This window comes from Aphis gossypii, chromosome 3, assembly GCF_020184175.1.
Source record: "Aphis gossypii isolate Hap1 chromosome 3, ASM2018417v2, whole genome shotgun sequence".
NCBI lineage: Eukaryota > Metazoa > Arthropoda > Insecta > Hemiptera > Aphididae > Aphis > Aphis gossypii.
The window spans coordinates 3693124-3765212 of NC_065532.1; the positions used below are offsets into that span (position 1 = coordinate 3693124).

The 72089-nt window shown below is 28.7% G+C and overlaps 5 protein-coding genes and 1 long non-coding RNA gene across 8 annotated transcripts in view; 3 read left to right on the forward strand and 3 right to left on the reverse strand.

Annotated features, from left to right (window-relative positions):
• LOC114131096 (uncharacterized) overlaps positions 1-7700 on the forward strand; it is a 7809-nt gene extending 109 nt beyond the window's left edge. Inside the window, exons 1-8 of the mRNA XM_027996240.2 lie at positions 1-82; positions 1907-2077; positions 3372-3565; positions 5035-5188; positions 6644-6777; positions 6843-6974; positions 7302-7367; positions 7455-7700. The exon at positions 1-82 is cut by the window's left edge and continues 109 nt beyond it. Of these exons, the coding sequence (XP_027852041.2) occupies positions 7-82; positions 1907-2077; positions 3372-3565; positions 5035-5188; positions 6644-6777; positions 6843-6974; positions 7302-7367; positions 7455-7640 (1113 nt within the window). The 5' untranslated portion in view covers positions 1-6 and the 3' untranslated portion in view covers positions 7641-7700. The remainder of the gene's footprint in view (positions 83-1906; positions 2078-3371; positions 3566-5034; positions 5189-6643; positions 6778-6842; positions 6975-7301; positions 7368-7454) is intronic.
• A 2333-nt stretch (positions 7701-10033) lies between these two features.
• Positions 10034-24310, reverse strand: LOC114131006 (guanine nucleotide exchange factor subunit Rich). The gene is made up of 21 exons (XM_027996128.2): positions 23937-24310; positions 22703-22810; positions 22472-22624; positions 22194-22371; positions 21982-22115; positions 21819-21910; positions 21358-21754; positions 21049-21252; positions 20604-20973; positions 20140-20327; positions 16311-16539; positions 15908-16017; positions 15719-15850; positions 15411-15653; positions 15062-15176; positions 14872-14996; positions 14650-14789; positions 14147-14556; positions 13914-14079; positions 13650-13838; positions 10034-12861 (listed from the first exon to the last, which is right to left on the reverse strand). The coding sequence occupies exons 1-21, from the start codon at positions 24072-24074 to the stop codon at positions 12525-12527; spliced, it is 4158 nt and encodes a 1385-aa protein (XP_027851929.1). The 5' UTR covers positions 24075-24310; the 3' UTR covers positions 10034-12524.
• Positions 24311-28722: 4412 nt separating this feature from the next.
• On the reverse strand, positions 28723-35810 carry LOC114131068 (trans-1,2-dihydrobenzene-1,2-diol dehydrogenase-like). 2 transcript variants are annotated; one of them, XM_027996216.2, is made up of 8 exons: positions 35622-35810; positions 35476-35559; positions 31644-31867; positions 30960-31090; positions 30710-30870; positions 29610-29859; positions 28975-29125; positions 28723-28875 (listed from the first exon to the last, which is right to left on the reverse strand). In XM_027996216.2, exons 3-8 carry the CDS (start codon positions 31843-31845, stop codon positions 28757-28759), a joined length of 1014 nt encoding a protein of 337 aa, XP_027852017.1. In that variant the 5' UTR covers positions 31846-31867; positions 35476-35559; positions 35622-35810; the 3' UTR covers positions 28723-28756. The 2 variants fall into 2 exon arrangements, with proteins under 2 accessions (XP_027852017.1, XP_027852001.1); XM_027996200.2 differs by having other exon boundaries at positions 35476-35519; positions 35597-35809.
• LOC126551157 (uncharacterized) lies at positions 31875-45218 on the forward strand. 2 transcript variants are annotated; one of them, XR_007605033.1, is made up of 6 exons: positions 31875-32316; positions 39565-39706; positions 40286-40434; positions 40492-40962; positions 41506-44160; positions 44662-45218. It is a non-coding gene; the product is annotated as an uncharacterized LOC126551157 (long non-coding RNA). The 2 variants fall into 2 exon arrangements; XR_007605034.1 differs by lacking the exons at positions 41506-44160; positions 44662-45218 and adding an exon at positions 41020-41234.
• Positions 40118-56743, reverse strand: LOC114131036 (retinal homeobox protein Rx3). The gene is made up of 5 exons (XM_050203937.1): positions 56543-56743; positions 55552-56013; positions 47140-47387; positions 42217-42304; positions 40118-40955 (listed from the first exon to the last, which is right to left on the reverse strand). The coding sequence occupies exons 2-5, from the start codon at positions 55625-55627 to the stop codon at positions 40468-40470; spliced, it is 900 nt and encodes a 299-aa protein (XP_050059894.1). The 5' UTR covers positions 55628-56013; positions 56543-56743; the 3' UTR covers positions 40118-40467.
• Positions 56744-65291: 8548 nt separating this feature from the next.
• On the forward strand, positions 65292-70481 carry LOC126550965 (uncharacterized). Its single transcript, XM_050203716.1, has one exon. The coding sequence runs from the start codon at positions 65292-65294 to the stop codon at positions 70479-70481; it is 5190 nt and encodes a 1729-aa protein (XP_050059673.1).
• The last annotated feature ends 1608 nt before the right edge of the window (positions 70482-72089 follow it).

Genomic DNA, 72089 nt, shown 5'->3' on the forward strand with positions numbered 1-72089 from the left:
AATAAAATGAAAAACTTTATTATATTACTTACACATTTTGTTCTTCAAAATCAATGGATCACAATCACCGCCCATGCACCAGGTAATTTTTTAATAAATATACATATTTTAAATATTTATATATTGTACATAGTACATATCCATCAACTAAATCGATTAAATAAATCAAATTTAAATTATGTCATGTAATTTTCTGTACACCACACAGTTAGCTTATTAACTGTATTTATGTGATATCAAAAAACCCAATTATGTATTTTATATGGTCTATATACTAGGGACGGGCAACTCAGAGTTATTAAAGGGCCAATTTTTAGAAAATTGAAATCTAGTGGGCTAAAGCATAAAAAGCAAAAAAAAAAAGTCATTCAAAACATACATTTTAATCAGCATTTATTTTGTTATTTTGTGTTTAAAAGTACTATTTTCGTCATTAATTTTACGATTTTTTTTGCGGATATTATTAATCACTACAAAAACACGAAAATAATAAATTGAACGACAGCACGATACAAGTATACAAACGACTACGGTTAAAAGCTATATACCTACGTACACATACGTGTGTATATACCAGGTATACAGGTATACCAGGTATATTATACCTACTAATAATTATGACATTTAGACATTTAACGATGTTCAATATCATAATATGTCTCTACAATGACATTGTACTTTTATATTTTTAAATTTTTGGATTTAAATAAAAACTTAAAAACCAAATAAAGTTGAATTCAAATTTACAAATTAATTATTAATAGTGACCCAACTCGACATCTACTGTACTGTAGAGCGGCAACCACTTTTTCACTTTTTTTAGTTTTTACTATTCCTTATAATTAAGAAAAGTTAAAGTGAATTTATTACTTCTGTCCCGCCAATGCACCAACTAGATTCACTATTCAGAAACCTATAGGTATCAGAAAAGGTAATAAAGATGAAGATTAAAGCCTTCTTACTGATCCAAAATGTTATAACAACTAGACACTAAAATACAAACATTTAAAAAAAAAAACACATTGTAAAATGAATGTAGTTGATCCCGTGCACTTCGATGCTCGTTAAAAATTCCAAACTTTGACTCTCTTATGATTATGCGAGTAGTTTATTATCAGGTAGGCAATCCGCTTGTAGTGGACTGTGGACCCCACGAGATGTGTACGTAAGTTTATAATTTCTAACCCTTAAACTTCAAAGTTGTATCAATTTTCTTTTTACTGCGGTCAATAAGTTACAATAATGTGTCATTTTCGTGGTTTTTATATAGTTGGTATAACAACCTGACTTAAGTATGTGTTGACACATTCATCACTTTATTATTACAACTAATTTTTATTAAAAACCAATAGGTAGCAACAATTTATAGATAATTTATAAAAAAAATTATACAAATAAAGGTAAGTGTACTTCAATAATATACATATTACATATCCACGTATATATTATATACAATATACTTATTTTTAAGACAAACTTTTTACTTCTTATAATTATTTAAATAATTAACTTTTTGGACTTGGCTCTTTTGATGGCTCATCTCACATATGCACACTGAGTAGGTACTAGCGTTAAAAAAAGAAATTATGAAAATCGGTCCAGTAGAACTTCAGATATAACTGTCATAAGAAATCGCCTCATGTTTTAATAATATAATATAAAGATAATTATTCATTGTGGGATTTAGTTAAAATTGTAAGTTATTGAGATAGAAAATAGTAAATTTGACAACATATAAGAATGACCTTAATAAAATCCAAGTCTATAGATAGAAAAATAAATCGATAATACCTTTTAAGTTTTTGAAAATTGTATCATGTATAGAAAATTATAATGTAAGTCATATTTGATGAACATTCCAAGTCAATAAAATAAATAATACGAAATTATTATTTTTACTTTTAAGATTTTGGAAAATCGCCATGTATGTATGCAGGTGATTTTGATAAATATGGAACCTATTGTGCTCAAACACCCATGCCATTAGAAGAATTACCAGATGAGTGTACTTCATTAGTTTATGATGGAATAATTTATGGTCCTAATGACGAGAAAAAATTTTCTTTCCAAGATACAGGTTAGTAAAAACTATTATTGAAAACAATAATTATAAATTGGATTTATAAACAGAAGATGCATACATATTAGGTACTGATTTTCACATATTCATTATGCTTCCACTACAAAATATCCCGGTAAAAATATTCCCACAAAAATATTCCATGACAAAATATCCGGCGTAAATAATAAGTCAAAATGTTAACCTTTATTATAACAGTTGCGATTAGAAATTAGAATATCTATTTAATAATAACACTTGATCTAAAGTGAATGTGTGTTATTCGTTATTTTGATAATGGTATAATGTGTAATTTTATATCATTACCTACAACGCGTGTCTAAATAGTCATACAATAGTCATAAATTAAATTATTTAATTAACACTTTTTATCATTTTAAAATAAAAAAATAAAATTTTTAACGAAAAACATATCCTTTTAATATTTTTTTGTATTCTATAAAATTCACATAATATATTATTAATATAATACAATAATTGTATTGCCTATATTAATATCTACCTATCATGTAACTTTTAAAAAAGGTTTAAAATTTGAATTAATATTTACGAGGAATATTTTGTTGGGGACATCTTTACCGGTATATTTTGACTATTTATTATATAAATTATGGAGAAAGCAGCATGGTGAGATTTTTTAATTTTAAATTTGAAGTGGCACCAATTTATAATTTTGTTATAATTTTATTATTTTAATTTTAAACAACCCTATTGGGTCGGTCGTTGATCGGCATTATAATATTTATTGTATAATGTATAGCCTCAATTATTGTTATTTTATTGTAAATCAAAGCTACTCATGCCTATTCATTATGTATTATCTATGAACTAAACATATCGCGTTTTTATTCAATCTTTAAATCGTTTTATGTATTCCAAGTATGTCACAAAACATTATAGATATGATTGAATTCCCTTAAAAATAAAAATAAATATTTAGGTCCCTTCGCAGAATTTATTTTTAGAATTGTATCTTAGAATGTATGATACATTAAATAAATATAAGAATCAATGAACAATAGGTGCTTTCTCATGGATCGCACAATAAAATAAACAATTGACTTAATTAATTAAAACTTAAATATTGTTTTCAACAAATTTATTACATAATGAATTAAACAATTAATGGTAGGTACCTATTCTAGACTAAAAAAAAGGTCGCTTAAATAATTATATAATTAATATACTAATACCAACGTATGTAGGTTCGATTGGTAATAATTATTGATGAGTAAATACTAAATACAATATATTTTTGAAAAATAAAAATAGTTTGTTTTTTTATTTCCAGAAACTATCAACAGTCTTAACGGAAGTGGTAAACCATTGATTTTATATTATGGTTATACAACACAAAAACTTTGGATTAATGCAGTTGATCCTGCAAATGCACAAAAAGAAGCGATAAAATTAACAGGGGATACAGCTGAATATACAATATCGGGTTTAGTACTAACAAAATTAAACTATGATTTTACTAATAAAGTAAGTACCAGCCTAATTATGATTATCATTAAACAGTATTTATTATTATTTATATTACATTCGATCTATAATCATAAATGATCCATTTTCTATTTAAGATTTTTAGAATTAGGTAGGTATCTATCTTTAAGCAGGGGCGTTCTTAGACAGTTTTGAAGGGAAGCGGGGTGAACCTATTGTTTAAATCAATAATTACTATATATACTTTGTATAGGCTAATTTTTAAATAAATATTTGTTAACAATGACACTAATTTTTATACATTAAAATTTGTTATGTGGTGAAAATTTCCCCTTAACCCCCCACCCCTTCAGGACTCATTTGTATTTAAGACTATAGAGGAATTTCCAATAACTATAAAGTGACAGAATGATTATACAAATGTAAACACTTAAAAATACCTATTGACATTGGCAAATTGAATTAATATGAAAATAAAATATTAAATAATACACCAAAGTATTAATAATTAACGATTGCTTTACTTTAAATCCAAATTCATTAAATCGTATTATAAAACGTATTGACGTCATTGTTGATAAAATCGGTTAGTGTGGTGTAGTGCAATACTGTTTTTCATCTGGATCGTTATACTTGATGACTACGTTAATAACTGCAATTCCTCAATTATGTCAGTATGTCTTATGGACGGTTATAAAGAAAATGTTAAAAATAGATTAAACATTTATCTTCCTAAAAATTAAAATTATCTCCAAATTCCTTCACCGAGTTTGGCCAGTATCCTCTTCTTTAAAATGCTTCAGTTATCAATAAAAATATGTTAATGCATTTTATATAGTTAGATATTTTATGAATTTGTTCTTAGATACAAACACGAACATTGATAATTTTGCATAACCAAATCATTGTATAAAATATAATAAAAAAATAAAAAAAAAAATAATAATAATATAATAATATTATAATATTATTTTATTATAATAAAATATAATTATTGTATAATATGTCGTAGCCATTTCGTGAAATTGATCTTTTCATAAAGAGATGACCATCACATGAAATGGAAATAGCTTTTTAACACTTTGTGAAATTTGAAAATATTTCACAAAATAGAAATTTTTTCATGAAATGGTCACTCCAATTTAACATCGGGTTATTTTTTTCACAATGTTGTCGTTCACTTTGTGTAATAAAATACAACATTTATTACACACGTAAAGGTGCAAGGTTTTATAAACATAAATGTAAGTTATGTTTATCTAAAGTAAAGTCATATTTGATTAAACCCGTTAGGTTATAAAAAGAAGATAAAGAATATATTATAATATGGGGTAGGTACCTATATTTAAAATAATTATAATATACTATATAATGGTATACTAATATAGGTATAATGTTTTAATATAATTTGTAGGTTGCTGGGTTTAAAGGTTATACGAGCAGTTAAAATTTGATTGGTATTAATACATTTTCTATTTTTTTTTGTCTCTTTTTTTTTTTTTATATAGAAATTAGATTTTCATTACAATGAGTCTTTTTATGAGAATTTAGTAGAATTCGTATGTTTGCTAAAATCAAACCATAGCGATTGGAGTATTGGATTATATGTGAGTGCGAGGAACATGATATATTACCACGAGGAGGATCCATGTTCTACAGATAGTAAGTATACGAGTTACCTAGTAACATAAATCAATTTAATAAATATGTATACAATATACATTATGGGGTTTTTTTTAAAAAAATGAACGAAATGGTGTTTTTTTAATTTACTTCAGCCTTTAAGTACAGATTGATTATTACGATACATAGTATATACTTATACATATTTGTTTATTCATTTTTATAGTAGTGATACGTGGTACCTAGTGAGTAGTGACTATAAAAGTTGTCAGAGAATATGAGAGAAATTTTTATGTTTATATAATATTATAATAAGACAGGACCACACATCGTATTCAAGGGAAGGAAGGGAGACAAACATTTTTGGAAATCATACCAGGTTAGATATGATTCTAACAACACAACTAGAATGCATAAAATACAACATCTTTGTATAAGCAAGTGTGAATCTCTGCCTAAGCACATAAGAACAGTTAAATAAAAAGAATCGAACGGTAAAGAGTTAACCAATTTCTTCAAACCCATGGTCATTTAAAATATTAAGAACAAGCTGGCCTACTGTGATTGCGAAGTAAATATTATCAAGATTTTTTTCATTTTGAAGGAGACCCTGTATCATTCAACACAGCAATCCAACATCATACCAAAACCCAATAGAGGACGAGGATCGTCTAAGTAGAAACAGATAATCACATGAAGCAGTTATCACAACACCAGCAAAAACTCGAGAAGGAGAGACTAGAATTAGAACAACCATTCTTGTTCAAAGTCATTTTAAATCATTATTCATATTTCATATACTCGTAACTATATGAAACGCAAATCTATAATGTCTATTAATCATTATTAATTCTGCTTTGTATGGTGAAAATTACACCATCGTTGGTAGGTTATTAATTAAAAAGGAAACTTACTCACGGAAATCATAATGAACCGGAAGGAAATTTGAAATTGTATTAATTGGTACTTATCGCAAGAAAGTGACAAGTGCGTTACTGTGCAAAATCCCTTATGTTTTATTTTAAATCATCCATTGTCTTTCTCAGACTCTTTTAATATTTGTATTTCATTACAAAGTTGTTCGTGAGTTTTTAAATCATACCTCAACAATGATGAATAAATTTAGTGTTTAATAAAAGTGTTAATACTTGTACGTATATGATAAAATATTTAAGTGTGTGTATCTTTATTCGATTAACTATCGCATCAACCAATATCGCGAGTGTATGTCCCAGTTAAGTCAACCATACTTTAATAATTAATTTATATGTAATTTTAATGTGTATAATATTATTATAATAATATAATTTAAATAATGAAGTAATTGATTCATATCAATACGGCAATAACTACACCATTATCTACAATAGCCCATTTATCAACGTACCTATATTTAATTAGATACATCTAATTATTATATTTATTACAAATTTTAATTGTTATCCATAAAAATAAAAATAAATAACTATATGAATTTGTTATTTTGTTTGATAGAGTTTGACTTTTCGATACTAAATAAGGCTTTCGATTTTTATGTGATTGGATTTGAATTATTTAATCCGTGTAATAATATATTTAAACAAGGAATTGTTCCAATGACTAATGTTTTCCGTTCCAAATTTTCCTTGGTAAAAATATTGAGTACCTATACCTAGATACCCAATTTTACATGAATATTATTTTTATTTTTCAGCAAACACTTGAAGTAGTTTTAAGTGATACAGACATGGATACGGATCAAATATATCTAGAATTTAAAGCCATGCCTACAAAAAATGAAACATCAAAGGAAGAATTACCCAAATGTTGCTTGACATTTAAAAAAGTACCTATACAAACAAATCTGATTAATTATTTTGATTTTTATCGATATGTCTACTTAAATGATTACTATTTCAATTTTAAAGTACCTATCTAAATAAAGATACCTAACACAAGTCTTACACAACGTATTAAGTATTTTTAACTATATGAACCTAATACACATGTGACACGTTGTAGGTATAGGTATACCTAATTATTATTAACACCACTGATGGTGTTATTTATACTTTAATTGACTTAAGGTAGAAAATGTTTTAGTGATAATTAACAAATATAAAAATAAATATCTTTAACAATTATTTAAAACATGTTACATATACAATTTCAGTTTTGTGAAGGTGACCACTATAATACTTACTGGTGTGCTGACAACGCAGCTGCATACTATAGTAAAGTAATACATATTTTATAAAATGTATAACAAATATTATTCTTGTATGTATTTTAATATTATTATTATTTTTTCTTTTTGAATTAATAGGGACAATTTGCTAAAAAAATAGGCGCAAAAGGATTCATAACAAAGTATATCGATACAATCGACCCCACTGTAAAATGCAAATGTAATAACGATAAGTTTATAACATTCGCGATGATGTTACGTGGTTTTTTAGATCAAGATCCTATCACCGACTGCGAGAAGTTAAACAGTATTTCTCTAACATGAATATTTATTTGTTCATTTTGTATCATTTTAAATTCATTAAACTATAAAATCTGGCTTGTATTATTGCTATAATTACATATAATTCATACATTAACCCATTAACGATTGATTACTTTTTCAAATGTGTAAATAGGTATAGGTATAGTGAATAATTTATACCCACTTGTATTAATGTCATATCAGGTATTTAAATTCATAATATGTTTATTATATATATATGTGTATAATATTATAATTTATTATAAGTTCACGGCCGTCTCAAAAAAAATATCGAAAGGGTTAGCGAATAAAATCGGAGACCAAAATTGTTTTAAATGAAAGTGAGTGAAGACTTATTCATTTAATCAGTTTATTAAACTATTAGAATACCTACCTATTATAGTGCGGCCAGCGAAATTAGGCGGGTGGCCGTTTTTATGCAAACCAGGGGTTCTAAAAATATTATTTATTAAATGCATAGCGGCATAGCTATAGAAAAAAAATAGTACAATTGTTGCTGTTTTATGAAAAATGTTGTGTATCCTTACAAACAAATATTTTATTATCATCTAAGGTATATTCAATAGACATAATATGTCAGAGCTTTTAAAATTATTTTACGCGGGAATGTAGTCTAGTAATTAGGAAACACTGATGAAAATTTGCCACTTGGGTCACCCGCCTAATTATTTTGCTGGCCGCACTGTAACTATTATTATTTAATTTAAATTTTTATTAATAAAACAGAAGAAATCAAAAATATCGTAACTATAATAAATAATAATTTACGCCCATAATATTACAGAATATATTCTATCATCGTAGGCACAATGGTCAACATTTCAATGTTGTCATTCGTCAATGTTTATCTATTTTTTTTATTCTTATAATACGGAAAATAAATTGTTATCCAATGGTCAACGTTGGTGGTATGCATCGAATGCTAATTGCTAATATTATGATAATAGGTACTCGTAACTAAATAACAATGGAAGAATTATATTTTTAATAGTTGTTGATCATTTATTTATGTAATAGGGGTGTATTTAGGGGGCAAACGGGGCCCATGCCCTCGTCTACATTCCCCACCACTATTATAGACATTTCTAAATAAGCCTATGGATATACCTCGGAGTACAATTTTATTTTATTTTCAATAAAATGTAAACTTTGAAATCTATTATTATTTATTGTTACAAAAATTTTGTCCTAGATGATGTCGTATTAAAAAAAAAATGGTTAATCATAAAAATTACAAAATTACTAACCTATATTCTAATCATGATCCTGATTCTTCATCATAAGACTCTTGATCATTGAATACCATGATTACCCATAATAACCATTAATAACCTAATTAAATATAATTTTAACTGTAACTATTATATTATAACAAACATTTATACAACTAAGGCAATTTATATGAAGGTTAGTGTTGAATTAAAAAATTAAATATAAAAAACCTACGAGAACAATAAAAACATCACCGATTCAACATAATATTACAACATAAATGAATAATACTGGTTTAATATCTTGTATAGTTGTATTTAAAATAATTGCTAAAATTGCTTTGATATAAACATCAATATTATTTAAATTATTTGATATTATATTATTACATAAAATTAAAAATATACTTCATTTAGTCGTATACCTAGGTACATGAATGTATTATTATTTCATCTATTCTGTGGTATTATCGCCTCGGTTATCACTTATCACACTAATAAATAATAATATTTGACGCCGGCTCACCGTCCCCGTTCTCTTATTGTATGCATTAGAATCCCTATTAATCTAAATTTAAAGTTCTCTGAAAAAAATTCGTAAATACAAATACTATTTTTTTCACTCAAAAATTCATTTTTTAGTGTTCGAAACATATGTAAATAATAATATATAATATTAATAAATTAATTAAAACTTAAAATCATTTAAATTAAATTAAGTATGTACCTAAATTATAATGTATCATTCTGATTTTGAAAATGCTCGCAGTAATCTAAATATTCTAATTATGAAATCTGATGGACGAGTGTACACTTTATAAATATTTTATATTTATTTTGACAGAAAAATAACACAAAAATATTTTGTGGTACCTATAGTTAGATAGAGAAATTAAAAATTAAAAATTTAAGTTGTCATTCAAAAGAGTAAAATATACTTTTTGATAAGAAAATATTAAGAAATATAATTTTCTTAAAAGAATGTTGTTTTATATTTTGACTAGATATTAAACAACAAAAAAAAATATTTATATATTTAAAAAAAAAACATTAATAGATATTGAAATAATGAGCATTGTTTGAACAATCACTCAGTATACTATATTTCAGTAGAATATAAAATTAGCATATCTGCTATAGAAATACATTAATTCTAAACATCAAATAAATAATACAATTTATTTTCATTTATGCTGTTTGATTATAGAACAGTTATCATCTAAGTATAATAAACAATAATCAAAGTATTAATTACTAAATAAAAATATGAATAATATAATAATAATAATAAAAAATACATAAGTCAAGTATAATATTTTGTAAATAAATAATAACTTATCTACATTGTATTTAAATAATAACAATAAAATTGCCACAACAAATAAATAATAGAAATAAATATATAATTTAAAATTAACTTAAAATGTATTTAAATAATTATATTGATTCTAATTGAACTTTTTTTTAATAAATTTTTTTTAGTATTTTTAAGAAATCATGTACAGCAACAAATAATTTAATAATAATTTAATATTGAAATAAATCAATGAAAAAAAAATATATATAATAACTAACAACCCTAAAATACATTGAGCACCTTGTATGACACATACAAATAATTGATTATAGCTTACTAATATACAACATAATCAAAGTAAAAAATATGTAAGAAGCAAAATGTATTAATAGTATTAATCAATAACACAGCCTATGTGAGCTTTTAATCAGATTGTACAAAAGGCATATTTGCTTAGGTTTCATACAATTTGAATTCAATAATACTAATTTTCTTTTTTCCATTCAAATTGACTACATATAAATACTTAATCTTATTCTACACAATAGCTACACAAAAATCAATCTTCAAAATACTAAGTTACTCAAAGTTACTTATAGGTCATAATTTTAGTACAAAATTAAAATACATGATTATCGTTAGTTGATTTAATTCTTATTTTGAATAAGCATTACAAAATAATATAATAAATTTCGAAGATTAATATAATACAGTAAAATGAAATGTATTAATTATTTTATAATCGTGGCACAAAAGTTGTACATAAAAAAAAAAAAATGAATTAAACTAAGAAAATTACCTTCTATACTATTGAAAGATTGATAAGTACCTAATAAAGTAAATAATATAATTACATTTAAAATACATTTTTTGTTATTAACTTATATACAGTAGAGCGTTGATTATCTTTATGTTCATCATATATTTTTAATTGTTTGATTATCTGCACAAATTGATTATCTAAACTCATTGTAGCTACAATTATAGCAGATAATTGATGTTCTACTATACTTCTATATAAATAGTAAAACACTGAATATTTTTTCAATGGGTACTTATTAAGTATGCTACCTGTATCATGAATTAATTTTGCTAAGTATGCTACCTACAAATTTCGGTTTTCTAATTAAACATTTTATCTTACCTCATAAATTATCTTAATAAACATTTCAGTTGACTTTATCTAAAATTTAAATTAGTTTAAAAAATATTAGTCAGCTTTAATTTTCAAGTAATGACAAATTATCTCAAACACATTAGTTAAAATTATTGATCAAAACCATTTCTGATTGAGTTGTTTCAGAAGTAGACTCACATCCTTTTCCCTTAATTCTATCATTGATTTGTCAACTTCAATAATAACTATATTTTGTAATATGCTCTAATTTATCGGATCAATGATGTTTTCACAATAATTTATCACTTATCAAAACTAAATTCCAAAAACTCAGAAACCTTGATCAGGGTGACACCCTGACATTTCGATATTACTTTCAAGTAGGCAAAGATCAATATTTAAATCTGAATTTAAAACTTCAATGGATAATTAGATAGCACTAGATAACAAGTAAATGACCTCTTTTATATTTATCAGTTTTATCTATTTTATTATCTGACTTAATTAATTAGTGTATACTTCATTATAAAACTATTTTGTAGACTAATTGATACAATAATCAAAAAATACTATATTTAATTATAAATTGTTTTAAACTTTGAAACACATAGGTATTAGGTACTAACTATCCAAATATAAATTGGTCATACTTAAAAACTGTAATTTATAAGCAGCATACTTAAAGAGTACCCTTCAATGCTATTATCAAAATGTGTACAATGTACAAAATAAACAATATTTATCTATACATTGAGAATGTTGTTACTAACAAACTTGATGTATAGATAAAAAAAAAAAATTCAATAAAAATAATTCATTGATTAACAATAATGGATAAATAATATCATATATCAATTAATAATAAATAACAATATATCACAAATGTGTTAAAATAATAACATGACAAGATAAAAAAATTATTTATAATATATTTTTGGCTTTTTCAATTAGTAGGCACTTAAACGAATGTTTTTTTTTTAAATATTTAAATCAGTCAATATTCCATGGCAAGTAATTTGGAATTATATTGGACATTTAAAATATATTGTTAAATTACAACACATAATTATGAAAACAAAATGTATTTTCATCAAGTCTACTAATTGACAGCCTACAAAAATAATAAACTAATAAAATAATAACAAATGTATTTTTATTTACTTAAGTCTTGCTAAATACTGTTGTATATTTTGTTCAAAACAGTATAGATGAATTGCAAAAATAAATTATTAAGCTGTTATGTAATATATAAAATACCTTTAAGATAGTGAACAACTATTAGGTGATTGCAAGCTTACTACAGATGCTGTATCAAAATTAGGTGTATTGTCTTGAGTTTCATCACAGCTAGAATCTAATGCAATAGCTGGATGACAATCTGTTTGTATACTATGATCAGTTATTTCTGACGTAGTATGACTACCACCAGTACCTTCACTTGCTGATCGTGATCTAGATGATTGTGTAAGAACACTAGTTAGTGAAGATGAAGATGCTTGTGGAGTTACAGTAGGTGCTGGCTGTTTAGATGCTATTATTCGATTTAATACACCCAATTGTGCTTGGCATGTAGACATAAATGGTCGATAGCCAAAGCTAAAAATAAAATAAAATAGAATATATAATTATTTACTTGAAGCTTTAAAATTTTTTTTTCATTTTTTTTTAATGATAAGAATTAAGTTATAATAATAAAATTATCAGATATATATTATTATTTTCCCTAAATTTATTTCAATGTAAGTAGTAAATTCACTAGTGAAATATGATTTGACAAATTGTGTTATAACACAAATTAATTTATAGATCATTAAAATAATAGACATTGAAGCGTTCAATTTAAGAGAATTTTAAAAGGTATACCCACTAAATTAATAAACCAAGTGATTTTCCTAATCAAATCAAACAATTCATTAGTTTTTACTCCCTTTTTTTTTTACTAAAAGCACATAATTTATTGTCTTTATTATATAAATTTCTAAAATGTTAGTTAGATTTTTAGATTAAAAAATATGTTTTTATTAGTTATGCAATGGGACAAGAATCAATACATGATTTGCTGATTAAGTATGGTCTTAGAATAAGTTTTTAGCATTTCTCTAAAATACTGTGAATAATATAATACATAATTTTAAAATAATTTGTTCTAAAAATATGTCATATTGTAATGTATTAAAAAAAAAATCTGTTTTGAAGATTTTATTCTATTGAAAGTGCTAACCTTTCTATACAATCCGCTAGTAAAAAAAAAAAGAACCTATAAATTGTTTTTTGTTTATGAATGAATTTTTTTTCTTGATGTTAGAAACTTTTTTTTAATAAAATGTATAAATAACACCTAATAGACAATATATGTTAAATATACTATAAATTGTAAACACTACCATTCATTGCAACTCCATTGGTATAATAAAATAAACGCTTGTTTTAATCTAGACACAGATTCATAACTGTGTTCTGGTGACCGGGAAATAGATATAAGTCTTTGTACAGCTAATGCATCACGAAGAAACACTGATACAATAAAGCTCCACTCCAAACAACCAGCTTCAAATAATAATTGCAACAAATATCTGTAAAATATTTTATATAATATTATATTCATAAAAGTAATAAAAAAATATTATTAAAAATAAGTAATAACCTACCTAAGTTGCACTTCAGCTTTTGAAGTGTCTTGGGATAAATGCTCACTAGAAAGTTGTTCAAGCATATGTGCATTAGGAATAATATTCCAATTATCAATATTAGCCTGTGTTCTTTCTTCATTCCACAACAAAGCATCTTCAGATTCACTAACAGTACTAGCTTCATCTTAAAATAAAACCATTGAATACAGAAAAATAAAAAGATTAATTTTCTTTATAAATTATTTACTCACCGATTCCTGTAAGAAATCCATCCTGTGGATATTGAGAAGAAATTTGAGGAACATCTTGACAACTCATGTAGCCACTATCTCCAACAGCACTACCTCCATCTATCCACTTAGGTTTGTCTATATTAAACAACATACCCGATGGTGGTGGAGAACGTTTCTGGATAGGAGTTAATGGTCTTGTTATAGAAAAATCAGTATAAAGACTTTTCAAGGCCACAATATAGTTATCAATCCGAGCTGCTCCATTACGTTCTTTAGCTAACCATTCAACTAAATGAAAGTCTAATCGAGCAGCAAAATATCCAAGTGCTCTTAGTTTGTAATTAAACAACAATTTGGCAGCATGTTTTTGAAGAATTGTATCAGTGAAAAATTCTTCAAGAATAGAATTACAAGTGGCCATATCTTTTCTAAAAGTAATTATAAATAGTTGAATATAGAGAATATGAATACATTGTATAAACAGGGGTATAAACAGTCAAATAGACAAAAATAACACAAACCCATTTTCTGATTTTCCATTTGAAAGTACAGATCTTTTTCTTTGTGAATTATTATGCTCTGTTCTACTATCAGTTCTTACAAAAGTAGAATTCATATCTATTTTAGGTGTAGTGCTGGTACTAATACTTCGTCCTCTCACCTGAAAATGATGGTAATTTAATTAATTAAAGTATAACAATTGTTTTAAAAATTATTTTTCCTTATTGTCACACTAATTATACCTGAATGTTTCCCATTAAAAATGATAAATCTTCCTCATTTGGATTCACTGTGCTTGCTTGTCCCATCATGCTGTATTTTGCAGGAAAAACACAAGATGTTCTTGGGGAATCTGCATCATTTGGATCTAAACCACAATATAAGTTAAAAAGTTAAATTTCTACAATAAAAAATGTTTGAGTATTTCCTTACCAATTGCTTTCAAAAATCTGACAAGGTCTTTAGATAAATCCCATTGGCAACTATCTAAGGCTGAATCCAATAACAAAGTAGCGTATTTACAACTGACCGAAGATGATTCTAAATTCTTGAAATACATTTAAAAAAATATGTTACGAAAAAGGACAATATATTTTATTAAAGTATTGTATATTTTGTTTAAACAATAAATTAAAATAAAAAATGTGTAATTGAATATTTATTAAAAACCAATTCAATAATTATTAATTACAATCTAAATCTGAGTTTTGGTTATAAAAATAAAAAGATAAATATTTTTGTAATAGCTAATAAAATTATATGAATCAATTTATGTACCAACCTGGAGTATTATAAGATACGAAGCAGCAGTATTTAAATTTTGTCGTTTGAGACATTCTTGAAAAAGATCTTTAGGTTTACCAGCTGCAGAAAATAAATAAGGCCATAATGCAATTTCAGTTTTACGAGCACACTGAACCACAGTTTCTAAATATAGATTTGGAAATTCCTGTATGAATTCTATAACACTAGGTAACTGAGCATCTGGTATAGGTTCTTTGCTGGTAGCTTCTTCTTCTAAAACCTTTAAAAGTAAAATAATTTATAAATTATTATATTTTTATTAACGTTAAATTAAACATTACACACCTCATGTAACAAAAGTTCCAAAGAGTGAGAAAAATATGGTAAATTCGTACAACACCTAGCAACTTCCCAAGCATGGAAACCTAAATTACGCCGTATCAATTGTCTCAATATTTGATGTAAATATACTTGACTCTAAAATTTGAATTATTATTAACATTTGATTATTGTAAAATAAATAATATGGTTTACCGTTCTTTCTACTTGACAGAATGGCAAAGAAAAAACAGTTGTAGTATCTGATGTGTACAGTAATGTATCATTTTCTGCACCCAATAAAATAGCATCTTCAAAAAGTATAGCTGAAACAATTTAATATGAAAATATAAGTATCTTAATGATTTCTATAACCGTTCATTGATTAATAACAATAGAAATCATACAGTTTTCCTAATAAATGTAATTTAATTATGTCTTTAAAACTTTACATTATAATGTTTTATTTAATCAAAACGTTATCTGTAAAATTGTCAGATTACATATTATTAAGCAATGCTATTTGTAAAGCCGTATGTTAACTAGTAAACTAAAATAGTTACTAAAATTAATAAATTATTTAAATTTGTTAATCAATTAACCAAAGTGGAAATCATACCTAATGGATAAATTTTAAGTTGAAATGGCAACATAATTCTTTTTGACATAAAAGTATGAGACTTATCACCATTTTTTGGAAATAGTGGAAGCCAAACCCTCATTCCATGAGCACCACAAAATAACCAAAGAGCTTCAGTCAGATGAGGCTTATCACGGCGGTATTGGCTTGAAACCCAAGCATTCTCTACACAAGATGCCAATAAAATTGGAGATGGAATAACTTGAGACTAAAAAATGATTAAATAATAGTTATTATACCTATTAATAGATACTTGAAACTTTTATAAAATGTTTATATTATAATTTTTTACAATTGATGTAATTTTCTAAATACTTGATCTTTTTGAACTATTAATAAACTTTAATTATTTTTAGTTTTATTTTTTAAATATGTCATTAATAATATACAATTTTTTGATATGTCAAAAATGTTGAAAATATAATACAAACATGGTTGCTCATAGATTATTATTAAACCTATTAAAAAAATATTAAAGATACATAGGTATACATTTATTTTTATAAAATGTTCAATTTTTATAGTTAAGGATTAAACATTTATTTCAAGGTTTCTTATAAATAGTTCACTATGAAATCAAAAATTTAAAAAAATATATCAACATAAATTTTTTAATAAATATTTTAATTTAAAATTTGGAGAGAATAAAATGTTTAAATGAAAAACAACAATTTTAGTTATTATAATATAATTTAAAAATATCATATGTGGATGTACTTCAAATTGTACATTATTCTATTTTATACACACAATGACATTTTAAAACGTAATATATTCAGAAAAAAATAATTCAACCTACTAGACTAGTAAATTAGTAGTTACTATTAAATAGTAAATAAAATTATTTTAAAGGCAATATTTATAAATGATAAAATAAACTTAGTAATAAAGGTTAAGAGACCATCTTCATATTCAAAATAGTTTTTTCGTAAGCATTGATTTACCATTGAATTTAAATTTAACACATACGTGACTAGGCGCATAACTAGAAATTTATTAGGAGGGGGGGGGGGGGGTGTTATTCAAAATTAATTAATAAAATTATACACACTAAATTGATTACTTTCCGTATATTTAAATTTTTCACACATATCATATATCAATTTAAGATAAATACATGACTATAACTAACTCCAAAACGGGGAAGTACACTTGAGACCTACTGTACAGTACAGGCGTACAGCAGTTGCATATTTTTCTATTATTTACAACATAAAAATGTGGAAAATAATAATAATATATCTAAAAATGAACCAACCAAAATATTTATGTAGAATTATTATAATTAAAAAGGAAGAAAGTAGGTAACTACTCTACAATACTGTAATTGTTGATTACTTCTTATTATTGAATAACTAATTAAAATATATGTGTCAAATTTAAACTCTATGGTAAATCTCATTATTTACGAAAAAAGATTATGAATTTAGACTTTCAGGACTTAATTATGTATATTTCAACTATTTCAAGACATATTTTTCGATATAGCTATAATAATTTATTGTTACTATTAATATTACAGTGAGATAAATTAATTTTTACCAAAAACATTGTATTATTATATTATTAATATTTAATTATCATAATAGTATATAAGTTCAATAAAATTCTATTTTGAATCATAAAAAATAATTATGAATTTACACTCAATTTTTTTTAAGCATTTTAATGAAAACAATTTTATCAGTACAAAAATTAAACACCAAATAAACGAAAACACTTAATATTTTAATAGGTTACTAAAAATTATTTTATAATTATATAACAAATGTTCAATTTTTTTTTCTCAACTATTTATTACTATTTAAATTATATTTAGTATTATTAGTACTTTACTCGAATAATTTTGTGAATGTAAGGGTAGGAGGTATACAATTGACTATTGCAGTGCATATAAAAAATGTTAGCTTTGTTCGTTGGTTCTTGGACTATTGTCTGGTTCACTAGCCCATAATTCTGGCTCAAAATTAATATCAATATAATTTTTTTATAAATAATCTAAAAAATCCAAATTTATGTTGCATGGAGGTATTAAAATTATTTCAGAAAATGAGTTTGGTACATGGTTTAGATAAGGTAAACAGAAAAAGTATTTAAGCCACCTTCCAATTTATTTCAGAATTAATTTTCGAGTATTTTTGTAATAATAAATGAAAATTAATGGGAAACTACGATTGAAAATAAACGTTATACTTTAAGAGTATACGGACATCCTGTTCACTCAAAATTTAAACCTATATGGTGGTTTTTATTGTTCACAAGTTTGTGCGCAAATGAATTGCAATATTAAAAAAAAATATATTAAAGGACTATACAACTAAAAAAATCCTAATTTTTTTTATTATGTGAAAATATAGTGCTTTAAAAAGAAAAATTTTGGTGGTATAAAAATTTTTGTCGGACAATTGTTTCGGTTATGAGTCGCGTAAAACGCGTGACGTCATAAAATCACACCGTCCGCCGGGCCGTATCTAAAATACACGTGTTGTATTTATTTCGCTCGATTAAAATAACTATAGAGAAAAATTGATTTAAGGTATAAGTTGCTAAAGTACATTTATAAAAAGGTTATAAATTTCTTTAGATGATCATATTATTTTTACAGTATTAAAATTTGTTTCAGGGTAGCTTATATAGGAAAGACAAACAAATAAAATATATTAAATAGCAAATACATTATATTAAATAATATTGTACACTGTTAATTAAAGTTAAAACAAAATATGTGTTATTATAATTTATAGTTTAAGAACTAAAATAAATATGTAAAACAATCCTCACAATAAAATATACCTAGGTATACTAATTAAAATAAAGGTAGGTTCATAAAATTGAACATAGGTAAGTTAGGTTATATAGTAGGTTTATACAACAATACAACAACTTACATATTTGATATTATTTTTTTATTAATTATAATGTTTAATAGATTATATTTATCCAACATTATATTTATGAAGAATTAAAATCAAAAAGGTATTCAAGATTTACCTAAAAATATAATCTAATTAGCTAAATTAGCTATAATTATTTATTATCACAATTTAATTATGTATAACATATGTATTTTTGTTTATATTAATATATTTTATTGTGAGATTTGTTTTACATATTTATTTTAGTTCTTAAACTATAAATTATAATAACACATATTTTGTTTTAACTTTAATTAACAGTGTACAATATTATTTAATATAATGTATTTGCTATTTAATATATTTTATTTTTTTGTCTTTCCTATATAAGCTACCCTGAAACAAATTTTAATACTGTAAAAATAATATGATCATCTAAAGAAATTTATAACCTTTTTATAAATGTACTTTAGCAACTTATACCTTAAATCAATTTTTCTCTATAGTTATTTTAATCGAGCGAAATAAATACAACACGTGTATTTTAGATACGGCCCGGCGGACGGTGTGATTTTATGACGTCACGCGTTTTACGCGACTCATAACCGAAACAATTGTCCGACAAAAATTTTTATACCACCAAAATTTTTCTTTTTAAAGCACTATATTTTCACATAATAAAAAAAATTAGGATTTTTTTTAGTTGTATAGTCCTTTAATATGTGCGCAAATGAGTCTCCACCGAAAATTTTTAATTTTGACCTAAGAGTGAAAATTATATTAAATTGGCCATCATCAACTTCAATGGAAGTTAATGATCATAGCATTTTTACAAGAATAAGTGTATTTATATACAACAGAATAAAAATTAAAATAATAAAATACCAGATAAAATCTAAAATTAAAATATTGATTTTATATTTATGTTTAAAATAACAAAAGTAAAACAATACCTGATCATCACAGCTTTGCTGATTTACTAACAACAAATTTCCATTAATATTGAGTAGAAAATTGTCTCTTACAGTAGAACCTTTAACTTTTGGTTCAATACGAAGAGTTGTAAGTAGAACAGAAACCACGCAAGTAGGATGTATACATAAAGCTGACATATCAATAGTCTGTACTCTATCCAATATTGCTAAAATAAGAATAAAAAATAAGATTAAGCAACAAATTATACAAGTAAATATTTTAACTATGCCAATAATATAAGATTTAAAATGATTTTTATAATTCAATTTGCAAATTACTCAATTATAATTAGAGGCTCAGAAGATCTAATAAAAGCATATTTCTAAGCGCATCCAAAGTATGATACAAGTTTATTTTATTATTTCCGTATGTCATAAAGGAATAGAATTATAAAAAAGTGCACAAATTATTTCGGAATAATTTAATATATGTTTAAAATTACCCATATTATGATTAGGTGAAAGCTCAATGTTAAATAAATTAACAATCCCATCAGAACAAAAAACAGCTAACCGGTTTCCCAAACAATCAAGTAATAAAGCTTGTCCGGTTAATTGATAAGAAATCATATTATCATTAGATAATCTAGAATCTCCATTATATATTCGCACTTGATGTTCATCAACAGGCACGCTGTAACATCCGCATATAATATAGCATCGCCACCATAAGACTCCACCAGTTACTATCATATCTTTTTCTTGTATTTCATTGCCAAATAATTTCCAGCGATGGGTAATTAAAGAATAATGAGCAATACCACAACGCCCAGCAATTGCTATGTGTTTTCCATCATCGTCTATACAAGATGTCTGAAAAATAAATAAATTTTAATTACATAATATAATATATAAATATACATTTAATAAGTAATGTATAAAATTTACTCTAATTGGCCAATTGGTTCCCAAATATGGAGAAGGTGCATAAACAATTATCCATTGTTTATTTTCAACTAAAGCACTGGTTATAGTTAATTGGTCTTTTGTTCTGTTATTGGATTGAGTCATTTTATATACTTTGGTTAGACCAGATGTTACATTCAAATACAATTTATCTTCACCTTGGAGATATAAATGTGGACGATGGCTCTAAAACACAATTTTTATAATGTTTTTAATAACAAATTATTTTTAAAGTTTTATAATTTCATATTAGTACATAATAAATTAAGATATTTTATTTAAAAAACTTACCATTGTTGGATTTACAGCAAGAGCACTTTTTAAAAATGACATTTGTAGTACTGTATCATCATGTGAATCTTTAGAGGCTCCATTAATCATCCATAATTGATAGCCTTCAATACACCATTCCATAGAAATAATATTGAGTGGATTTCTAGAGCTTAAATCAATGTTTACACTGAAGTTCCAAGCCAATGAACAAACTAACAGAGCTCCAAAAGTACTCCACACAGCGAAACCACCATTCTCCCAAGCCATTACTAAAGCACAGCCATCAGGTGTCCATCGAGTACACCTCACAGAACCTAATCCTCCACCTGGCCATACTTGACTAGGAATCACAAGATTGTGAGATAACTGTAATCCACCAGTACGTTCATCAAGACCGAATACTATGCCCTGAGAACTACAATTTTAAAATTTTAAATAGATGTTGGATGATTATTTCAAAATTAACTTAATTAACTAACTTTTTTAGTCCATATGCAATCAATCTATACTTGTGGTTCAAACTTGTACACGTAGCTGTATCAATATTTGGTGCCCAAATACCTTGAACTTGCTATTTCGATAAAATGAAATATAATGTTATTTTTAAATGTTTTTATACTTTATTTTTCAATTATACTTTACATTAGGATCAAATTTTAAAGATGATGCTGTAAGTAGTGCTGCACGACCATCATTCAAAATAATTCCAAAACCTCCAACTAATGGTGAGTATTCCATATCAACAATAAAAGTATCTCTGCTAGTTAATGGTGCAGCTGTAGAATTGAAACACAAATTATCATAATACATATAATTTACACATATTAGAATTTAATAAATAATAAATTATTTACCATTAGAAACGTGTAGATCAATAGAAAACGGTGTTCTACGAAGATCTAAACAGTAATCTCGATTAATGGAACCATTCCAGTGATATCGCAATACATGTCCTTTACAAGTAGACACCATTAATTCATCACGAATACAAGCCATACATTCCACACTACCGTCAACACAAGCAATTTGATCCTATACAATTTAAACAAATAGAATTAATATACTACATATTTAAGCTATATATACATATGTCATATATATATTTTTTATAAAATTTTAAATATTCTATTACTTGTTTAATATGTAAAGATGGTATGGTCTCCTTCACAAATAGCTCATCATTTTCTCGTTTTAGACTAGAGATGTGTGAATCTTCTAAGTGATATAAGCTTCCAGGATCACCAATAATACTCAAATTGTAAAATATTAAATAACCTTTTGTAGTCTACAACACAGTTAAAAACATTTCAGCAAGTGGTAATTAAATAATTAGAAATTATTAAAAAATAAAACAAATACTAACGACTATAACCAACATACTGGAATCTGGCCTCCATTCTACACGTCGATTAAAACCAATTTCATCAAGACTTTGAGGAGATCTTGTGTATGAGGTAATCTTCACACATGGCTATAAAAGATGTTCGTTAAATTATTAATTTTTAAACATAGTTTAAGAAAACAATTATATTATTAAGGAATGAAAGGTAATAATAAAAATAATTTATTCTTCTAAACATTTTAAACGTTATAGACTTATAGTATTAAGTATTAACACACATAATAGTATACAAGTATAATGTCATATGTTAAATGAATTAAGAAATTGGTTTACTGCTAATAATCATTATTTATATGCATACATAATACAATAATACATAAAAGTATTACAATATGACACCTAATTGTTTTATTATCTAATCTATCGGTTATTATATATTGCTATCTTGGTGATGAAATATTGTAAAATTTGATCCTTAAAATATTTTGATTCAAGATTAGAAAACATTTCCAAAAAATGGATAAAAAAATTAACCAATATAGTTATTGGTTATATTATATTATTAGTGAATTGTTTAATAAAATATTCTATAGGTACTTGTGTTGATATCTAATAGATACTATAAATCATTGCCTATGAAAAACGATTCTAAGTTGAAACAGTTGATCAAATTATTACTAAGTATATTTTTAAATTATTAACTATTATAAATATTTTAAAAATGTATTTCACTCATAATTTAAAATTGTATATTTTATTATAAAATATATATTTATCTTAAAAATATTTCTACTTAAACATAAAAAGTAACTTTGTAAAATGTTAAATATAAATGGTCTATTTATAGTGTTATTTTTCAAAAAAATGGTAGTTAATTATTATGATGTTTAATAAAATAATGAAAGTTTAAACTTAAAAATTCTTTAAAAATCAAATTCTTGTATTACGCTATTTTTAAATCAATTTGAAAATTTGTCTAGCAAAAAAAATGTATACATCTTAGCATACTACATTTTAACAGTGATAAAATTTCGTTAATTTATTCCGTGTTATTAAGATCGTACAAGGGAATTGTTTATTTATTCATTAGATACATAATTCAGTTTTCAAAGCTAGCATTAGCATCCTACAGTAAATATTGGTAGAAATGTTGAATGATAAAAGATTTACAAGCCATTGAATGGGCACAGAACAAATGACTAACATAACATAGACATAGATGCATTAACATTACTTGAGGATGTTTAGTGTTTACCTTGCAAAACCATATTTCCAGTCGATCGATGGAAAGTATAGCAAATAGAATTTTGTCTCTGTTGCATATCACTTGGACAAGGGTGCCAGCAGCATGCGCTGAAGCCAAAACTTTTGGCCAGCCTAACGGAAAGTACATGGTTATAGTTGCACTAGGATGAACAAAATACGAGTTGCTGCAAACACTAAATCCCAATTGCAATTTATGACTGACGTACGTTTAACTTTGACATTACTGGTACAATTAAAGTCCACTGCACTACAACGTCTACAACCATTGAACCATTTAAAAAATTTTAATATTAAATATTATTATACTATTGGTCATTGGATAATAATAATATAATATTAACGTCGACAAATAATTGTATACGTTATCAGCACATTTGGTGCCATCAAATAAAATAAGTAATACATTGATAACGGATTGATTACTTGTTATAAACCATAGATGATAATATAAACATGGCCACGGTTCAAGACGATCGGTTAGCTACTGATAATTGATAAGGTAACCTAACGGGAATCAGGAAGAAATCAAGGAAGTAGTGTCGGAGTCAAGAAGTGATCACAGAACTGTAGAAGCGTATACCCACTGACTACTACGATTTCATTGTACAATAAAATGTATATTATAGGTATATAATATAGGTACGTATTTACTTATCTATAAACCAACTTAATAAATCATATACCTAATTATTTAAATACTACCTATGTTTTTTTTTTTTACATGGTGCGAATCCGTGAAAACAGCTATAAATAATAATAAACATTAAAACACATAAAACCTAAATTTAAGTAGGTACATCTTATTCTGTTATATGGGTTTGAAATAATTGTAGACATAATAACTTTCTACGCTAGTAGGTAGTTATGCATTATATTATTATAATGGCTGTGTTATATTTATACATACCTAGTGCCCTATAGTCGCTAGTGCCGGTTGTAGTTATACTAGTTGCAATGACTATAACAGTAAACCGTCGTCTTGTTCAAGCTGCGCCGCCGCCGGTAGCGATTTTTAAATTAATTTTTATTATATTAAGAGAAAATATATTTACTTATGTAGGTTCCTATAATCTAGGGTTTATCCGAGGTACTTACCAGTTACTCGTACACAAGAGGCGCAATTTCAATGAAAAAACTGTGGACGCTAAAAAAGCCCCTCAATTTTTTTCATGATGTTATCTTACGTACATTATATTGTATGGATATCTGGTACTATTAAAACGAAACAATTTTGAAGTGCTAATTTCAAAATTGGGGGTGCCAAGTATCCCCAAGCTCTTTCCTCAGATTGTACCTAAGCAGTAGTACATATAATACAAATTTACGTTCGCATATTTAGCATTACTATATACATAATAAATAGTAGGTATGCTTTAATAAAATTTAAAAATGAAAATGTTTCTTACAAAAATAAATAAATAAATAGAATAAAATTATCGTATTAACTATTAATATTACAAAAACCTTTGTTTTTATATTGTTCTATGATTCTATAAGACATTTTATATGGTATTCAGCAAAAAATATATTTAAAATAATAAAATTAGTACAACAGATTTTTTTTGATAGCAGTAAGCCACAACATAAGAAGGCAATGCTTTTATAATACATTTTATTTATAATGGTTTATTTAAATATTATTACTTATTTTTTTTGTGACTTTATATTTTTATAGAATATTTTGTTTTTTAACTTGTACATTAAAATTAATATTAGAGAACGTCATACCCACATGTGTTTTCTCCGTCTTACACATGTACGACATAGTCACTAGACTAAACGCGTTTACGTAGTCTTAGTAGAACTCGCTCAATTTTGGTTCTATAGTAAATATACCTATTACAAAATTGAGCTGTAAAAATATTTCCTAAGGTAATACGCTGCGTTTTTCTAAAAAATTACAATTTTGAAAAGTTAAAGGTCATTTAAAAATGTCGTTATTTTTGCTATTTTTAAATGATATAATGAACGTTATATTAGGAATAATGGAAAAACGCAGCGTCTTGCCCAGATTTTTTTATATATTTGTGATTATACAATACGCGTTTATAAAAGAAAAAAAAATTCTTGTTTATATCTATTTCAACGACACAGTTGTAGATGAATATTATCTAAAGTACCTAAATCGATCAAAGTTGATATAAATTATTGTCAAGAAAAAATTATGAAGGTATTTTAATGGATGAATCAGATAATTTGATTACCTATTGATTCGTATACGGTGTAGATACATAAAAATAATTATTTATTGAAACTAAAGTATCACATAATAATCATGATCAGAGCTGTAAAAATTTTATTTAATTGAATAATATGCAATAAGGTGATCTATTTAAGTATCTTCGCCCACTATCATTTCGAAAAGCTTTAATTTTATTTGAATATTATTTTTGCATGTTCAGCTAATGTCATTGGAAAACAATTCTTTTAGATTCTGAACGAAGTGATGAATGTATTGATTTTACAATGGTGTGTGTTTTTTTTTTTTTTTTTTTTTTTTTTTGTGTCTGTGTACAGCATAACTAGTCAAAATAATACTCCAATTTCAAACAATGGGGGTGGTTTCCGATGTAAAAGTGAATATCCTTGGTGCATTATAGAGGTAAAAAGTTAACATTTTCCAACGGTTTTCAAAAAAATCGAGAAAAACAAAAAAAAAATGACGGAAAAACGGCAATTTTTACGCAAAACCAGTTTTCGACCAAATCGATTTTTTTTTATGGTTGTAATTCAAAAACTAATCACTGAAAATACTTGAAATTTTCACCAAATGTTAATGTCAGTGGTATCCGTATATAGTTAAATTTTCAAAAAATTTTGACTTTTTTTGAGTTATTTATAGACCACTGAAATTTTCGATTTTTTTGAGAAATTTTTTTTAAAGTGTCGATAAAAAATTTTTGGATGACCAAAAAGTTTTGAAAATTTAATACAAGGTTCCTTATGAGTTGTTTTTATTGTAGCTAAAAAAAATTAAAAACCGTTAGTCACAATTTTTTTTTTATAAGAGTTTATAGTTCAAATTTTTACGAAATCTGTCGAAAACGCGAAAATTTGCAAGTAATTTTGAAGTTGAAAAATCATAAAATTTTTTTCTTTTATAACTAAGTTTTGAAAATTTGGTACAAGGTTCTCCATACATTTTTCTTCAAATATCTGTAAAAAAAACTCTACCGGATTCAGACAAAAAATTTTTATGAGTGTTTGAAATTTAAATTTTTACAAAAACCGCGTTAAATAACAGTTTAGCCTCAAACGATTTTTGATATTTGTTATTATTCAAAAAGTATAAGTCGTAGATACTTGAAAATTTTGCCAGTTATTAAAATTCGCGTTTTCTTTACGTGATTTAAATTTAAAAATATTTTGACTTTTTTGAGCTATTTATAGACAACTGAAATTTTCAATTTTTCTGAAAAAATATTTTTGAAGTGTCGATAAAATTTTTTTGGCCCTATCAAAATACTTGAAAATTTAATACAAAGTTCCTCATATGTTATTCTTATAGTGATTAAAAAATTATAAGAATACATAGGCACAATTTTTTTTTTATTAGCATTTGAAGTTCAAATTTTGACGAAAATTCGTCAAAATTATGAATATTTGCGAAATATTTGAAGTTGAAAAATCATAAAATTTTTTGTGTTTATAACTAAGGATTAAAAATACAACACTAAGTTTTCCATAAGTTTACCTTCAAGTATCTATAGAGAAAACTCGAAGCATCATTATAGGAAAAATTTTAAGTGCGTTTGAATTTTAAATTTTAACGAAATAGCGTAACGATAACGATTTATCCCCAAACGATTTTAAATATTTGTTATTATTCAAAAAGTATAAGTCGTAGATACTTGAAAATTTTACCAGTTATTAAGATTCGCGTTTTCTTTACGTGATTTAATTTTCAAAATATTTTTTAATATAAGCTGGTTTTTTTAAACCACCTTTTTTACCAACCACTAGAAATTATATCCTAGGCTGACAAATCATCTTCGTTCAGAATCGTTTTTCGTATACAATGATAACTATCATTGGATTCAAATTTAACACTCCTATAATATATAATAATGATCCATACGGCACCTAATGTACAGCAGAGCGGTACTCACTTGCCCACTTTTTTTTTAATAAATTATATTTATTACAATTTTTTAAGTTTTTAGGTATGAGTATCTAATTTTTGAATGACAACATCTAATTTAAATTTCATATTTCGAATTAAAATATTTTTCAGAGTACTTATTTCTACACATAAAATTGATTTCAAAATAAAGCATGTTTGTATGTAAATATATTAAATTTTATAACTGTAGGAACTAGTAGTTAAAATTTAAATTAATGGAGTAGGTAACGTATAGAATAGCGCTACTGGGATTGGGATATCCCACTAAAATGGTGGACCACTATTTCAATCATATAAATTTTAAATATTTAAAAATAAGCTACAACTACGAGTATACCTAATTAACTACTCATTCAAAATTCAATGTTTATTATTTCAAAGCACTCTGAAAAGTACTCTGCATCAGAATATAAAATTAAAAAAGGACAGTAGATCTAGTTATTACTTTGCAGAAGAGTTAAATTTATATACAATTCTTCAGTGCTTTCAAAATAACCAGAAATAACTAATAAAAAATAGCGGAAAACTGCAAGGATAGGTATTTCTAAACATTAAGCTTTTAACAAAATCGATTTATAGTTATAAGTAGGTATTTTTTATAATTCGAAAATTTAGTTATTATAAAATGTACTATGAATAAAAATAGTACATATTATTTTATAGAAAATGATGTTTATTTTAACAATTCACATTGAAGAATCATTATCTTCAACAAAGTGTACACCGATTTGATTTCTTAGTCGATCCATTATTTCTTGTACGGTATAACTATTATTTAAAGTAACAACTGGTGATTCAATCAAACCTAATAAAACAAAATAATAATTATACAAATTATTAGGCATTCTTAACAAAATCATTAAATTTGATCAATATGGCGAATTAAAACTAAAAATATTCAAACCTCTCTTTAAACAATGCCTAACATGATCTATTTCGTAACGTAACTGAACACTACTAGGGAATACTGTGGGTTTTCTTGTAACTGGTTGTTCAAATGTAAACTTGGTCGTGTTAACTGTTACTTCTTTTGAAGCGTTAAATGGTTGGTGAATCTAAGAAAAAATAATTAGTATGATTTTCTAAGTTAACACATACAATAAATGGGCGTTTAGTATATTTTATGTTACTAATGATTAAAAATAAATGTTGAACTTAACTATGATTTTTTTCAAAAGAATTATACCTAAACTAATTTTGAAAAAAATCTTAAATAATGAACTGTCCTACATAATATATCTTAATACCCCCTAATTCAAAAAAGTAGATTACCAAATGATGTTTAAGTTTACAATTTTTAACTATCGTGTAGGTTAGTAGGTCGTAAGAATATAATATTATCATAGATTAAATATACTAATATTATTAATTATTATATAAGATAAAAAAAAATTTTAAGTAAAAAACGTATAATGAGTCTCCTCTTACCTTCGTATATTTATAAGTTACATTGGTAACTAGGTAATAGGTATATGTTTACCTTTACCATAAATTAAATTTCATTATGCATTTGGTATGCAACCAACTTGTATAAATTACCTTGATTGTGCCCTTAGTTCCGTGTATGTAAGCTGAATTGTCCATTTCCACTTTAGTATGTGATGAAATTACAGCTATTTTTCCTTCGGGATATTCGAGGATAGCAGACATATTTTCATCTGTGCCGTATCTATTTAATGTTCCTTTACTCTTTATGGATACGGGTTTGCCAGGCCCAAGTATTGTATCAATTAAATGTAGTGTATAAACGCCAAGATCAAGTATTGAGCCTCCTCCAACTTCTTTTTTCCTAAAATATGTGACACATTAGTACATTACACGTAAACATATAGTATTAAATATTTTATTATTATATCTATATTGACATCGATAGTTTAAACCAGCGTTTTTCAACCTTTTTAGTATCGTGACTTCCTAAATAAGTATAAAATATGGTAAATCACTTCACGATCCTTCCCCTCCTATCTATATTATAAGTACGAATTCGAACAGTAAAAATATAATATCATTAACCAATTAACTAAACGAAATATACCATTTATAAATACCATGTGTAGTACCTAATTTAAACTTGTTAATTGTTACAAATATAAGTACCTATTTTTTTTTATTCAATAAAAAATTTTAAATAAAAATGTTCATTTTGTAAATTAGAGTTTTAATATTTTTGACTTACGTGACCTCTAGTTACGGTGATCGCGACCCTCCAGGTTGAGAAAGGCTGGTTTAGACTATAATATTCACTTCCATGAAAATATTCCTATATATTATCATATTAAATATATAGTCAATTATTTAGTATGTAATTCATTATTTTAAATTATATGATTATATTTTTATGTTTAAAATATTCAAAGTTCAGATAAAATAAGTACATATCACAATAAAAAAAAAAATAATACTATATAAGAAATGAAAAACGATACATATTTTATAATATTAAAATTAATAATTATATTGGGCTTTATGGAAATTTATTAGATTTAAAAATCATAAATACAATTCGCGGCGTTACAAGGAAAATAATATATAAATAATGATATAATAGATATGATAATTACAGTTGTCGCAAAACACTAAATCTAGAAATAATAATTATATCTATTTAAAGGATTTCACATAGTCATGCGTTATTTTACCAAATTCTTTCGATGTTTGATATTTGAATACCGAAATTGGCCTGCACGTGTAAAACTGTACCGATAGTTCCGTTTTGCACTTCTTCTACTACTTTTTGATAGGCTGGCGTAAAACGACTCCACATAGCTTCCATCAGAAACAACTGTTTGGTTTTTGATAACTACGCAAAAAATCAAATATTTCATACATTATCTTCAAAATTCAGACTGTTATTTGAGTAGACTATATTTAGTAATTAACATTACTTACTTTTATTAATTCATCGAGTTGTTTGGCATTGATACAAAATGGTTTTTCACATAACACATGTTTACCACTTTCGAGCATTAGTTTTGTCAATGAATAATGTTGATGGTTAAGAGCGCCGATATAAACAACGTCTATTTTTATATTATTCGTAAAACAAATTTGGTATTATAATAAATTATTTGTTTAATCTTTAAAAGGGACACCTGTTTTTTTGTTTCCATCATATAACCAATTATAAGCGTAGGACTTAGGTATATAGCATATCATAAGAATTTTACGTTGAAATTTTAATTTTTAACAAAATTATCTGAAATCTGTTGGATTTGTGTATAGAAAGATTTTATTTTTTGCTATTTTTATTTTAACTACAAATTAGATCTTAAATTTGTAACTCGTTTCAAAACTAAAATATATTATATAAACAATTCTAACAAAATATAGGTAATTTTTTTACTTTAAATTAGATGATGGATCAATTCGCTATAATATATCACAAATATATAAAAATATTTATGCTATGAACATAAACGCCACTAAATCAAAATTAATTCGAATTATGAAAAAAAAAAAAATTTATAAATCATGTAGGCTATAATTCAAATTTCAAAGTACCTAGTATTAGTACTATTATATGTATCTATAATATAGGTACAATGTATTATAATATATAAATAATAAACGTACCGACATTAGAGTCATTGCCAAGTTCTTCATAAGAACCGTAATAAGAAGGGATTTTGAAATTATCTGCAAAATCTTTAGCCCTAGATTTGTCTTTTGCAGCCACAGCCACAACTTTATGATCTTCAACTGATAATGTTTCCAAAGCTAGGACAAAATCGTGGGAGATTTTGGAAGCACTTAGTATTCCCCATTTTGTTGCCATAGTGTAAGTTGAGAAGTGTAATCTATATAGTAGGTAAATAACAATATAGTTTGTATTCAATTAATGAATTTAAATTTACAAGATCATTCAATGAAATCCTCAGTATTTTTTAATTCAGGGGGTAGAAAATCGATTGTTAAGCATTTACAACGATGACATGAAGTCTTAAAAATATTATTCTCTCATATTTAAATATAATAAAATTAGTAATTGTTATTTATAAAACTATAAGTATGTACTTGTATCAACGTTTAGATTCTTAACGGAGTGATGCATGTTTTGATTATACAATGATGTATGTTTTTTTGTGTTTGTGTACACGATAACTTGTCGAAATAATGCTTCAGTTTAAAATTTTAGGGGTGATTTCCGGTGGAAAATTGAATAACCTTGTTACATTATAAAGGTAAAAAAAAGAAGTTTCCAGCAATTTTCAAAAGCGTCGGGACAACCACAGTTGACTGAAAACAGGTATTTTTACTCAAAACCAGTTTTTGAAAAAAATTTTTTTTTATATTGTTGTAACTCAAAAACGAATAACTGTAAATAATTATAGTTACATAATTTTCACCTAATGTTTGTGTTAGTGTTTTCTATACATGGTAAAATGTTCAAAATATTCTATCTTATTTTAACTATTTATAGACAACTGAGATTTTTGGTTTTAAGTATTTTTTTTTGATATATCTATAAAAGAATTTTGGGTGCCCAAAAAACTTGAACATTTAATATAACATTTCTTATAAGTTGTTCTTATTGCAGTAAAAAAATTCAAAATTTTCTAGTCACAATTTTTTTTATAAGCGGTTTAATTTCAAATTTTTACGAAATATGTCAAAATCGTGAAAATTTGCAAGTAATTTTGTGGTTAAAAATTAATTAAATTTTTAGTATTTATATCTAAGGGTAAAAAATTCAATACAAAGTTTTTTTTCAAATAACTATAAAGAAAACTTGAGCTTCATTAAAGATAAGAAAAAATGTCATAAAGCGTCTGAATTTTAAATTTTTACGAAACTGCAGCGTAACGATAATGATTTACCCTTAAACGATTTTAAATATGTTATTATTCAAAACGTATAAGTTGTAAATACTTAAAATTTCACCAGTTCTTTAGATTGGCATTTTCTTTACTTAATTTAATTTAAAAATATTTCGCTTATTTTAATGCTATTTATAGGCATTTGAAATATTCGTTTTTGTTTAGTTTTTTTTTTATAAATATCGATTAAACTCTTTTAGCTAAGTCAAAATACTTGAAAATTTAATACAAAGTTCCTCATAAGTTAGTCTTATAGTGATTCAAAAATTATAAGAATACATAGGCACAATTTTTTTTTATTAGCGTTTGAAGTTCAAGTATTGACAAAAATTCGTTAAAGTCATGAATATTTGTAAATTATTTTGTATTTATAGGTAATTTATAAACAATTTTGTATAAGTAGCTAAGAGTTAAAAATTTAATATAAGATTTTCTAAAAGTTTTATTTACAACAATTATAAAAGAACTTAAATTTTGGTGTATTCAAGTCATTAAAACATAAACTACCTTTTTACCATCCAAGTTAAAATATTTATCCTAGGGCCTAGGCTGACTAATCATCTCTGTTCAGAATCGTCATTCGTATACATTGATACCTATCATTGCATTCAAATTTAACACTCCTATATATATATAATAGTGATCAACACGGCACCTATCTATAGTATCCACAGCAGAATGATACCCATTTGACCACGCTTTTTTTTTGTTTTTGGCTTAGTCAAAATACTTAAAAATTTAATACAAAGTTCCTCGTGAATTAATCTTCTAGTGATTCAAAATATTATATAAAAATACATAAACATATAGTTTTTTTTTATTAGCATTTGAAGTAAATATTTTCAAAATTCGTCAAAATTATGAATATTTGCAAATTATTTTGTAGTTAAAAATTTTTAAAAAAATTTGTATAAGTAGCTAAGAATTAAAAATTTAATATACTAATATTGATAGATTTTTCATAAGTTTGGTTTACAATAATTATAAAGGAAGTTGGGCGTTGGTCAATTAAAACAATTTTATCTACAGTTTAAATATTTACGAAATCAAAAATTCAAGGGTAAAATAACTATTTACTATCAATTAATTTTAGATTTTTGCTACAGTAAAATTACCAGTCGTAGAAACATAAATATATGCCATTTGTTTAAATTAGTATTTTTTGTACATAATTTAATTTTGGGGTATTCATTCAGGTCATTAAAATATAAACCATCCTTTTCACCACCCAGTAAAAAATATATTTTAGTTTGACAAATCGTCTCTGTTCAGAATCGTTTTTCGTATACAATGATACCTATAATTATTGTATTCAAATTTAACATATCCATTACAGTGACCTACTCTATGTTCGAGGTCCACTCGTTACCTATACTGTACAGCAGAGCGTTACCCACTTGACCACTTTTTTCTTTTTGATTTTTCCTACCAAACATATATTTTGATATAACAATTTCGGGATCAATAACCATATTTCTATAAATTGCCAACAATTTTGACCTATTGAGACGATTCTAAAATATTTTCACCTAAGTACATGAAAATGTTCTCTCAGAAATCTTACGTTGGCAAAGTATAATATATAATTTTTTTAATATTGAAAAATATTGTAAGTCTGTATATATAATACATACGTAATAAAATAAAGGTATAAATGCAGTTTAGTTCCCATGCGATTTTTTCAATTTTTTTCCTCCAAAATTTGTGTTTTTAAGCACTGAACACAAAAGTCTTATTCCAAAATTCTCGCAAATCATTATTTTGGAAATTATATCTTACCAAAGGTCACGATTTAATGCATTTACGTGCATGCATGCGTCAAACGCTGTATATTTTGCTTTCCTACATTTTCGTATTGGATTGTCGCCTATTATTAATTATGTTATTTTATTTTGTTATTATTAAGATTATTATAATTAGTCCACCTGTTTTGTGCGTCAGTAACGCAGATTCTAATATTACAATTGAACGATACAGAACGCTGTATACTTTACTTTCCTAGGTTTTCGTATTAGATTGTCGCCAATTATTAATTATGTTATTTTATTTTGTTATTATTAACAACAGTTTTTACCCTGTGACCTACATGAGGTGGTTTTGCATAATAAATCGAGGGATATTCATATTTTTGATTTGTGCTGAGCGAAGTGATGGCTCCGAGGAGCGTAGCGACGAGTGCCGATATACGCGTAGTCACTGCCGAGGCATATTGTGATAATCAATTTTTTTGAATTTTTAAACAGCAAGTACGATAATTAAAATCTATGGATATTTCCATCCATCTTAAAAAAATGTACAATTAAAAAAAAAAAAATCAAAAAGTAGGTTTTGTTGTTTTTATCGTAGATACCACGTATTTTTGAAAAATTAATGTTTTATTGGTATAACTTCAAAAATAATAATTTGCGAGAATTTTGGAGTAAGACTTTTGTGTTCAGTGCTTTTAAAAACATATTTTGGGGGAAAAAAATCGAAAAAATCGCGTGGGTACTAAACTGCATTTGTTTCCCAAAGTGATTCTTTTATCAAACAGTCAACACTCACTATTTTAAAGTCAATTAACGTTTAAAATATTATTAAGTACTTACGGTCTTAAATTATCGTGGTTCAGTAATAACCACTGGTTCCACTCCTAGACGAAATCAATAATTGAGTTTCCAATAAAGGTATACCTGTAGTCGATATAATATTATGATTATAAGTACTTACTTCTTATATAGGTAAATAATATTACAGTGAGGGAGTGAGCTGAAAATTGAAATTATGAAGTTGTTATATTATACTGCAGTTAATCTAAACGTACTAACACATGAAACAAATGAACATTAAATATTTAGAATTAACCACGTATCTACTGGAAATTTAATGCGTCGTTGTCTGACAACAGACGATTACAATAAAATTTATAATTTTTCTTCAATAGTCGATCCCACGGAATGTGAGCGTAGTTAGACAATGGGTGGAGTCTAATTATAATTATCAGTGTCAGGGTTCATAGTATGTTTTTACTATTTGTTTTCTATCGCCACGGGAGCCCACTTATAGTCGTATAGATAATGAAATAGTAGATAAAATTTTTGACTCACAATTATAGATAATATTCAAGCCATATGACATAATAATAATATTATTATGTATAATTTTTTAAGTAATTAACTAAATTACTAATATATATGTATGCTTATTATTAAAATAAGTAAAAATCGTAATTTACCACTATAAATGTGAGAATTTGTGAGTGTTATCACTTATCAATTTACAAATGAGTTTATAAATATATATATATACGGAATAATTTATATTTAACGTGAAACATTCATTATTACTGAAAATATAAAAGTTTTTAAAAGAATTTCCTTTCATAACATTTTAAGTAGTTAAAAAGCAATAATTATGTAACAATATTATATTAAATTATTATTTACAATATACATTATCGTAATCATTTTTTACTCTTATTTTGAATCATTACATTCATAACATAGATTTTTTATTTCATTTTCCTAAGTAGAATTTAATTCGGAGTATTTCAATATATAAAATCAAATGTTGTACAGACTGTTTATTAGTTATAATTATTTTAAGTAATATAGATGAGTGTGGTGAAGTGGTATACGGTCACACAGGTATCCAGCAAAATGTTTATACCCCGGGGAACCTTAGTTGCGTTTCATAAAAAAGATATTCACAAATTGCATCCTACTTTATTCATTATTGGTTATAACTTAAAGGTATTACAATTGTTATTTCGTTTTTAGGGGTTCTTCGTGGTGTATAAATTATAAGGAAGCCCGGACTGATATGTTTCAATATATTTTATTACGTACCTTATATTATAAATTACGATAATGAAAGGATTTTTTTATCGATTCCTGATTAATAAGCAATAACAAGTAAATTCGCTTATCGTCACCATGAATGATAAAACACTCTTTTTATTATAACTTATATGCCTATAGTATTTAATTTCTCAATGTTCTTGTTCTAACCAACCTAAAATATAATACTATTGTTTATTTATTAATTTATTTTATTATATTATGGACTATATTGGCTTTGACTTGTGATTATATTTATTATTTATTTTTGTTTGTTGTAAGAACTTCTGATTAAAATACACGAATTTCGTCCTGGATATTTTGGGATGCAATTCCTGTTGTTTACGGGTCACAACTCGTTTGCAGCAATGACATATATATTAATATATATATTGCTTCTTTTTTTTACATAAAAATACACGACTCCATGGGCCTATATACTATTGATATTTGATACAGCCATTTTTTTGCACCGATCAACAGGGATGAACTGTTTACTTGCGCGTCATACTACTTACCCCTTGATATAGCCATGGTCTATTCCATATCTTCATTATCTATGGGATCCGTAATCGATCATAATTCACAACCTCCAATATTGTTTTTAAAACGAAAAATATCTTGTAGGGTATTTGTGCAGGCCTAATACTATAACGCCCTATTTAGGTATGTTTGCCATCTTATCTTTCTCAAGGCCAAAGACGTGCTCTTAAACATTTTAGATGTTACGACATTAGACTAACACAATTATAATTACCAAACACAGTATTAAGCATCTTATAATACCTCTTTAATGTATATCACATTATCCAAATAATATTATGATAATGAACAAATATTGATGCGGAAAAGCTACAGCTGAAAATGAAGGCAGTTGACTATCTCCACTCAGTTGTCTTATAACTAAACATGTATAAATTAATGATCCGGAACAAAATTTGTTCATTTGATCTTTCATGAACATTATTAAATGTTATTCGGCACAACTTTTTTTAAATACCTATAGATCAATAACAGAGATGAATATTTCTTCGTCCAAAATAATTTATAGGTGCTGATAAATATTTTATACTAATTCAAAAATAATCTAATATATACTGATTATACACAAATAAGACACACATGTCTTTGGCTATGAGTATAGAGTAGATACAACATATTAGAATAATACTATATTATATGCTTATAAAATATATTATTGTATGGGTAATATACGATATAGTTAGATATTATTATAATATACCTTTATTATAGTTGTTTTTCAAAAATATCAAAATAATAGTATTTTTTATTTGTTAACAGTACGTATAGCGACAAAGCGTAACACAACAAAATACGATTCAAACAATAAGTTTAAAAAAAATGTATTTAAAATTAAAATATTAGGTCAATACTATAAGTCATTTCATTACCACGTAATTCTTATTTTTATAAACTTCAATATTACATTATTGCATTTCGCATTACAAAGGTTGAATAAATGTTGTTATAGGTTTTCATCTAAAGAGACAATATTATTATTAGTAATACATTAACATTATAACTATAACATACATTATTGTATTTGAAACATTAAATGGGTATGGGTACATATTATAGATCATTTTATACGAAATTTTTTGATTTTGATTTTATTGAGCGGTCAACAATATTAAATTTTTAATTATATAAAAGAAAAAAATAATTCTATAGTACCTATATAGTTGATTGGTAACAAATTAATAAAATTATTTAGTAATTTTGACATCCTTTTAGTACCAAATATTTATACATTTTTTAGTATAATCACCGAGGCAATAGCTTTTACATGATATAAAATGAGGCTTTGGGTGTTTCAACAAGATTGTATTTGTAGTTATTTAGTTTGTATACACCTAAATAATTACGTATTTATAAACTTAATTGATTGAAAAAAATGGTAACATTTTGAAAGTTGTCAATACTTAATATACAAAATAGAAATGTCAACTAAAATAAAAAGTATTATTTTAAAATATGTATTTTGAAGAAGGGCGATATGATCGTCGTTTTTCGTAATATTTTCTATCTTTATTGAATATCATATGTACCTACATTAGTAAAATTATGGTTAATGGTTTCAGTAAACAATTTTATAAAAATCCTTATAGCATCTTTACTGTATAAATTATAATATTGTTAGATATAATGTATACAACTATTATAATATAAAGTACTTTTACGAAATATATTTACATTTAACTCATAAGTAAATAGACTATTGTACCTAAAGTGTTTAATATTTAAAATTGCACTTCCCTATAAACGCACGTAAACGTATACAACTATACCTATATACGCCGAGATACTCACGGCATGCCGCATTGGTACTGTCTGTTGCTTGATTACAAGTAGGTAATTACAGTATTCTATATTGTATCTATACTTATGTAACGAGCAAAACCAATAACTTTCATTATAAAAATTCTGTAAACATTAAACTATATTATAATCTTGGGAAATATAATGAAGTACACACATTACACAATACACATATTATACATTATACATATTTATCGCATATATTATTACACACAGAGTGTAGTAAACGATTAATAGGTATATGTTATTATATATTGTTTATATTATTAGTTTACAAACTCAATTATAAATTGATCGAATAACTACCTACAATGCACTTCGTTTAAGTTGAAATTAATTTGTGTTTCGTGAAACAATCGAGTGAAATATGTTTAATACATAGTTATTATACATTATTATAATAACGGTAGCGCTGTCGAAGTTAAACGTCAAGAGGATGATGGATGATACATTTATATATGAGATAAATACTTAATACTATACAGCAATGTAATTAAACAATAATATTGTTAATTTTAGTCGATTTGGTATCAATCTCTATAAAGAATACACATTTTCTTGTGAAATTAAACAATGATAATTGCACCTATGCATATTTTATGAAAGAACAATTTGGATATACGATTGAACGACCAACCAAAGTCGAGAATACATAATATAGGTAAATATCGTATTATATACAATTTACATTTTTTACAGTGAGAAAACAAATGCCTAATATAATTAAAAATAAGTATTTACTATTATTACTTTAAATTTTTGCGAAGATCAAATATTTTACTATTTTTTTTTTTTCATAATAATGACATATCGTAGTAATTCATTTAAGGTTTTTCCCTTTTCATTTAATATCTATAGTTTGACAAAACGGCGAACTACGTAGATACTTTACCAGATTTGAGTTTTAACGGATCAACTATGAATAGTATAATATAATAATATACTATAATATAATATTAAAATGTATAGTTTAAAATTCGGTTTCAGCGTGTATAGAGGATTTACGCTCCTAAAAATACATTGGTTGTGTTGTATTGTAAGTTTGTTGCGATAAAAAATAGTAAAAAAAAAATTAACGTTTGCAAAAATTTAATGTTATTATGGTACATACAATGGGTAATATCGGTAAAAACATTTTATATACAAAACAATCTACGTGTAAAATTATATTTCTTATAATTTATTTTTGTTTTTAAAACTATATCGTCGAGATGATGATTGTATAATATATAAGTCTTAGGTCTGAACAAAAATTCACGACATACAAAAAAAAACAATCACACGTCAAATTGGTACGACGATGGTCGATGTGACGATCGTGTTGAACAGGGGAGGGAGAGAGTCGAAGTGACATAATAAATGTTTAAAGCGGTTGGTTCCTATATGCAGGTATTAGTTTAGGTAATGTCATATGTTAACACGTTAACAGGAAACGTTTTCCACCAGAACGGGCGGCGAACACCTGCCGGTTACGTCGTCGTCGTCATCGCCGTCATCGTCGTCGTCGTTCAGGTAAGGCGATCGGCTTTCGGCGGCGGCGGCGGCGGCGGCGGCGACAGTGGTCGTGTCTACCGACGGCTCGCGGACAGGCGACAGCGGCGCGGGACTGGACGTGCCCGCGGACGACGGGCTGTGCGGTTCGGACGACGACGTCTGCAGCGCGACGGCCGGCCACTGGTTGGCGGTGATGATTCGCTCGGACAGCGCCTTGTGCACGGACGACTGGTACGACGCGGCGGCCGCAGTGGCCGACGGCTGGGCGGCGTGATGATGGTGCCACGGCAGGCCGAGCAGGAACGCGGACGCGGCCGCCGGGTTGAACACGATGCTGGGCCAGAACTGTTCGGGCGTGAGGAACGGCAGCGGACCTCCCAGCGCGGGCGCCACTGACATACAGTCGTTTCTGAACACTATACGGTAACACGATAATAAACAATAATATTATACCGCGTATGTTAAAATCAACAAATTTAGTGGAGGTAATAGGGACGAGAGGAGGCATTCTTGAGTAAGACGTCCAGTGGCGGCACCCACTATTATATCGTGTATGTGTGTGTTATACAATATATTTTATTTTAATTATTTATATTGAAATACGAGACGAGACTAATAATTTTACATCATACTATTATAACGTTTAAATACAATTTAAAATAATATACTGTATACAAATTAACAATATAAACGTTTTAAATGCCTAAAATATTTCAACATAAAAAATATTTATTATATATTTATATTTTTTGTTTATTCTAACTATATAAGACGATTGGTCGACTTCTCCAGTTAGTTTTTAAATTCTTTATTCCTATAAATTTTTTTCGATTTTACGAATATTAAAATTTTTTGTTTTTTTCAAATTTTTAATTTAAAACCAAAAATAATCCATTATTCAATCAAAGTATAAAATGCACAACAATTTTGCCAATTATTATGATTAATATAGCAAAATATTATTAGAAAATGGAGGAAATTTGATCCATTGTAGTCCATCAAGTACCTACATAACATTGGCTAGTACCTAAAGTTTATTTTCCGCAAATCGTTGATACAATGGGTAAATGCGTCGATGTTCTCACCCTCGTATGTACGCCAATGGATAGCGGTGGGGCTCGGCTGTTATAGGAGAAGCTTTTATAGCATTCTCTCAATTGGTTCAATTAACGTAAGTTAAATATACATGTATTTTTAGTTACAAATAACATACCTATTACTTATTCAATCTTATTATAATTTAAAATAAATCTTTTTGTTTTTTAAGTTTGCGAAGAATTAATAGTAACATTTTCTAACAAAAAATTATTTTTTTTTATGAATTCATAGTAATTCAAATAAAAATATAGGTGTCTATTTTATCTGATGATAAATTAATATGCTATAAATAATATTATAAAGTTATGCACGTACAAAACATTTTGTAGAAGTTTTAAAAAACACTGAGGTGATCAAGTCACATTCTCCCTAAATTGTGTTCTCAAAAATATTTTTGTCAAATAATAGTAATGATTACCTACATTTATTATTAACATATTAACAAAATACAGTATGTATTATTATTTATTTTTATTTTTATTTATTCTTCAAGAAGATAATGGGCCCCACTAAACATGTATATATACTACATCTAGATACCTATAGTATTTTATAAATATATAGTTATTGGTAACTCACACGTGTGGTCAGGTATGTATGGATTGGATTCTCTGCCCATTGATTTTTCTCGTTTTCTCCATTTAGCTCTACGGTTTTGAAACCATACCTATGTATAACAAAGACATAATTATTATATGTATGGCACTTATACATTTTGATTATATAGTTAAGTATTAAAATTACAAATTTATTCAATACCAACACGTATTTATGTAGTAGCTGAATAATTTTTACTAGTAAAGAGGAATCCTTATTTTACATCAAGAGTCAATAATAAAAAATATAATATGATCACAGTGTTATAAATTATAATGTTCGATGGAAATTTCATAAAAACATGACATTTCGTTCTGAAATGTTTACGCATGATGTAATAATATTTGTAATAATAATGCTGATTATTACGATGAATGATGGTGTGATAGGAAATTATAATTTAACCATGATTTACGAATTAATTTTTTACCCACACAATACAATAAATATTGAAAAAGAAACTAATAATATATCTATTTATTTCATATTTTATTTAATATATTATGTAGGTATATTGTATTATAATTAAAATATAGGTATATTACACTGTAATTGTTTTTCAATATTTCATTAAATTTATTGAATAATAGGTATATAATAGCATGTTTATAGAAATTGTGTAAGAGTAAACATAAAATAGGTCAATACTCTATTTAATATAAAAAAGCAAAGTATATTCTTGGAAGAAGTAGAAAAGACGAAGAATACACTTAAATGAAAAAATGCATTTTTGGTGAAAACGTACATACCTATAAATATATTCTGGGTATAATAGGTAACTATGTTATGTATAATGTATATAGTGTATACACACTGAAAAAAATATAATATTATTAATCTCTCTAATTACAGACGATTATGTTTCAGATACTACTTACACCCTCCTACCGACCTACTAAAGTACCGAATACTGTATATCATGCGAACTCACGCTAGCCATTGGAGATTGTTTATCGCGTATTATATAATTAATTTAGTTTGGCTTAACGGCGCGTGTGCTTGGAAACTAAAAGTAAGAGGGTATGTTTATTATATGTGTATACCGATAAATATAGAGAGAGGGATGGAAAAATCCTTTTTTTATTGGCTAGGTTAAAATATTGACAATACACTTAAAACGGGAGTTTAATAAACTGGTGGATCGGTGGAAGTTTCGGCACCCGAAGGCCATTGTAGAGCGATCCGGTGGCGTCGACGGCAGTGGTGTAGGAGGAGGAGGAGGGTTAATGCTCTATTTGGACGTCCGATTGGGGTTGATTGTGCGCGTCGCGCGCGTACAAGGGTGTGTTGTGCAACACAATAGGACTCCCCCTATGCACATAGGCCACACGAACAATGCACTTAAATGATCGTTAGGAAATTAGGGAGATGTTAAATCGGTTGTCGAGAAATTGCACCCCAATTAACTTGTAATTCATTACCAGGGAGACCGCGCGCGCCGGGTTTTAAGTCCATCTCAATTGGTTTATTGAATCGTTTAAAGAGCGAGACAATCTACGGTACAGGCGGTGAGCAGAGGGCCTAAGCAATAGAAAAATGAGTGAGTGAGAACGTGACTTATAGTGGGAAGGGAGAGGAAGAGATTTACACGTATATAATGTAGAGATTTTGTAGCCTCTTTCTCTTTTTTTTAACGTCTTTGTGTGTCCGCTAAGTGTTCTGTGGTACACAATTAGCGCGGTGTGTTTTAGTGCGGCTGTAAACTCGAAAGAAAAAAAAATCTATTAATCTCCTTTCATTGTTTTCCACTGCTTTTGGAATATTATTTAAGTCTCGCGTAGTCGATGTGGTGGATTTCAATTAAGCTGTTCCGCGTGCGATTCCGGAACAAAAGGACATATAGCCATACGAGCAACTATACACAATTAAGACCCGAAACGGAATATCTGCAGCAAAGGCGGCCGTAAAAGACAAATAATTATAAACGTACTATATTATATATAAACTATATTATCTAGTCATTGAACTGTTAAAAACAATTTATGTTATATTTTATTTAAATTGAAGAATAATACATATAGATAGTTAAAATAACAATAATGCGTGTAAGTATATTTATTTTCCAAATATAGTTATTGGTTTTTACTATAAATTGCACTAACAAATTTGTGCAAAATTATTATTAAACTATTATGTAAATAAATCGTCAATAACGTCAATAAACTTAAATTCTTAATTTGTACTAGTTTACAACATTTTTAGTCGTTCAAAGATAATGTCATTCATAATTTTGAATTTTCTATTCAATTTCCATACTGTCTCTGTGACTAATAAGTAATCGGTAAACGAGTCACCTTATTTGTATCACATTATTGTTAACTACATTTTTTTAGTTTCACGGTTTTAATTATTTAATTATGTCTTTGGATCAAATTGGATTGAGAGATATATTCTTAACTCTGCAATAATGTATTTTTTTTTTAATAGAAAATACATTTTACGCAGTGACAATAATGGTCTAAACTTTATCCATATGACCTAACCAATGAACTACAAATTGGAGTATTAAAAAATAACTGAAAGTATACAATCTATTATACATTATAATTATTACATTTTAATTACATTATAATTATTTATAACTGGTCGCTTCCTTAGTTTATTTTAGTACTTATACTAGTTATACTCGTAGTTGTCATTGCCTTGTCACCAATCCCTATAAAATGTATCACTCCAGTGACCACTGACCTCACGTCAGCCATACAGTCTTTGATTTGAAATTCTAAGCTTCAATATTCATGATTATTATTTATTAAAATGAATCTCTTTATTATCTCGCATGTAAGTTAGTCTGTATATTTGATATATTTATAGAAAAACAATAAAATATTTCTTATAAAATTTGATATTGTATTTTATTATGTTATGATCATTAGTCTCGTGCAGACAGCCAAACCTTATGGTCACGTAATTATCGTTTAATTATCATGTTAAAATTAATCACCTTAATTCTACTGGATTTTTTCGGTTAAACAACTACTCATCTCAGTTTTTAATACTGTATTAGGACCCTGTGTCTAAGAGCGGCTTCAACCCTTTATTAGAGGGGAAAAAAATTTATGTAAGTACATACAAATGCGCTTAGTGTATATTTAATATTTATACACATTTTATCTCTTCTCCAAGGCATCGCCGCGCGGTGACCTTTGGAATGGCGATTACATTGACCTATCGACAATTTTCGGATCATTAATTAATATTAAAATATTTAACGAATAACCAAACTGCCAGCAATAATTATCGCAACAAAAATACACTGACCAAAAACATGCCTCATCAAAATTATTTCCAAACAAAAACAAAGAGTAGGATCAGCTGGCTCTGCAAATAAATCACATGAAACTCACATACAGAGTAAATCAAATGACGTCTTTAATTCTTCCGAGTCAGCGAACGAAAACAATGATCAATTCATATTAAAAAAAAAAAAACAATCAAAGCGAAATCTTTCATCGACAGACACTTCCAATCCCGAACCTAAGACAGTCAAACCTTTATTTATAACGGTCAACAGATTTGCTCCGCTCTCAAACGAAGATACCGTAATGGGAAACACCAAAAACGTCCCCACCTCTCATGGCAATTTAACTCCATCCGATGAACAAAATTATAAAAGAAAACTTCCACTCCCAATTTATGTCCGTGGTATCCTAGACTTTGTTGAAGTGTGCAATAAACTAATTAAAATAATCGGTACCGACATATTTACTTGCAAATCATCTAAAAATGACTTAAAAATCCAAACATCAAACTCTAAGTATTACCGTGAAGCAATAGTAGTAATACATTTTCTAAAAGATAGTGAAGCTCAATATCACACGTACCAACTTCAGGAGAAAAAGGAAGCCAAGTAGTGATCCGAAACCTTCACCCGTCTACTCCAACAGTTGAAGTAGGAATAGCAATTGAAGAAATCGGTTTCACCGTCAGGCAAGTTTCCAATGTTCTTCAAAAAATTATCAAAAATAAACTTTCTATGTTTTTTGTCGATCTGGAGCCAGCCGAAATTAATAAAGATATTTTTGGAATAACATCATTACCCCACACAAAAATAAAATTGAGGAACCATAAAAGCGGAAAGATGTCATTAAGTGTCTCAACTGCCAAGAATATGGTCACATAAGGAAATACTGCTCATACTCTCCAAGATGCACCCGCTGCGGAGGTCATCATCCTTCCTCCAGTTGTAGCAAATCAAACGAATCACCTGCTAAATGTGCCCTGTGTGAGGGCGACCATCCAGCGAACTAAAAGGGATGCCGCATCTACAAAGACCTCCAACGCTTCCGCAAGCCAAATTTATACAATCATGTAATTCAAAACAACGTTACTAAAGGTCGTAACAATATAAATATTAGTAATTGTAAAGTCACCCAGTAGCAAACACCCGATAAAACTCTCCCCATCCCCGCTAAAATTGTATGTAATTGTAATTTAAAATGCATATGCATACTTAACTTACAACATTATTAGTTTATTTAAAAGTTAATGTTTATAAGTTATTTCCTATAGTATTAAATATTGACATTCAATTTTTACAACAAAAAGTAATTATTAAAATTTAATAAAACTAATAAAATGTGTGACATTTAATGTTATTTAGAATGCTGTCTTTATATTATAAAATATTAGTTGTTAACTATATGCTACTATTAATTTTAAAAAATAACTATTTAGTATTTTTAATTTTTTAATGTTATAAAAAAAAATATCATAGTTCTACGAACAGTCACCCAGGCAGGATGATAAATTTTAAATGGAGTGTTGATGGGGCAATAACAAACAACTATACCTTTATTTTATTTTTATTTGTTTTTAATAAACTGTATATAGGTACTTACACATAAATTTGTAATTAAAAAATGTACCTATATATGTAAATTTAAATGAAATGAAAAATTTTACCTGTACTCTGGCTTCACTGAGATCCAATCGTAAAGCGAGTTCTTCTCTAGTAAATACATCAGGATATTGAGTTTTTTCGAAAGCTCTTTCTAATTGATGTAATTGATATGTTGTAAATGTTGTTCTGCTACGACGAACTTTTCGCGGTTTATCGTCATCGTGTTCATCAGATCGATGTAGTGATGGATCGGTCCCACTAGCAGCATATAATGCGTCCAATTTCGATTGGCAATGAACACTCGAATTTTCTAAATAGATTTATCAAATAATTATAATTTATTATGAGAATGTATAAAAACAAAAATTATTTAAATTATTACTAAAAATGTTTAGTTTCTCCTTTTGAGAAAATCATAAGATCATTAATATGTCTTATACTCTTATGGTAAGACTATAATTCTATAAAACATATTATTAACGTTATGTCTTAATTACATTTTGTGGCATATTTACTTATACTAAAAAATAATTTTAAGTAATTAATTATGATAGGAAAAGTATGAAATATATATTATAAATATTAAGATATTTATAATATATTTTAAGATATTAAGATTAATATTTAAATATTTAAATATTTAATTTTTTTTTTTTTTAATATTAATATTAATTTATATATTTTTTGTATGATTTGAACAGGAAATATTGAAATGTGTATTTGGGAACACGTCACTTCATTAGTTTTCACCTCGTGAAATAATACGTCGTTAGAGAAACCAAAAAACGTTACATTTTTTTTGTTATACGAATTTTTTTTAACCCCCAGATGTAAGATTTATTAATTTCAAAAAAATAAAAATGTGAATTGGAGACATGAATGAAGCACTGTAAACCCATTCTCTCGTCAAAATATCGATGGCATCATACATATGAATATACTATAATTATTGTAGTAGTAACAACCGGTATATCTAAAATTATAGGTAATTATTATCAATATTAATATTTAATTAAATCTACCCTAGATTATTATTTTATCAATCACCTACTATAAAACCCACAATTTAATTGTTATGGGAATGTCGTAAATTTCATTATATTTGGTCGTTTTACCATTTATCATCTTAATGGAAAAATGTGGTTTGTAAGAAATATTTTAATTAATCTACTTAAAATCTTATTATTCATAAAGTTAAGTTTTGTTGAAGGAGAGAAACTATTTAATTTAGTGCTGGTTACTCAAGCTGAGTATTATTCTAAAAATGATACTAGAAACAAAAAATAAATTTATTATAAATTGAATATGTTTCTCTATTTATTTAGAAGTTAGTATCTTAAATGCATAAACCTTTACGACTTACAATAAAATGATCAATTACCTCATAATATAAATAAAAAATCTCATAGTCATATAATGGTCATCGGCAGGTTTGATTAACGTTAATTATTGTATGCTTTTACAAAACTCATAAAATGATTATTTGTTTTAAAAAAGGGTGTTCAAAATTTTTAGTTAGGTATATGTATGAGATAAAACAATATAATATGTATTTTTATGGCGGTGTTTAGTGACGGAAATAAAGGGTGTTAAAACAACTGGAGAGAGAAACGTTATCATCATCAAGTACCTAGTACTTAACTCATGTACAGGGTGGAAAAAAGGATGGTCTCTCCTATATAAGGCCACATCATATTCATACTGAATTCGTCATTTAATGAGAGTATGTTTTACTTAAAAAAGACGTTTTTTAATTTTAACTGTTAATAATAAGTATTAGGTAAAAATTATCATTACTACAAAATCGGTTGCAACATTTTTTATAAATTAATCATTAACATTTTAACCGTTTTAGCACTATTATATGGTTTACTGTGGTGTTTAATGGTACCAAATTTATAAAAACCGTATAACACATAATTTTATGTTAAAATGTTATGATCAATGACTGTATTATAATATCTTAACTAAATTTTTAAGTCAATATAATTAAATATTTTATCTAATTTTATAAACATTTTAATCTTTTTGACGCGTATTTAAATTATTATATTATTTTCTTTAAATGTATTATATTGTTTATAAAGATTAAAAATGGTTATTAATTGGTGGCATGTATAATAATTCAAATGTTTTATACGCATTATGCAGTATGTAAGTATATGTTAGTGAAACAACTAACAAATTATCATCTATATTCATTAAAATATATAACCTATAATATAGACTCTCTTGTATAATTCAAATAATTAGGCATAATATATAATTTCAATTTTTAAAACAATAAATTATTTAATTAAGTGATGAGAATTCTAAAAACACCAAATTAAAATTAGTCACTTTGACATGATAACATGTTGATGCAAAAATCTACACGTGATATCAAACCTTACAAATGTCTATCTTTTTTATTTTAAATTTATTAAAAATTGAAGATTTAATATTTTAATTAATATACTCGTAATAATTTCATACAATTTAGAGTTAAAATAAAAAAACATAGTATAGATATCATATAGGAAATTAGAATCGTATTATTTTTTTTTACCCTGTATATGGTTTTATAACTGAGGATGATAATAATAACAATATGTCACTAAGTAATATTGTCAGCCTATTATTATATTATCATACGACCCTCGGCACACGCTCTTTAACGTTATTCAGATGTAGTTTTACTGCTGCTAGCACAAATATTATATAATATTATAAAGGCTATACACATACTGTTGTGTTGTTTTTACTTCTTATAAACATTATTAGTCTACAGTTTATTTTTTAAAAAAGATTTTCAATTTTTTTTTTTATGTACCAAAATAGACCCACAGTAAAACACAGTGAACACCGTTTGATTTACTATACGTTTCTAGAAAAATATAGAAACTTCCATAGATTTATCAATAAATATGCATGTATAATTGTTATGACCACAATAAAAGTAAATATTTATTGTTGTTTTTAGATGCTGAACAGAGCGATGAATAATATTATATTGGTACTTATTTTTTTTTTTAATTTTAATGTATATTTTATAGGCATAGAACTAGGTCAACTACAATTTATTAATTTTCTCAAAAAACGAGATAATACTCTAACTTCCTCTATCAATAAGGCGATACATAAATTAAATTCCACAAAATCATTTAATAATTAAGTAAATCTAATTTTCCGTATCCAAAGTATTAATTATATTATATTAATGTTCGCACTATTAAATGTATATTATAATTGAACCATAATATGATCCGTTGAATTTTAAATAAATATTAGCTTGATCGTCATATGCAAAAATTAAGCTTTTGGAAAATTATTTTGAAATTATTTTCTTATTTTATTAGAATATTTATTATGAAATACACATCATATTGTAGTGCATAATGTAAAGCGTTTTCCCGGAAACGATGAAAGAAATTTGTTTTAATTTTTATGTTAATTATTACTCGGTTACGTTATTATTATGATTTCACTCCATACGCACCCCCATTAAAGCGCCATGTGCGTACTGCAGGTATACATAGGTACCTATTATACCTAATTACGAGTAAATGGCTGTAAGACCCGTTCGGAACGGTGGCGGCGGCGTGTACACGCACGTTGTATAGGTTCATAATATTAATCATGTATTAAAACGGTCATATTATAAGCCGCTTACGAGGTTTTTGTTATTGCGCGTTGATTGTATAATGCACCCCTCGCCCCCACCTATAGTGTGTGTAATATATGTAATAGTAATCGGCTTACGAAACGATCAGTTTCCAGATCGCTCGTGTACCTCTATGTATGTATGTATTTATATAATATCTACTCTGCTCGTACACGTTTCATATACGTATGTACAACATAATATATGATGTACAATATTATATTATTATATTATTTACACGCCAAATCTACGAACTCGGCTGCCGTACGAAATTTCAATGTGCGTGCAACAGATACGAAATGTACGTCCGTTTTACACCCATTGTTGTAGTCGGCGTGCACAACACACATTCATGTACGCACGCGCGCAAGCTCGGGTGTGTGTTCACTTGACTTCCGTTAAAATCCATTGAGTTTCCCGCCGTCCCTTTCGGATTTTCTACCAGTCGCCATCACCGCCGCCACCGTTCGGCTGGCCCTCCACCGCTCTATCGTCGAGTTTTTCGCGCATAAACAGAAATATAATATAATACAGAATATGCATGCGGAATATATGTATAAATTATTGTTGTTCAAATTAAATATCATCTAATACCGAGTAATACTTGACAATTGCTGCAGGTACCTACTACTTATTTATTTTGTTACGATTTCACGGAAAATAATATATTATGCACACAGGCGATGTTTTTATACATCAAGAGTATAGATACTTTTTTTTAATAGTATATTATTATTTATTTCCAATAATTTGATGTGGTACCGGTATCCATTACCTAGTACATGGGTTAAAAATAAAAGCTAAACATAAACGCATATTATTATATCAGATTAGTATCACTGATATTGTACATGGTTGTTTAATATTTTATTAAAATTAATAATGATATAATAATGTAATATTACATTTTATTTATCCCAGCTTTTAATAAGTAGAACAAACCGAATAATCAGTCGGAACACCGGGACATGCCTTTAGAATCGGGACAAATGAATAAATGGAAAGCCTAAGTATCAGATATAAGACAATGATAACTCATTTCAACTTAACTTTTAACTTAATTCGTTAATACCCGCCTTAGTTTATTTTATAGATACTTATCATGATAGATAATGTTAATAATAATTTTCATGGTTTTTTCCAGGTATATGCATCGTAAAATTCCATACTACTTTTCAATCAAACACTAAAAGTGCAAAAATAAAAGTTTTCTCAACATTGTCAAGTTATATCTACCGTGATTGTCAATTTATCGATATCGTTGAATCAACAATTTATAATGACTTATTATCGTTATGGAGAAAAAATTATTAAAATGCTCTAAGCATTTAAGCTGCTAAGAATTAATTACTCTGGTAAGGTAGTACCTCTAATAACCTAACCTCTGCAAATTCTATACCCAATATCATTAAGTATTTGCTATTTGGATATAAAGTGATAAATTCAGGAGTTCGTTAGGATCATATTTTTAGTTATTTATCATAAAAATTTGGATTTGAATTATGCATTTAACATAAAATATACTTGTACTGTACTAATATATACTATATATAATTTGTATAATTGTTTTAATATAACAAACATTATATTACTAATAATACCTAGTAAATCTAAAAACGTTTAAAGTAAAAAAGAAAATTTACATCCAAATTTAATGCATTTTATTTTAGAACAATAACTTTCTCATTTATATCTATAGTACAATAAATACCTTTATTAATTAATTAAATGTATAATATTATCAATTATCATACTTTTGTATTTTAAGCTTAACCTTTTAAAACCGATCATCAAGACATTAAGTATTTTACTGTTCTGATCCATTTAAAATTAAATTGAAGCGCTCTTCGAAAAATTATTGATTTTCATTATAAACAATAGTATTAGAACTGAATAATAATTATAATATAATGACTCTCGTCTCAAATGGATATAAAAATTGTTAAAATAGATTGATATTTAATCATTAATATTTTTTTAAGTAGGTATATAAGTATATTATAATATTATATCTATTGATAACCAAAAACAGTATATAACATACATGATAGTGAGTCGGTAGAGGTATATTATTTCATTGTATATTACAATATGATTTCAAATCTTAAAAATATTTACAAACATTCCTATTATAACAATTTTTAAGGGTTTACTATTTGGTTTTTGAGCAAAACGATAAACGTAATAGGTTATATTTTTTATTTTTGTGTTTGTCATCAGTCATCACCTTTAGAAGTGTCAAAATGTTTCAATTTTCAACTTTGCGGGTGGTTTAGGAAAAAAAAATTGTATGTAGTTTGTACTTTGGAGAAATAAAAATTAAAAATTCTCAGATTTTTTTTTTAATTGGAAATAATAAACAAAAAATCAAAAAAAAAAATGGGAATTTCACGCTTTTTCAGATTTCCACTAAATTTTATTTAACAAAAATAACCGCAGAAAGTTTCACAAAGTATTTAAATTTAAATTTTCTGTATATGGTATAATATTCAAAATATAGATATAATATAAGATGAATAGAATATCGTTCATTTTCTAACTAAAATACATTAAAGTGTATAGTCCTAATAATTTTTAATAAACATTTAAATTTAGAATTTTAAAAAAAATTGTAAAAATCTTATAGTTGTCGTTATCTTAAAGTTATTCTAACTTTAGAAATACTTAATGTTTGTTTACGTTTAAGATTACTTGGAATAAATATAAGGTTTATTTTTATATGCTTTCCAACTTACTTATAAAAAATATTCAACCGGGAAGCCAAATTACATTTTTATGAATATTATACAATATTAGATATTTATTATTCACCTACGTATATTATAACAACAGTTTGTTTCCAAATTTTTTTTGTTTTTTTATTGTAATTTAAAAACTAATAACATTTTAATAGTATAGGTACTTGATATTTTCTCAAAATGTTTATAGTATCATATTTATTATATGATAATATTTTCAAAATGTTTAACTCCTTTTGAGTTGTTTAAAGGCTTTATGTTATTCGCTGGACAAAATTATTGAAAAATTAACATAAAATTCCAAATGAGTCCTTATATCTGTATGGAAATATGAAAAAATAAATATTGCATACTATTTTGTAGTTAAAAATTTTATTTTTAGATCTAAGTTTTGAAAATTTAATCTAAGATTCCTCATATTGAAACTATATAATTTTAAAAATATATAATGGCAATTACTTTTTATAAATGTTTTAAATTCAAATTTGATAAAATTACTTATTTAAACAATTAATAACGATGTTAATTATTTTGTGATAATTTAAAAACATTATTCGCGGGAAATTTAAAACTTTTACGTATATAATATTATTGATTGAATTTCATGAACGTTATGAATATTGAATTGTACTATATGCAATGACATTTTTTTAAGATACTATCTATTTATATTATGAATCTATTTTTACTGTTTTACGGCTTTTACAGAAAGATATAATTGAATTTCAAGTTTTATACATTTTTATAATATAGTATAATATGTATATTATTATAATAATTAAATACTATATTATTCAAAATATATCAACCTGCCATAATATTAAAATTAAAATTAAATAGACTCTAATATCTATACCAAAATAAAACATATTAGGAAATATACATAGGTAGTGATATTATAAGCTGATAGGCCGTTTTCTATCAAAATATTTTTTCATATAAAATGATATATTATCATTGAATTCAAATTTAATACACCCATTACAACAATAATACCCAATCGACACTTTATGTACAGCAAGGTGGTACCCATTTATATACCTTTTTATTTTAATAACTTGTGTTCATATTGAGTATAATGGTTATTTAATATTAGGTATTATGTTTGGTTTTGATTTCTGCATTTTCCTTATTGCATTTTTGAATTTTTTTTTATTAATAATTTAAATTATATATTAATTTATTTAATTATTTACTAGATTGCATCATTTCCTTTAAATAACTATTAGTTAAACTAGTTAAAGTTAAATCGAGCTTAATAATTTAAAAGTGTTACTTATTTAATAACTTAAGTTTAAATGTTAAATTGATTTAAAATATGTTTCTATTTATAAAAATGTAGCATGTATATTATCATTATTTTTTTTATGTGGACGATTACAGAACAAATTCCGTAATTATTTTCGTAAAAAGTTATTCATATTGTGTAATACGCTATGTGAAATTTCTACTCATTTCATAAAACGACTCTGAACTTTAAATTGATATTCTACTACACTATTTTTATCGATGTTATTTATACTTTATTTCAAACTAATGGTAATTTATTTTAATAATAAAAAAGAAAGGGTTTATGCATTATTTACATTTTTAGCTGAGCTATAATCAGGGCCCCAGCCACACATTATTCTAAGAGGGGCAAGCTCTAATTTTGCGCCTCTCTTTCCATCACTCAGCCCCAATAATTTATATATTTTGCCGCCCGGGGCAAAAAAACCCCCTAGCCCCCTCCCCCTAGCTGCGGCCCTGACTATAATAGCAGGTATTATATAAAATATAATAAGTACTACCTAATTAAATATACATTATTTGATAAAATTAAAAAATATATATATATTTAACACACCTATAACGCGTTTTTATCCATTTCGTGAAAAGGATGTGATGTAATTAGTAATACTATAGATAAACAGTACGAATGAATTTATAGTAAGATCTACGTCTATCACGTTGGTTTCAACTATATAATTTACTTGCACTAAGTATTAAATTTAACTAATAAATATACAGTTTATTATAAATTAATTATTAATTCATACTATGATAACAAAAATATAAATTGTCGATAAAGAACAATATTATTATTGTCTTACCGTTTTTGGACGGATGCGTAGTTCCGAGAATTTGATCGATGCTGTATACGTTCCTGGCCGATTTGGTAGAATCCATATCGTGTAATATTAAATTATATAACCGTTTTTATTATTGTATGTATAAGTATTTTATCACTTTTGATGATTTCGGCAACAATCACTGCGTCTACGTGATCGTAACTTTAAATGTGTAGCATAGAATTCTCACCGTGATCGTTGGTGTGGGTCTTCTCTCACAATCGCGACTACTGAATGACACATGGTGTGTCGGCGCTGCCAGACTGAAGGGACCGGTGGCAGGCGCGCGCGTCCTCAACCACCCCCCGCGTGGCCAACCGTTTGGGGTGGTTTTGGATGAAGGGCGGATGCGCGCAGCCACAGTCGCCAATCCCATTGGGCACTTCGCCCTACCCACGTGCCCTGCGCCCCGTATAATGACCGTGCTAATAGTTTTGAAAAACGCTATAATAATATGATAACAATACATTTATAATAGAATAATAAATAATTAAATAATCGTATTTAAATATATATGCTTTCAGTTTACCACAAAATTGTCAATGATCAATAAACGACGATTTAGAACAAAATTTAAAACACCCGGTAAAAATACATATACCGAATACTATAATATTTATTTATTATTATAATGATCCATACTCCATAAAATGGATTACCTATCTCGGATATAAATTAGAATATTTTGCAATTTTTATTTTATAGTCATTTAATAAATGTTCATATTTTTAAAGATAATTATTCCATTATTTTTAATTTTTTTTTTCGTGTATTTGAATAGGTATTCAATTCTATTATACTGTTGTTGACTTTTTTTCTTATAATATATTGTTATAATATGTTAATTTTTCATACAGCAACGTCGATATGGTAGGAGTGAACTTTAATCAAGTACTTAAATATTATATTTTATGACATAATAATAAATCTGACACGACATAAACATTTTTAAATTAATTAATTTATATAATACCATTTGATAACCATCCAATAGCAAGTTGGTATAAGTACTTCAAAAGCTTGGATTGCCTCTTCTGACGACTCATGGACAAAATTATGTTAACTTGTCATTTTTGCGTATGAACTTTTATCCAGTATGTTTATCAATTATTTTTAATTTAATTAATATGTATTTTTGAATTGGACCACGCTTGTATTGTATACAAATAACTAAACCAATAAATGTAAAAAACATTCTGATAATTATACTTATATATTTTAATTTATAAACACTAAAACATTTAACAATGTTATTATTTATTGTAAAATGTTATGAATATATATATTTTTGAGGAACGATATAATAATTTTAATAATATATTATCATATATAATAATAATTGTTTATGTAATCTATTATATTATACTTATTTTATTTATAAAAATAATTATTACAAGTATAAATAGTTATAATACCTATAACATGTAAATTGTAATAATATATTTAATGATCAGGAGGATATAATATAGTATACGATTTCTGCCCATGGAAATGAATTAACTATAACTTTTTAGTTATTATGATTACAGAATATGATTTTTCGTTAAGTAATCACAATTTGGCTGTGGCAAATACCAAAGAAGGATTCGTCAATATTATTTGGGTGATTTTATGAGCGGTGAAACTCATAATAAATGTGTATTGTGTAAGTACCTATTTTAAAAAAATCCAAACATCATAATTTCAATAAATTCATTATTAAGTGTAAAATTATAGAAGAGTATTTATATGCTAAACTAATGTATTAATATAATGTATTAAAAAATACCTAATAATAATAAAGATATTAACTACTTATAAAGTAAGCTATTTAGATTTTAGACCGGTTAGACGTATCTACTAGCACAAGCTACTATCATTGAGTTTTGAGTATAAATTGTAATAATATTGTATGCATAATATTTATTTATATTGATAATGTAATTATATATATTTATATATTAATTATTGAAGTTTTAAAATACACAACAAGATATTTTATAGATACGTGGTTTTTATTGAGATTTAACTTCTTAAAATTCGTTAAAATTCCACTTATTTTTACACGTGTTAATTATTTCTCTACTAAAATATATTATATTATTTTAGACATCGGAAGCTATTAAAAAAAGAACTTCGGTTGGACAATAGTACAAAACCACAGGGGTATATATTGTAAGATAGAGTATTGCTTATATGATTTTGAATAGAACAATTGATATTATGTTGTAGTTATTCATAATTTTGTAGAAAACATAAGAAGAAACATAGTTTTTATTTAAAAATGTTCATTATTTCACTTTTTAATATTTCATCCCTGAATGCCAATGTTTAATAAGTATGAGCCTAATCACGATATTGAAAGTTTAAAAATAATATTTCGAGAAACCGTGCAAATGTAAAACGTTGTTGATTTTAGATAAACTTATTAAAACTTACCTATTAAACCTTTCAATGCTATCATATTATTATATTTTGGGAGTTCCAACTAACGATCTATGTTTGTCTAGCTGTAGTTAATTTTATTTATTTTATTAGAAAACCTGAAAACGGTGTTAAAATAAGTTATAGGGATCTACTCATTTATCATTGATGCTATAATAATTAATAATACATTGTATGAATTTTACTGGGTTGTAATAAAAATATGACTTCAATTTGATTATAGGTTTTGCTTTTAAAATTAGATATATAACTATATAAGTCATTTGTCATGTATTAAAAGCTCATTTAATTTGAATTTTTTCCAAATCACGGTTAATAAAGTATTTTAGTTCATATTCAGATTAACGTATTACAATATATCCCATTATCCCCCTATATTATACTATTATAATAGCTCTAATAAGGGGACTGAATAGCTTGTGAAAACAATACTAACAAGGGGCAAGGGCTACTATTCGACTATTCGGGTTGAAATCGTAAATTTAATTGAAACCTATTACACTCGAAGGGATTTTTCCCCTTAATGAGTTAAAAAGAATATTTTGTTGTATTACTTAAATTTATTTTATATTCTCATGCATTTTAATAACTACTCATAATATAGTGTACTTGTGATTTATTTTAAACGGTCATTTAACAATTAATTACATAATGATTAAATGTGAAAAAACTTCAAACTAAATTTAATTTAAAGAAACTTATGCACTCAAAGAATGTACTAATATTATTAAAACTAAACATCTAATACATTAATAACAAAGTAAATATATATTTTCTGTTATATTATCTTAAACATTTTAAAAGTCCATTTAATTAATTTATTATTATTATTATAAATATAATAGCAACAACATAATATGCTATTAAAAATAATTAAAGACATTTTTTAATTAGGTATTCTCTAATAAGTTTTTGAAATAAGTTAATAAAGTTCAACTATTTCCAAGTATCTACTTATTATAATAACTCATATAATAATAAGTAATAACAAAATAATACGCAATAAGTAAACAAAACAATTATTAATAATTTTAATCTAAATTCTTTGGAGAGAAAAAAACAATTTTATTTTTATAAAATACACATTATAATTCTATATCAGTAACAGTCATAATATTATTATCTTATTTTTCAATTTGTATTAGTTTATTTGATAATTCAATTTTAAATAGGATACATACTCATATTTGTGTTCAAGTATTTTTTTTGTTTATTTTTTTAATTTAACTCTAATACCTTAATTAATCGTATATATTTTTAAATTTTATTTGAAAAATTATAGTTTTATGTAAGTATACTCTATGCAACTATAATGGCTTATTGTTTAAACTATGATAAGATATGTTTTATGATTATTGGCAATAAAAGTAATAATTAATGTAGACAATACGGTTCATACTGTAAAGAAATAAGAATGCATTTACAAAATATGTGGAACTTAACAATATATTTATATATATATACCTACGATAAAAGGACAAATGCGTTTGGTGGCTTAAGGTGTTTAAGAGACATATACGGCTAAATATAATTATATTATTTCTAATTAGCCTCTTGTACTGTAGAGTTGCTATATAAAATGTATAAGATCCGAAAGAATGGCCAAAAACCACCCAGGATGGAGGTAAAATGAAGTATTATTATTTCAAAACAACGAAGGGGGTTGATCACTAAGGAAGAACACTTGACAAAAATTAAAAGTAGAACAATAGCTTCAAACATATATTGTTTTATAACTTTTAACTTTTCTGAGTTTTTTGTGTTTTGTATTTTTTTACATTTGAGATCTTTTTAATTAAAATATACGCATTTCGATCAGTTAAGTTCATATTGTTACTGAAAGTAATTTTAGCACTCAAAACTATATATTCACTAATTAAATCTTACATTATAAAACCTGCATATTATTGTAATTCAAATCACTATAATATATAATAGATACTACTTATATCCACAAAGAAATAAACTCCTCCGCACTACCAGATTATCGTGGAATTTTAAAATTAATTTATTAATAATTACATAGGACGTAAAAAATTAATAAAAATAAAAATAACATGTGTCATTGATATTATAGTTATACATTTGAATAAAGGTACATGATACGACTTGTGAAAATGTATGATAACTAAACAATGAACAACAAAACTTAAATTAAGCCATCAAATATTGAATCTTCTACTTGATATCATGAAAGTATCATCTTATTTCTCGATTTGACTGGATAGAACAAACTAATTTAACATTTAATATAGCTTATATTTATTTAAATATTTTACCGTAACAATATATTAATATTTAATATCTACATATTATATTCGTAATTCGTTAAATATGTATTTATTTAAATACTTAATAGTAAATAATTGTAATGATGTTTCGTAAAACAAAATAATTTAAATAAATATAATCATTATTTTTAATTTATAATAATATTAATGTGCTATATATTAATATAGTTATAGTATTAGATTTTAATATTATATTAGCAATGTAGGGCATAGGCGATTGGAAGTGAAAATCTTATACCAAATATTTATTATTTTTTTTTTGCATTATTGTTTAGATCATTATTTACTTGTTCACTGGATGAAAACAGCATTTCGTTTTTAATGATGTTTTGAAATTTAGATGTAGGTACCAATATAAATGAAACCATTTACTAAGTCATTCGATCGTGACATCCAAAATGTGTAAATGTACTTATATTATAAATATATCTTTTTATAGGTATACCAAATACCAATATTATATACATTAAAAATTCGAATAGAGAATAGAGAGTTCTTTAAACGAGAAAGGAATAAAGCGAATAAATGAGTAATGAGTGTGATGTGAGTTTACAGTGCAAAATAGGTAAAAAACATTATGTTATTGTCATTATTAAATTACTATCATAAATCAAAATATTATAATATTACCTGTGTTATAATTTATAACGGTAAATTATTAATGATTATTAAATTCGAGTGTGGGTGAATCAATATTGACTACAAAATTCCATACGAATAAAATATACACATTGACGATCCGAATGCGGTATTTAAATATACTATTCAGCGTTAATGTCTCATACACTCATCTCGTTTAGCCCATATCAGTAAACTTTCTACAAGATGACACGACATTATACTAACATAATGTAATTGCATATTCGAATGCTACTACAGACGAATAATTTAATATGCCTATCGTATTTTATAAGCATTCCGCTCACGGACTTATCGCGCGTACAATATTAATAATAACAGTTAACGTCACACGTGTTCGGCGAATGTCACTACGTTAGTGTATTATAATCTCATATAGTTGCACGTGTATTATTATTATTTATGCATAATAATGTACGTAACACAGACGGAACGATGAACAGCAGTAATAATATACGATACCTGCAAATGTATATAGGTATATATAATTCGTCAGGAACAAGGAGCGTAGTCGAGTTATACAGTAATTACAAAACGGTCTCTCGACAACAGTGTTATAATATTATACTTATTATAGTTTGACTCGCATATTTGGACTTACTATACGTAAATAATACGTAAGTACGTAACCATGTATTGTAGGTTATACCTATGTATATGACGTATTGTTATGATGTATAAGTATAAAGCGACGCGTCGCATAGTTTTGCAGGACACAATGCCCTCGCGCATCGGTTATCATAAGTATCTACCTATATATAATATTATAATATTGTACGCGAGTTCCGTCCGTTTGTGTCTTGTCTGCAGAGTTTCGCCTTCTGCGCTCATTCGTCGCGATTCTTGGGATATACATATAAAGTTTCTTCGCCGAGTTCAAAAGTGTTAATATATAATCGTCGCCGTCGCGTATAATATTATATATTATAATAATGCCGACATAATAATATACAATACGCGTGTGTGTAAATATAATATGACTTCGTATACATGCAATTGACTATATATATTATATTATATTATGTGTGTGTAGGTATTTAAAATATAATATATGCGATCCGCGGCGGCGGCTTCGTGTCGGCGGTTGTCGTCATCGTCGGCGCGGCTGCGGGGGTGGGACGCGGGCGGCCCGCAGACAGTGTATATAATAATATATAGGACGACATCAGCTCGAGTCGCCGCCAGAGGTGTGGGTGGGTGTAATATTAATATTATATTAAACATAAGCGCGGGCCGGGCCGCCGAATAAAATACACAGAAAGCGCACCCCCCCGACTACGACAACGATTCGCGGGCGCGGTGCAGGTGTAGGTATTGCTGCACCGGCGAAGAACGGAACGCGCTCGACGAGAGGAAAATATGTCATATACGCAAGTCGCCGCGGCGGCGAGCACCGATGCGATACTATATAGTATATTATATACTTGCCAGTACGGATATTATAATTTATATATATATATATAGAGAGAGAGAGAGAGAGACTCGTGAGGCTCGTCGTCACAATGGCAATGTGAAACTCATTATATTTCGTCTGCGCGCGTTTAACCCTTTCGCTGAAATCCACCGCGCGCGCACCCGTGCAGAGTACTGTCTCGCAGTTTATATAGGTAGGCGTCTACTCGTATTATTATTATTATTATTACTATACGTCGTGCATATTATATACGGGGTGATACGTTTAAAGCGAGACACTCGTCGTCGTTAACGTTTCATCGCCGGGAAACAATAATAACGCGCGTTTTTGAAAACGTTCCTTCTGCGCGATTTTACAAATCGACGTTTTCAGAAGTATAAAACATCATTTCAGGTTTACTGCAGTCGATCATCTCGTCGTGCATTTTTAAGACTCGTACTTTGCGGACGATAATACGAATTTCTAAAACGGCGAATAATTTTTGAAATCAAACTTCGCACGAGTAGTTTATTATACAATAATATACGTAAAAGTATATCGTTGGCGTTTAGAGCGTTTAGACGGCGAGCGGAGTAGTGGACCGACACGTTTTTCGCGGTATTTTTCCGCGCTCGAACCACCCCGCACTCCGGTCGTCTGAGCATTAAACTCTTACAATTCGTATTTCGTTCGAGACTCGATTTTCGTGTATCGAAAAAAATTCCAAAAAAAAACATCGCACTCTAATGGGAAATCAACGTCGTGATTAAAAAAACGACTATACTTATAATAAATATAGAAGTATAGAAATGTGTATACAGTCGGTTTTTTTTTTTACAGACGAATGCACTGCGGGGCGACATCACGTACTTTTTTTAACACACGCGTCGGACCGAGGGAAATATTTTCTGAAAAACAGCCGTGTGAAACGCGATGAGCTAAACGGATCACCCGGTATTTATATAATATAATATAATATAATATCATAATATAATACGCCGCGCGAGGGTGTAGAAGGTGTGTTCATTACACCGGTGCAGTAGCGTCGTCGTATACGCGCGCGCCGCCGCCGCCGTTTTGATGTACGCGGACCGCCGCCGCGCCGACTGCCGTGCAGCAAACTCCGAACTATATATACACAATGGAGCCGCCGCCGCCGCGCCATCGCCGTAACTTTTAACTCGTTATTATTAATTTAACGGGGGTCGTGTATTTATTAATATTCAACGAAGTGTTGCCACCTCCGCACGTCACACAATATTCCTCGCGCACCCGCCGCAGCACAACACTTTTCATTCTCCGTACATCGTATATAGCACGGTATATAGCGGGTGTGTATATATGTATTATATTATACGTGTTCACGCAAGCTGTCTACTGTGGTCGGTCACTGGTGCGGATGTTTGCCACACTGTTGGCCCCTTTGATCGAGAAAGCAGACGTCGTTCGATCAGCTGGATCGAACGGCGTCTAGCCGACGCGTCTGCCAGCCGCCGTGCGCACGTTGTTGTTGTCGTTGGTCGTGTGTGTGTAAACGAACGTCGTTTCCAAAAAACACGCTTTTATTACACGTGGTTTTCGGTGTTGTTTGCGTTTTTGTGTGTGTGCTCGTCGTCGCACCGTCGCTTCTGAAAGCTTTTAAAAGTTCAAAACCACAAGTCTTGTCCAGCTCGGGTTTCAATCGTGACCAACTCCGGTCCAGTCAGTGTCGTCAACCAGCTCCGGTTCATGAACACCGGCAACGTCGACCAGTTCCGGTCCAGTCAATATCACCAGCCAGCTCCGGTCCAGTGATCAATATTAGCCAGCTCCGGTTCAAAACAGGTCTAGATCCCGTCCTTGTATCCCTCACGGTACCGTTCTTTAATATTATTATCAATGTGTATATATTTTATATTGTTCTTACGATTGTGGAATATGAAATTTGTATGGTCTTATAAACTGTGTTAAATATTTATTTATTTTATATATATTATTTGTACCCCTCACCTTTCCCTATCAGAGCACGAGTCATCGCCGTCCACAAGCCAATTAAGGTAAGTCCGACGGTGACGAAATATTTGGTAGCAGAGCGTGGTTTGTATATATTTTTATTAGTGTTTTGTGGGGACTTGTGGGTAAGCTGTACCATAGGTGAGCATAATATTACGTAATTATAAGTTTTATTTTAATTAATATTATCTATCATACTCTCAACCGGGGTTAGCGTTATATTTGTTAGCGTTTTTTATATATATAATGTGTTCGCAAAAATAGTGAGTTCGACGCGTAACGTACACATTTAGGCTCCGTCGCGTTACACTTAATTATAGGCAGGTAATACGTATTGGGTTCATTAATAATTATTATTTTCGTAACGGGATAAACGCTTACTATTATCTTTATTATTATTTTATTTTGGTTGATCGTTTGACATATATTAATATATAACTTGTTTCTATGTTGCGATCTACTTATTACAATAGGTTATTATTATACAATCTTGTGCGTTTAGTATTTTTTCCCATATATTTAGTCGTCTATACGTATTATTATAATATATTCTAGTATTTTTTTTGTGCTTATGTATTCGCTGTGAGCATTACATACGTTAACGTTATTTTGCCTTTTATCATAATATTAGTTGTTATTAATTGCGTCGCAACTAGTGGTACGGTCGCTGCACACTACGCAGGTTTAATTTCGTGCCTTTATTTGTGATATATATTTTTACGTTCGTATTGTGTACTTGCTTGTTTATATTTGTTAATTTTAGCTCGGTTTTTCGCATTCAATTCCATCTATCATTAAACTTCGGTTAATCGTTTGGTCTATTTTATTTTATAAATTTATAATATATCTATTTATTTTATTTTTATTTATTTTTTTTTCTGTTGCGTTATTAGATAGAATTCGTTATCTCGTAGAATTGTTTACAATATCTGCTGTTGAGGTTTCTTTATTTTAATTTTTCGGTAATTAAATTATCATTTACCATGGATGAAGACCGTCTCAAACGAATTAAGAACCGTGCGGTGGTTAAACGTACTGCCATAGTCAATCGCATTAAATCCATTCTTGATTTAGGATTGTCCGGTGAATCAGATCTGAACGCCCGACAAAAATTCCTAATTTCGATCAATGACCTATCAGATTTGTGGGGAAAGTTCGTGGTTGAGAATGATGCAGTATTGGATGCGATGATTGAGTTAGGTGAAGAAGCGGAATTCTTATACTCGGTCGAGATAGATACAAATGAAATGGTGGTTTCAGCCAAAGCTTTGGCAATTAACTTCTCGTCCTCATCGAATTTACCTGAGAGGGTAGTTGAAGAGCCAAGATGTGGTTCTGATTCGGATGCGACAGCCGGTTCAACTATACCGCCTGGTTCAGTTAAATCACCAACAGTGACGGTGTCGGCAGTTCAGCCCTCACATTCTATGCGGTTACCAGAAATCCCTCTCCCACGGTTCTCAGGGGATCTGGCAGATTGGCCAGTCTTTCGCGATAGGTTCGTCGCTCTAGTGGACAGTCGTTCCAATATTTCCAACATTGAAAAATTCTATTACCTTCTGAGTTGTCTTGAGCTTGAGGCATCTGAGGTCGTAAAAGGGATAACGGTTTCGAATGACACCTATTCCTTGGCCTGGAAGGCGTTGGTGGAACGGTTTGATAAACCGCGCAAGTTGGCGTCGTTTATTTTAGATGTGATTTTATCAGCTCCGATAATTCAACAGGAATCGACTTCCTCGTTGAATAAGTTTTTGAATATTTTTGATGAAAATGTTGGTATTCTCGAATCTCTCGAAATTCCAGATTTTGGCGACTTTCTGTTGTTTTCGATTGCCTTTCGGTCTTTGCCTGTGTCGTCGCGTCGTCTGTTTGAAACGACAAATTCGGAAGAGTATCCGAAGGCACAGGAACTTTTCAAATTTGTGAAGAACCGAATCCAAGTTTTGGAGTTGGCAGGAGGAACTCCATCTTCCTCTGGTAGCAAAGAGGGACATTTAAAACCGTCGAGCTACAAGAAAGATCGGAAGATATCTACATCGTTAGTGGCAACACAGTCAACCAGTACTCCGGTTACAATGTCCGTTAAGTGTCCAAATTGCGATGGATCACATCAGTTAAGCAATTGTTCTGATTTTAAGGGGTTGTCGATAGATGATCGATATGCGGTAGTATCAAGTCACCGACTTTGCATGTCATGTTTCAGTAATCGACACTGGTCGAATAAATGCAGGGAAAGCTGCCCAAAATGCAAACGTCGTCACCACTTGCTTCTTCATAGAGATGCTGAGACAAGCCAGGGATCTGCAGTTCAGCAGCCACCCGTCGTAATGCTTGGTTCTCAACCTTCCCTATCTGTTTTACTCGGTACTGCAATAGTTATGGTGCGAGATGTTGGCGGGGATCTTCAACCTGTCAGGGCTCTTCTCGATTCCGGGTCACAAACCAGCATCATCAAAGAAAGTTGTTTAGATCGGCTAGGTCTTAGGCGGTCAAGATGGACGGCCTCACTGACGGGTCTCTCTGGTCAGTCTGTTCCTAAGGTTTTAGGAAAGGTAAAATTAGAAGTGCGACCTTGTTATGAGCCAGTTCCGGTCATAACGGTTACGGCATGGGTTTTACCTACCATAACGGCAGATCTGCCAAGTCAACAGTTGAACGTCGGTATAAGAGAAAGTTGTTCTCACTTGAAGCTTGCAGACCCCTCCTTTGATACCCCAGCTCCGGTGGAATTATTGTTAGGGGCTGATGTGTTCCCCCAGGTGTGGTTTGGTGAGCAGTACTCCCTCGGCCATGGGCTCCCAACAGCGTATAGTTCTGCTTTTGGATGGGTGCTAATCGGTCCAGTTTCGCAAGTCGTTAGCTCTAATGCACATTGCCTATTAGCGACGTTCAACCCGTCCATAGAATCACTGATGGAGAGATTCTGGGAGGTGGAAGAACCAGATGAGGCTCCTCCACAGTTCACGGATCAAGGATGCTGCGAAGCCAAGTTCAAGGCGGAAACCATCATTGATGAGACCGGCCGATACAGTGTTCCACTACCGTTCAGGCAAGATTTGCCCCTTCCAACATTCGATGGTATAAAACAGATAGCGGTTAAACGTTTTGAACACCTTGAACGGAAACTAGTCCAAGATGAGAAACTAGGAATGGCCTATCGGGAATTTATGGCCGAATACGAAGCGTTAGGTCACATGTCCGTGGCAAAGAATCCGGGTCAATATATTATCCCGCATCATGCGGTGTGGAAACAGGGACTTAGAGAATCCAAATTACGGGTGGTTTTCGATGCGTCGGCCCGAAGTGCATCAGGAAAGTCGTTGAATGATACTTTGTATGCAGGCCCAAAACTTCAACGGGATATAGTCGATGTATTGCTCGGTTTTCGATTATATCGCTTCGCCTTTTCGACAGATATCAGTAAAATGTACAGGCAGATTATGGTGAATACGAATTATCGTGGATATCAACATATCCTGTGGAGGGCTACGCCAGTAGATGCGCTGAAGGAATACGAGCTTAATACGGTAACGTATGGCGTTAACAGTGCTCCCTTCTTGGCCTTAAGGGTATTACACGATATTGCTGACCGTTGTGGTACACAGTCTCCTTCAGTTCAGAAGGCTCTGCGGCTTCAAACATACATGGACGATATCTGCACTGGTGCCGATACGTTGGAAGAAACTAATGTATTAAAACACGATCTCGTCAAAACGTTGGAAAACCATGGGCTTGAGTTAAAGAAATGGTCCAGCAATACTCCGGCGCTGCTGGAAGGGATTCCTAAGGAAGATCGCGCATCTGATTCTCTATCGTTCGATGACGAAAAGTCCATTGTCCAAGTTCTGGGATTGAATTGGAGACCGGAAGAGGATTCCTTAGGGTACGATTTTAGCGAGATTAAATTTATCTACACTAAACGAGGAGTACTTTCGGTAATCGCTCGGATCTTCGATCCTTTGGGTCTCTTGGCTCCCGTAGTGTTATTCGCCAAGCATTTGATGCAGTTGATTTGGTCATCCGGAATCGGTTGGGATGATAGACTGCCACCCGAAATTGAAGAAGTGTGGTCCCAGTTCGTGGCGGAGTTACCGTCCCTGTCTTCAGTGCGCGTTCCGCGTTTTGTCGGGACTCAGCGAGGGTCCACATATATGTTATGTGGTTTTTGTGATGCTTCGGTTCATGGTTATGCTGCTCTTGTTTATTTACGTATTGTCCTTCCCACTAATCAAATAGTAGTTCGACTATTAGGTGGCAAGACAAAATTGGCTCCACGTCATTCCATGACAGTTCCGAGACTAGAGTTGTGTGGCGCAGGACTTTTAGCACGTTGGTTGTCAAGGATCCAGGAGACGTTATCAGCTCAGTTAACGATTTCCCACGTCTATGCATGGACAGACTCGTCTATTGTCCTTTCTTGGCTTACGACTCCTCACGTATCGTACAAGATCTTCGTATCCAATCGAATTAGTAAAATTCAGCAATTATTGCCAGCCTGTAAGTGGCTACATGTCTCGTCTGAAGAAAACCCGGCGGACTGTGCGTCTCGCGGCCTGAAACCCTCCGAATTAAATCGTCATGAGCTATATTGGAATGGCCCTAACTTATTGTCATGCTCACCAGACAATTGGCCATCTGAAATCCCGCGACTCTCAGTGGAAGAGATCCCTGAGGTTAAGTCAGTTTCGCTTTTGATCAGTTCCGATCAAAACCACGAATGGTTTGACAGATTTTCTTCGTATCAACACATGCTCCGAGTCGTAGTCTGGGTAAGACGTTTCGTGTCGTTGTGCAAAAAGAAACCTGTAGGTCTTGGGAGTTTGACGTTAGATGAATTGAATGAAGCACAAACGGTAATCGTCAAGCATTCTCAACTCGTTCATTTCCATGTGTTGTATCGTGAACTTTTTCGAAACTCTCGGATTTCCTCCAAACAGTTAGCTCGACTGTCACCGTACATTGATTCAGCTGGAATTATTCGTGTGGGAGGACGGCTGCGCAACTCCCCAATATCGATTCGTCAGAAACATCCGATTTTATTAGCAAAAACCTCGCACCTCTCTAGATTATTGGTACGTCATTGGCATATTTTTTCTTGTCATTCTGGGGCACGCTTAGTGACTTCTCTCGTTTCAAAACAGTTTTGGATCCTGTCAATTCGTAGAGTGATTGGCAATGAATTGAAAGGGTGCGTTACCTGTGTCCGGTTTGCAGCTGTTAATCCTCAACCAGTAATGGCGGACTTACCACCCTCTCGTGTCACACCATGTCGACCGTTCTCAAAAGTAGGGATAGATTTTGCTGGCCCTTTGACTATGCGTGAACTTAAACTACGAAAGGCACGAGAATATAAGGTTTATATTTCGGTCTTTGTTTGTATGACGGTGAAAGCTGTTCACCTAGAAGTCGTCACTGATCTTTCAACATCGGCCTTTTTAGCAGCTCTAGATAGATTCATTGCCCGACGTGGCCTACCGTCCGATATCTATTCCGATTGTGGGACGAATTTCGTAGGCGCGTCAAAGCAACTTCGTCAGTTTTTCTCTGAGGCGAACACTCGGGATCAGCTAAGTTCACACCTCCCATGCAGTTGGCATTTTAACCCCCCTAGTGCTCCACATTTCGGGGGCATATGGGAAGCTGCGGTGAAATCTATGAAAAGGCTGTTAGTCCGAGTAGTAGGGGTTCATACTTTGTCGTATGAGGAACTCAACACTGTCATTTGTCGCATCGAATCAGTTCTGAATTCAAGACCACTGACACCGTTGTCATCCGACCCAGGAGATTTGGAAAGTTTAACTCCAGGACATTTCCTAATAGGTCAGCCTCTCTTGTGCGTTCCTGAGCCAAACGTCTTAGACACATCTGATCGTTTAACTTCAAGGTGGAAGCTCCTCCACCAATGTCATCAGGCGTTCTGGAAAAGGTGGTCCTCGGAATATCTTAATACTTTACAGCTTCGGTTAAAATGGACCTCCGCCGATACTCAGCTCAGAGTCGGTGATTTGGTATTAATAAAGGATAACCTTACATCACCATTAGGCTGGCGTTTGGGTAGGGTTATGGAACTATTGCCAGGCCAAAACGAAGTTGTCCGCGTGGTCAAGTTGATGACCGGACAGGGTACGTTGGTTAGACCTGTAGTGAAGCTGGTCCGCTTACCTACAGAATAACATACTTAACTTTCAGGTTCCCTTGTAATTTAAGGGCACCTATATACAGCTTATCTCCTTGTTCACTCATGTACTCATGGTTGTTTCTACCCGCTGTGTTACCGGTGTATGGGCGTCGGTGATTCGGTCTGATTGGGCAGGGGGATGCTATTATTATTATTATATTCTTTATTTGTATTATATTATTATTTAAACTGTAAGTATAGGTTTGTTAGATTTTGTATTTGGTATTTAATATGTTTTATATAATGTTAAAGTTTTTCTAAAAAAAAAAAAAAAATGTAACTAGGGACTCCTTTCATTTTATCCGTTTCCTCTCTGGGCGACTGAACCATATCCACCACATCAAGAGTTCCAGTTCTCGAGCTTTGGTAGACGAAGTCTCCCAAGGGGGGAGTATGTTCACGCAAGCTGTCTACTGTGGTCGGTCACTGGTGCGGATGTTTGCCACACTGTTGGCCCCTTTGATCGAGAAAGCAGACGTCGTTCGATCAGCTGGATCGAACGGCGTCTAGCCGACGCGTCTGCCAGCCGCCGTGCGCACGTTGTTGTTGTCGTTGGTCGTGTGTGTGTAAACGAACGTCGTTTTCAAAAACACGCTTTTATTACACGTGGTTTTCGGTGTTGTTTGCGTTTTTGTGTGTGTGCTCGTCGTCGCACCGTCGCTTCTGAAAGCTTTAAAAGTTCAAAACCACAAGTCTTGTCCAGCTCGGGTTTCAATCGTGACCAACTCCGGTCCAGTCAGTGTCGTCAACCAGCTCCGGTTCATGAACACCGGCAACGTCGACCAGTTCCGGTCCAGTCAATATCACCAGCCAGCTCCGGTCCAGTGATCAATATTAGCCAGCTCCGGTTCAAAACAGGTCTAGATCCCGTCCTTGTATCCCTCACGGTACCGTTCTTTAATATTATTATCAATGTGTATATATTTTATATTGTTCTTACGATTGTGGAATATGAAATTTGTATGGTCTTATAAACTGTGTTAAATATTTATTTATTTTATATATATTATTTGTACCCCTCACCTTTCCCTATCAGAGCACGAGTCATCGCCGTCCACAAGCCAATTAAGGTAAGTCCGACGGTGACGAAACAATACGTATATATCTCACTTTTATTCTTTGCAGTCTCGTGTACATTATTATTAATATATATTGTACAAAGAGCGACTGTGTACCTCCCCCCCCCCCGCTTCGCGCACAACTTTACCAATAAACGGCACGTCCGAAAACGTTTTTCGCGCGCGCCGCTGTTTTCCTTTTTTGTTAATAATAAAAACGACCGTCGCCGTCGTCGTCGTCGTCGTTGACTTTGTGTTCGCGCGCGCGCACACATACACACACTCACTCTCGCACATTGTGCATAGATATAATAAGTTTTCTTCCGTTGATTACCCATAGGTACGGCGCGCGGCTCTAGCGCCGAAGAACGGATTTCGACACGAGACAACGGGTCAATTCTTTACAATGTACCTATATATTTTATTAATATAAATTCGTACGCCTCTGCGCCCCCTCCCCTGCGCGCTCGCCACCGACAATTTTGCCGGCAAACTTTCGCGCGATCCCGAGTACGGGCGGGCGGGCTGGCGGGCGACATTGTTTC

Coding starts and splice junctions, on each gene's coding strand:
- LOC126550965 (XM_050203716.1), top strand. CDS start 65,292: ATGGATGAAGACCGTCTCAAACGAATTAAGAACCGTGCGGTGGTTAAA.
- LOC114131068 (XM_027996216.2), bottom strand. CDS start 31,845: ATGGCAACAAAATGGGGAATACTAAGTGCTTCCAAAATCTCCCACGAT. Junction 29,126..29,609: donor GAACTAAGGGCACAATCAAG/GTAATTTATACA, acceptor ATTTTTTCTTAG/ATTCACCAACCATTTAACGC. Junction 28,876..28,974: donor TAGGCATTGTTTAAAGAGAG/GTTTGAATATTT, acceptor TTGTTTTATTAG/GTTTGATTGAATCACCAGTT.
- LOC114131006 (XM_027996128.2), bottom strand. CDS start 24,074: ATGTACTTTCCGTTAGGCTGGCCAAAAGTTTTGGCTTCAGCGCATGCT. Junction 21,755..21,818: donor ATTGCATATGGACTAAAAAA/GTTAGTTAATTA, acceptor TTAAAATTGTAG/TTCTCAGGGCATAGTATTCG. Junction 20,974..21,048: donor GAACCAATTGGCCAATTAGA/GTAAATTTTATA, acceptor TTTATTTTTCAG/ACATCTTGTATAGACGATGA.
- LOC114131036 (XM_050203937.1), bottom strand. CDS start 55,627: ATGGATTCTACCAAATCGGCCAGGAACGTATACAGCATCGATCAAATT. Junction 47,388..55,551: donor TACGCATCCGTCCAAAAACG/GTAAGACAATAA, acceptor AAATCTATTTAG/AAAATTCGAGTGTTCATTGC. Junction 40,956..42,216: donor ATACATACCTGACCACACGT/GTGAGTTACCAA, acceptor GTTACCGTATAG/TGTTCAGAAACGACTGTATG.